The following is a 72,089-nucleotide window of genomic DNA, read 5'->3' as shown; positions in this document are numbered from 1 at the left end:
AATATAAATTGTGAAAATGATATGCTACAGTAGGCATTTTGTGGAAACAATTACGAATCTTGTCTTTGACAGTACCAAAGTGAAATGGTTTGCTCTTTATCTTACTAACCTCTCTCACAAAGTTCCGTCAAGTTTTGTGTGATTGAAGTTTTTAAGTTTTGGGTAAGATATCGATATGAGGAGAATAATGAGTGACAAGAACCTAATCTTTGGGATTCCCAAGGCACCCCCAAGGAAATATTCAAGGAAGATCCAAGCAACTAAGCTTGGGGATGCCCCGGAAGGCATCCCCTCTTTCGTCTCCAACATTATCGGTAACCTCACTTGGAGCTATGTTTTGATTCGTCACATGATATGAGTTTTGCTTGGAGCATCAATTTATTTTGTTAGGATTTTCTTTCTGTTATTTAGAATAATGTTTTCATATTTTATTTCAATAAAAGTGGCATTGATATCCTTTACTATGCTTATTTTACAAGTCTACATGTTGCTGTTTGAAAACAGAAAGTTTACCGCTGTTGCAAAAATTCCCTATAAAAGTCAGAATGTGATAAAATGTTGAAACTTTTTGCATAATAAGCTCTGATAAATTTTCTACATTGTGGGAAATTTTCATAACTTTTAGAGTTAGGGAAGTATTGATACTCTTGCATTCTTTACAGACTGTACTGTTTTGGCAGATTGCTGTTATGTTTGCATTGTTTGCATATGTTTGCTTGTTTAATGATCCTATTTGAGGATAGGAGTATTAAATATGCAGAGGCATTTAGTATGCAATGTTGAATAATAATTTTAGTGATTTTCTACAGTAGAGAATGATAAGGCTTTTGCATTGGTTTATACTAACTTATCTCACGAGTTCTTGTTGAGTTTCGTGTGGATGAAGCTTTTGAGATTTAGAAAAACCGTGATATGAGAGGAATTAAGGATACACAAAAGCTCAAGCTTGGGGATGCCCAAGGCACCCCAAGATAATATGTCAAGAAGTCTCAAGCATCTAAGCTTGGGTATGCCCCGGTAGGCATCCCACCTTTCTTCTTCAACAATTAACGGTTAGTATCGGTTGAGCCTAAGTTTTTGCTTCTTCACATGATGTGTGCTATTCTTAGAATGTCATTTTATTTTGTTTTTGCTTGTTGTTTTAATAAAATTCTTAGATCTGAAAGTTTTGAATAAGAGAGAGTCCTCAAATAGCTACCTATTTACTTAACTACTCGCTTGATCTTCACTTATATCTTTTTGGAGTAGCTTGTCATTTGCTCTAGTGCTTCACTTATATCTTTTTGAGCATGGTGTGCTTTAGCATTTTTAAATAAATTTCTCTTGCTTCACTTAAATTAATTTGAGAGAAAGAATATTATGCTCATGATCTTCACTTATATTTGTTTGAGCTTATCAAAAGCAACACATGAAAATTAGTCCCAAAGTGATAGATATACAAGAAGGATATAATAAAAACTTTCATGAAGATCATTGGACAATATAAACTTGATTCCTCGTAATAGTTTTGAGATATGATGATGTGATATGTGAGTCATGTTGATGAGTAATTATGCTTTAGTAAGAATATTTGTGTTAAGGTTTGTGATTCCCTATGCAAGCACGAAAGTCAATAGTTATGCAATGCAATTACATCCTACTTGTGGTGCATTATTCGGTGTTAATTATGCTCAATGCTCGCTTATGAGATTATTCGTTTCTTGGTTGGTCGCTTCTCAATCTTTTGCTAGCCTTCATTTTGCACTAAGTATGATCACTACTTGTGCATCCAAAATCCTTTAAACTAGTTTTGCCACATGAGTCCACTATACCTACCTATATGCAGTATTCTTTTGCCGTTCTAAGAAAATTTGTATGTCCCATCTCCAATTTTCAAAATAAATTTCTCTTTTGTGTGCTCGTACCGCTCGCGAGGCGGTGAGGGGTGGCCAATATTTTCCATGCTAGATGTATTATTCTCACAATGAGTGTTTATTCACTTGTCATTGCACGAGAGTAAGGCAAAGGTATTAGGGATGCCCAATCCCGAAATGAAAAATGAGTTTACTTTATGTTGTCAAATAATAAATTCCTTGGAAAGTGTTGGTAGGAAGGGCACCCGTGGATACGGTTAGCCATGGAAACTGAAAGTATGGTGGAAAAAGGAATAAACTTCATTTTCTGTTTGGGAACCGCCTATGATATATCTAGCATGGAAAGTGTTGGGAGCTTTAAGTCGTTTTCGTTGGTGGGAAAAGTATGCCTCTCAAAATGTTTTTTATCTCTCAATTTTCGCTTTGAGCTCTGGCACCTCTACAAATCCCTACTTCCCTCTGCGAAGGGCCTTTCTTTTACTTTATGCAAATTTTATTTTTAATTTGACTCTCCATCTTCTCTTATAAAGCACCAACTAGGAGGCACTATGATCGTACTTGAGCATTGGGTGTAGCTAATATGCGAGTGTGTTTCTTGAATGGATCATTGATTGAGCATGATGGGCTAGGGATAACTTGCTTTAGTGTTGATATTTTGAAAGACATGGTTGCTTGTTGATATTCTTGAGTATTGAAGTCTTCATTTCAAATATAGACTATTGCTTTGAACCATCTAAAAGTCCAAATGTCCACGTTGCTAAAGAAAAGAATATATGATGAATATGATAGGTAGCATTCCACATCAAAAAATATGTTTTAAATTGCTACTTTATCACGATGAGTTTTATGAGAAAGAGTTGTTGTTATGATGCTAGGAAAAGTGATTGAAATTATCATTGATCAAACTTATGCACTTTGCTAGCGTTCACACTTCATAAATTATTTATTTTATCATTTACCTACCCGAGGACGAGTAGGAATTAAGCTTGGGGATGCTGATACGTCTCCAATGTATCTATAATTTATGAAGTATTCATGCCATGTTTACAACAATTTTATATGGTTTTGGTATGATTTGCATGGAACTAACCCGGACTGACGCTGTTTTTAGCAGAATTACCATGGTGTTGTTTTTTGTGTAGAAATGAAAGTTCTCCAAATGAGCTGAAACTTTTTGACGACTTTTTGGAACAAAAGAGACCCCCAAAGATTCGTGGAAGGACCAGAAGGTGAAGGAGTAGGACGCAAGACACTGGGGCGCACCTGGGCCCTTGTTCGTGCCCCGGTGGGTTGTGCTCACCTCGAGGCCCATCTTAGCGTGAAACCAACATCAAAAAATCCTATAAATAGAGAAACCATCAGAGGTTAACCTAGATCAGAAGTTCCGCCGTCGCAAGGCTCTGTAGCCACCAAAAAGCAATCTAGACCCTTTCCAGCACCTTGCCGGAGGGGGGAATCATCACCGGTGGCCATCTTCATCATCCCGGCAGCTACCACGATGAGGAGGGAGTAATCCACCCACGAGGCTGAGGGTTTCTACCAGTAGCTATGTGTTTAATCTCTCTCTCTCTCTCGTGTTCTTGAGATGTCACGATTTTGATGTATCGCGGGCTTTGTTAATATAGTCGGATCGTATAGTGTTTTCCCCTCTCTATCTTGTTGTGATGAATTGAGTTTTTCCCTTTGAGATTTCGTTGTTATCGGATTGAATACTTTTATGGATCTGAGAACACTTGATATATGTCTTGCAATTGAATACTCATGTTGACAATGGGGTATTGTATTGATTCAGTTGATATATGTTTTGTCACTCAACTCGCGGATTCCCGAGGTGACATTGGGGTAATCTATGCATAGGGGTTGATGCACGTTCTTGTCTTTGTTTCTCCAATAGAAATCTTGGGGCACTCTTTGAAGTTCTTTGTGTTGGATTGAATATTATGAATCTGAATTTGCTTTGGTGTTATTTTAGTACGAACTCTTGGTTAGATCGATCGGAAAGAATAGCTTCGTGTTATTTTAGTACGAACTCTAGGATAGATTGATCGGAAAGAATAGCTTTGAGGTGGTTTCGTACCCTACAAAAAATTCCGTCTTATGTTCTCCGCTGGATAGGAACTTTGGAGTGATTCTTCGTTGCACGTTGAGGGATGGTCATATGATCCAATTATATTAGCATTGTTGAGAGATTGCACTAGTGAAAGTACGAGCCCTAGGCCTCATTTTCACGCATTGCAATACCGTTTTTGTGACCGTTTACTATTTGCTACCTTGCTGTTTTTATTTATTCAGATTATAAAAAATATTTTTCTACCATCCATATTACACTTTTATCACTATCTCTTCGCCGAACTAGTGCACCTATACAATTTGCCATTGTATTAGGTGTGTTGGGGACACAAGAGATTTATTGTATTTGGTTGCAGGGTTGTTTGAGAGAGACCATCTTCATCCTACACCTCCCACGGATTAATAAACCTTAGGTCATCCACTTGAGGGAAAATTGCTACTGTCCTACAAAACTCTGCGCTTGGAGGCCCAACACGTGTCTACAAGAATAAAGTTGCATAGTAGACATCAACAAGACGTGTGAGTGGAGGACGAAAGGACACATACACATACGGTTAATACAAAAAAAATGTTTGTGATTTAATTACCTACTATACCCCCGTCCTGGTTTATAAGTAGGATTTAACTAATAAAATACGAATGCATGTCGCCAAAGATTATATCGTTGGATTCGTATTTTAACATAGTTTCCAGTTATACAATTTTTGTAACATGCATTAACACTTTTTTGGTTAAATTTAAGGTTATATACCAACAAGCGTTTGCCCGCAACACATACGGCTTATTCCATCACGAATAGCTCGGATGGATCAACTGTATGCCACATATCGCACACGCAACTCTAATCTGATTCGTGCTTGATGTCTCCGACATCGCTCGCACAGTTCATCTTATTTGACACGTATCACTGTGCCGGCCTCTGCTCGCGTCCCTCGGCAAGCTCTGCTCGCCGTTAGGCGCCGCGGCGCGCTATGCTCGCGCCCGTTGGCGCGCTCTGCTCGCGTCCGCCGGTGCGCTCAGCTTGTGGACAGCTTTTCCTTGCGTGTTCAATTGCTATATGCATATATATATATGGTTGCTCACCGTTGAGGTGACCGCGAAACGCTCTGCTCACGTCCCTCCATGCACGCTCTGCCAGCGATTGGGCGTGCGCACGATAACGTCGGGGCCCCCATATGCATGCGGTTGCACCGCGCGCGTTGCCACGCGATGCACTTACGTGCGGCACGATGGAGTTACGCGCTGCAAATTAGAACTTCCATCAGGGCCTGCCGATATTCCTGGCCGTCCGGCTTCCCCTTTAATTCCCGCGGCCATTATAACCTTAGTCTCTTCAACCTTTCGATCGCGCCCCACAACTCAACAAGCACACCCACGATGACACATAGAGAGGTGATGTACACCATCGACCCGGCCGTGGTGGACGACTACATCAACAGTGTTGAGCAGTTGCTTGCTCGAGACAAGTACAAGGTGGTCGGCATCGACCTCCAGTACACCGCCGGTCGTCCCAGCATAGAACATAAGGTTGCCGTCACCCAGTTGTGCGTGCGCCTCATGTCCTCATCTACCACTACTGCATGGCCACAGAGCCTTGCGACCGTTTCAACAGGTTTTTCAACAGCACCGACTACAAGTTCGCCACGGTGGAAACCGATGATGTCAAAGCGCTCAGTGTTACGGGCTTGGCCTCCAAGAACCTTGTCGAAATCCATGACCACTACAGGGTCTGGGGCAGCACGAAGAAGGACTCCCTGGTCGAACTCGCCTCGGCCATCATCGACCCCTACTATGAAAAGATGAAGCAGGATGCCCAGAGAACAAGTCCCGTATCCTGGCGCAGGGCCTGGATGCTGCAACTGGATGAACCTCACCTCAGGTTCGCGGCCAAGAGCGTGTACACATGCTACGAGATGCACAGGTGGATAGTTGACATGAGGAAGTGCCTCGTTACCCAAATTGACGAGCCTGGATCGAGCCACAAGCAGAGCAAGCGTCACAAGAAGTAGATGATGATCAGATAATCGTTTATGCTAGTTAATCATGCATGTAATATATAGTTTACTTTATTGGTGTGTGGAAATGTCATGTGTGTAGTAGCCACCTATGTAATTATGCATGTAATAGTTTACTTTGGTGTGTGCAAATGCCATGGTTGTAGTAGCCACCTCTGTAAGTGGATGTTTAATTTGGTTATGCAACCATGTCCTTATAAGTGTGTGTGTATATATATATGTTGTTGTTTTGTATGCAATCCCATCGCACAACACACGCGTCTTATTAGCAGCAACCGTCTGTATTATTATCGGTCTTCACACACATTTCTGATTACAGACCTGTTTGCCGCGTATCACACACATCTTGTTATATTGAATCGTTTCTGTTCTCTTGTCTCAACACAAACAGTTCATCCGAGTGAACCGCATGCCGTATATCGCACACACCTTGATCTGGCTGACCGTTTCTTCTGTGTTGCCTAATCACAAATAGTTCATCCGAGTGAACGGTATGCTGTATATCACACACACCTCCATCTGGCTGCCTGTTTCTTTTGTTCCTCCTCATCGCAAACAGTTAATTGAACTGAACCGTATGCCCTGCATCGCACACGCAACTAAAATCTGAACTGTGTTTGATGCATCCTCCTTCACAAACATTTTGCACCTTTTTTGACGGGTTTTTTACACCACCGTTTGCAATTATTGCATCACACACAGTTTCGTCGAAGGGTCTCTGATCGTAGTGTCGCATTAGCAGCATCCTGCAGTAGTGATATTTTGACAAATCGTAGTGTTACAAGGTTGACAAATGGCAATGTGACTAGATCAACAAATGTCAATCTTTCCAGTTTGACAAATGTCAACATACCCAATATGACAGATGCAAATCTTACCAAATTGTTTGTAAGTGGTTGCACACGGGTCATCCAAAAGAACCGTTTGCGTTGAAGAGATGCACAAATCCTGCTCTCACTTTGCATACGGGTGTTCTATCTAAAAGTTTGCGACCAAGAGCCATTAAAACCTATAGCCATTAAAACCAAGACACGTGGTAACACGTGAATGGTTAACAGAACGCACACGGTTTGAATTATACAAATGTTTGAGATATTAAAGTGGCAGCTATTTTTTCAAAATGCCTTTTTTGGCTGTTATTCGAGTGCGTCTTCTCTCAAAATGGACACGAAAAATACCACAACATGTTGGGTGCCATTCCATGATAGCATGCCAAGTTTCATGAATTTCAGACGAGTTTTGGATTTACTAGAATTTAAAAACAAAGTATCTCAACGTTTTGCCAGCAATCAACGGTGCCCTGGTGTTTGAAATTCATTCCCATTTCTTGCATGGGACCTAAGCATGCACCCAAGGACAAATATTTGATTTTTGAACCAATTTATATGCAGTGGAGCATGTGCATGTAGTTCAAATTTGAATTATGCACATAAATGCATTGAAAACTCAATTAATGCATAAAATTGTCCAAACGAACCCCGAAAAATCCCAAAAATTGACACAACACTCCTGTTGTTCTATGTTGACACGGGAATTTTTTTGAAAGCAATAAGAGGCAATGGATATCGTTTCGTCCCCAAAGGTGGGACGTTCCCTACCGAAACCATCATGCTTGTTGTGAGAAGCTCTGGTTTGTGAGAAGCATATACCCAAACCTGCCCCAAATGGGACAAAAATTGTACCACGGCATGTTGATGCCGCTCCATGATAGCATGCCAAGTTTCATGAATTTCAGACGAGTTTTGGATTTACTAGAATTTAAAAACCAGGTATCTCAATGTTTGCGGCCGAGTGACGGTGGCAGGGTGTTTGGCATTCATTCCCATTTCTTGCATGGGACCTAAGCATGCAACCAAGGACACAGATTTGAATTTTCAACCAATTTATATGCATTAGAGCATGTGCATGTAGTTCAAATTTGAATTATGCACATAAATGCATTGAAAACTCAATTAATGCATAAAAATGTCCAAACGAACCCCAAAAAATCCCAAAAATTGACACAACACTCCTGTTGTTCTATGTTGACACGAGAATTTTTTTGAAAGCAATAAGAGGCAATGGATAGCGTTTCGTCCCCAAAGGTGGGACGTTCCCTACCGAAACCATCATGCTTGTTGTGAGAAGCTTTGGTTTGTGAGAAGCATATCCCCAAACCTGCCCCAAATGGGACAAAAAATTTACCACAGCATGTTGATGCCGCTCCATGATAGGATGCCAAGTTTCATGAATTTCAGATGAGTTTTGGATTACTAGAATTTAAAAACTAGGTATCTCAATGTTTGCGGCCGAGTGACGGCGGCAGGGTGTTTGACATTCATTCCCATTTCTTGCATGGGACCTAAGCATGCAACCAAGGACACAGATTTGAATTTTCAACCAATTTATATGCATTAGAGCATGTGCCTGTAGTTCACATTTGAATTATGGACATGAATGCATAGAAAACTCAGTTAATGTATAAAAATATCCAAGCGAACCCTGAAAAATACCAAAAATTGACATAACACTCCTATTGTTCTATGTTGACACTAGGAAAAAATTGAAATCAGAAGAGGCAATGGATATCGTTTCATCCAGAAAGGTGAAACGTTCCCTACCAAAACCATCAGGCTTGTTGTGAGAAGCATATCCCCAAACCCGCCCCAAATGGGACAAAAAAATTTACCATGGCATGTTGATGCCGCTCCATGACAACATGCCAAGTTTCATGAATTTTAGACGAGCTCTGGATTTACTAGAATTTAAAAACCAGGTATCTCAATGTTTGCGGCCGAGTGACGGTGGCAGGGTGTTTGACATTCATTCCCATTTCTTGCACGGGACCTAAGCATGCAACCAAGGACGCATATTTGAATTTTCAACTAATTTATATGCATTAGAGCATGTGCATGTTGTTCAATTTGAATTATGCACATGAATGCATAGAAAACTCAGTTAATGTATAAAAATATCCAAGCGAACCCCAAAAAATCCCAAAAAGTGACACAACACTCCTGTTGTTCTATGTTGACACTAGGAAAAATTTGAAATCGAGAAGAGGCAACGTATATCGTTTTGTCCAGAAAGGTGAAACGTTCCCTACTGAAACGATCACACTTGTTGTGAGAAGCTCCGGTTTATGAGAAGCTTATACCCAAACCTGCCCCAAATGGGACAAAATTTTTACCACGGCATGTTGATGCCGCTCCATGATAGCATGCCAAGTTTCATGAATTTCGGACAACTTTTCGATTTACTAGAATTACAAAAGCAAGTACGTCGACGTTTGCCCGAGAGCCACGGTGCCATGGTGTTCAAAATTCATCCCCATTTCTTGCATGGGACATAAGCATAAACCCATGGACACATATATGATTTTACAACCCATGTTGGTGCACCGGAGCAAGTGCATGTAGTTTAATTTTGAATTGTGCACCTGAAATGGCTAGAAAACCAATTTAATGTATAAAATGTCCAAGAACGAACCCTGAATAATTCCAATTCTTTTACGACACACATATAGTTGCATGTTCACTGCAGATAAAAGGTCTAGCAATTCAAACACCGTCCATTGCCGCTGTGACCCCATTATGTAATTCAAATCAAGAAGAAAAATCAAGTAGATCCCACATAGTTTATTATAACCAACCATGTGAGATGCAACACAAAATATCTTGGAGCACCGTTGGAGTACAGTACGCATACGGCTGACACGAGAAGGTGCGACGGCTACAGTCCACAGCCCGCTCTGAATAAGGAACCGTGTCTGATGACACGTTGCGCGCCAGTTTTTTAGCTGAAGCGATTCCAAATTTTCGGCTTCCGCGGAAATATCTACCTCCCCGCCCCCTCCCCCTTACCAAAAGCCACATTTCCCCTGTTTCTGCCTTCCTTTCCAAGTTGAAACCTTCACTCCTTTCTTGCAATGCCGCCTCCTCGCCAGCAACCCTCCTTCACGCTGCTCGACCTCGTCTATCCAGGCAGGTAATCCACACCTGACCCCCATCCTCCTCCTCCTTCCACATCCCACATGCCCCGACCGCCGGAGCGAGCGCGACACCTTCCACCCAAATCACCGACCGCTCGACCAAATAAGCGCCGCCCTAAGCCATGGTGCACGTAGTATAGCTAGGATCTCAAGGAGCATTTGGTAGCGGAGAAGCAAATCGCGGCCGCACGCGCGGATGTGGTCGCGATGGCTGCCATTCGTGCCGACCCCCAGATCTTGGAGGAGCACCTCGCCGTTGAGGCCACCGTCGATGCCTCGCGCGCCAACACTGCGACGCGGTTGGCTGCTTTAAATGACAGTTCGTGGTGTTTTCTCGAGGCCACCGTTGGTGCCTTTGACGAAGACTATGAGGTGTTTTCTCAGCGTGAACGTGCTTACCTCATCCCGAGAGCCAGCAGGCTGGTGCCCGGAGCGACTGAGGCAACTCACCACTACGACGAGGCCACCCACGTTGCGGAGGCCTCGCCCTGTTCCATGTCCAAGGAGCCAATCATCATTGATATCTCCGACAATGAGGAGTAGCTTGTCTTATTAGCTCACTATAAGGACCCATGTTCAGTTTGCTAGCTACTTCCTTTCCTTAACAAATTCTAGTGAATTGCGCTATCTACTTTTACCATGCAATCTTCTGCTATAGTGTATATGTTCTATATGTCGTGCAATGTGGTGTTAAGTTAACTGTTGTTGGGGAACGTAGTAATTTAAAAAAAATCCTACGCACACACATGATCATGGTGATGCATAGCAACGAGAGGGGAGAGTGTTGTCCACGTACCCTCGTAGACCAAAAGCGGAAGCGTTAGCACAACGCGGTTGATGTAGTCGTATGTCTTCCCGATCCGACAGATCAAGTACCGAACGTACGGCACCTCCGAGTTCAGCACACGTTCAGCTCGATGACGTCCCTTGAACTTTGATCCAGCCGAGCTTTGAGGGAGAGTTCCGTCAGCATGACGGCGTGGTGACGATGATGATGTTCTACCGATGCAGGGCTTCGCCTAAGCACCGCTACGATATTATCGAGGTGGACTATGGTGGAGGGGGGGCACCGCACACGGCTAAGAGATCCAAGGGATCAATTGTTGTTTCTAGAGGTGCCCCCTGCCCCCGTATATAAAGGAGCAAGGGGGAGAGGCGGCCGACCAGGAGGAGGTGCGCCAGGGAGGAGTCCTACTCCCACCGGGAGTAGGACTCCCTCCTTTCCTAGTTGGAGTAGGAGAAGGGGGAAGGAGGAGGAAGAGAGGAAGGAAAGGGGGGGGCGCCCCCCTCCTTGTCCAATTCAGACTAGAGGGGGAGGGGGCGCGCGGCCTGCCCTGGCTGCCCCTCCTCTTCTCCACTAAGGCCCATCTTGGCCCATTAAACCCCCGGGGGGGTTCCGGTAAGCCCCGGTACTCCGGTAAAATCCCGATTTCACCCGGAACACTTCCGATATCCAAATATAGGCTTCCAATATATCAATCTTTATGTCTCGACCATTTCGAGACTCCTCGTCATGTCTGTGATCATATACGGGACTCCGAACTATCTTCGGTACATCAAAACACATAAACTCATAATATAACCGTCATCGAACTTTAAGCGTGCGGACCCTACGGGTTCGAGAACTATGTAGACATGACCGAGACACGTCTCCGGTCAATAACCAATAGCGGAACCTGGATGCTCATATTGGCTCCTACATATTCTACGAAGATCTTTATCGGTCAAACCGCATAACAACATACGTTGTTCCCTTTGTCATCGGTATGTTACTTGCCCGAGATTCGATCGTCGGTATCTTACTACCTAGTTCAATCTCATTACCGGCAAGTCTCTTTACTCGTTCCGTAATACATCATCCCGCAACTAACTCATTAGTTGCAATGCTTGCAAGGCTTATTGTGATGTGCATTACCGAGTGAGCCCAGAGATACCTCTCTGACAATCGGAGTGACAAATCCTAATCTCGAAATACGCCAACCCAACAAGTACCTTCGGAGACACCTGTAGAGCACCTTTATAATCACCCAGTTACGTTGTGACGTTTGGTAGCACACAAAGTGTTCCTCCGGTAAACAAGAGTTGCATAATCTCATAGTCAGAGGAACATGTATAAGTCATGAAGAAAGCAATAGCAGAATACTAAACGATCGAGTGCTAAGCTAACGGAATGGGTCAAGTCAATCACATCATTCTCCTAATGATGTGATCCCGTTAATCAAATGACAACTCATGTCAATGGCTAGGAAACATAACCATCTTTGATCAAGGAGCTAGTCAAGTAGAGGCATACTAGTGACACTCTGTTTGTCTATGTATTCACACAAGTATTATGTTTTCGGTTAATACAATTCTAGCATGAATAATAAACATTTATCATGATATAAGGAAATAAATAATAACTTTATTATTGCCTCTAGGGCATATTTCCTTCAGTCTCCCACTTGCACTAGACTCAGTAATCTAGATTACACAGTAATGATTCTAACACCCATGGAGCCTTGGTGCTGATCATGTTTTGCTCGTGGAAGAGGCTTAGTCAACGGGTCTGCAACATTCAGATCCGTATGTATCTTGAAAATTTCTATGTCTCCCACCTGGACTTGATCCCGGATGGAGTTGAAGCGTCTCTTGATGTGCTTGGTTCTCTTGTGAAATCTGGATTCCTTTGCCAAGGCAATTGCACCAGTATTGTCACAAAAGATTTTCATTGGACCCGATGCACTAGGTATGACACCTAGATCGGATATGAACTCCTTCATCCAGACTCCTTCATTTGCTGCTTCCGAAGCAGCTATGTACTCCGCTTCGCACGTAGATCCCGCCACAACGCTTCGTTTAGAACTGCACCAACTTACAGCTCCACCATTCAATGTAAATACGTATCCGGTTTGCGATTTAGAATCATCCGGATCAGTGTCAAAGCTTGCATCGACGTAACCATTTACGACTAGCTCTTTGTCACCTCCATAAACGAGAAACATATCCTTAGTCCTTTTCAGGTATTTCAGGATGTTCTTGACCGCTGTCCAGTGATCCACTCCTGGATTACTTTGGTACCTCCCTGCTAAACTTATAGCAAGGCACACATCAGGTCTGGTACACAGCATTGCATACATGATAGAGCCTATGGCGGAAGCATAGGGAACATCTTTCATCTTCTCTCTATCTTCTGCAGTGGTCGAGCATTGAGTCTTACTCAACTTCACACCTTGTAACACAGGCAAAAAACCTTTCTTTGCTTGATCCATTTTGAACTTCTTCAAAACTTTGTCAAGGTATGTGCTTTGTGAAAGTCCAATTAAGCGTCTTGATCTATCTCTATAGATTTTGATGCCCAATATATAAGCAGCTTCACCGAGGTCCTTCATTGAAAAACTCTTATTCAAGTATCCCTTTATGCTATCCAGAAATTCTATATCATTTCCAATCAGCAATATGTCATCCACATATAATATCAGAAATGCTACAGAGCTCCCACTCACTTTCTTGTAAATACAAGCTTCTCCAAAAGTCTGTATAAAACCATATGCTTTGATCACACTATCAAAGCGTTTATTCCAACTCCGAGAGGCTTGCACCAGTCCATAAATGGATCGCTGGAGCTTGCACACTTTGTTAGCTCCCTTTGGATCGACAAAACCTTCCGGCTGCATCATATACAACTCTTCTTCCAGAAATCCATTCAGGAATGCAGTTTTGACATCCATTTGCCAAATTTCATAATCGTAAAATGCGGCAATTGCTAACATTATTCGGACAGACTTAAGCATCGCTACGGGTGAGAAAGTCTCATCGTAGTCAAGCCCTTGAACTTGTCAAAAACCTTTTGCAACAAGTCGAGCTTTATAGACAGTAACATTACCGTCAGCGTCAGTCTTCTTCTTGAAGATCCATTTATTCTCAATGGCTTGCCGATCATCGGGCAAGTCAACCAAAGTCCACAGATTGTTCTTATACATGGATCCCATCTCAGATTTCATGGCCTCAAGCCATTTTGCGGAATCTGGGCTCACCATCGCTTCTTCATAGTTCGTAGGTTCGTCATGGTCTAGTAACATAACCTCCAGAACAGGATTACCGTACCACTCTGGTGCGGATCTTACTCTCTTTGACCTACGAGGTTCAGTAACAACTTGATCTGAAGTTTCATGGTCATCATCATTAACTTCCTCACTAATTGGTGTAGGTGTCACAGGAACCGGTTTATGTGATGAACTACTTTCCAATAAGGGAACAGGTACAGTTACCTCATCAAGTTCTACTTTCCTCCCACTCACTTCTTTCGAGAGAAACTCCTTCTCTAGAAAGGATCCAAATTTAGCAACAAAAGTCTTGCCTTCAGATCTGTGATAGAAGGTGTACCCAACAGTTTCCTTTGGGTATCCTATGAAGACACATTTCTCCGATTTGGGTTCGAGCTTATCAGGTTGAAGCTTTTTCACATAAGCATCGCAGCCCCAAACTTTAAGAAACGACAACTTTGGTTTCTTGCCAAACCACAGTTCATAAGGCGTCGTCTCAACGGATTTCGATGGTGCCCTATTTAACGTGAATGCAGTCGTCTCTAAAGCATAACCCCAAAACGATAGCGGTAAATCAGTAAGAGACATCATAGATTGCACCATATCTAGTAAAGTACGATTACGACGTTCGGACACACCATTACGCTGTGGTGTTCCGGGTGGCGTGAGTTGTGAAACTATTCCGCATTGTTTCAAATGAAGACCAAACTCGTAACTCAAATATTCTCCTCCATGATCAGATCGTAGAAACTTTATTTTCTTGTTACGATGATTTTCAACTTCACTCTGAAATTCTTTGAACTTTTCAAATGTTTCAGACTTATGTTTCATTAAGTAGATATACCCATATCTGCTTAAATCATTTGTGAAGGTGAGAAAATAATGATACCCGCCGCAAGCCTCAACATTCATCGGACCACATACATCTGTATGTATGATTTCCAACAAATCTGTTGCTCGTTCCATAGTTCCGGAGAACGACGTTTTAGTCATCTTGCCCATGAGGTACGGTTCGCAAGTACCAAGTGATTCATAATCAAGTGGTTCCAAAAGTCCATCAGTATGGAGTTTCTTCATGCGCTTTACACCAATATGACCTAAACGGCAGTGTCACAAATAAGTTGCACTATCATTATCAACTCTGCATCATTTGGCTTCAATATTATGAATATGTGTATCACTACTATCGAGATTCAATAAAAATAGACCACTCTTCAAGGGTGCATGACCATAAAAGATATTACTCATATAAATAGAACAACCATTATTCTCTGATTTAAATGAATAACCGCCTCGCATCAAACAAGATCCAGATATAATGTTCATGCTCAACGCCGGCACCAAATAACAATTATTTAGGTCTAAAACTAATCCCGAAGGTAGATGTAGAGGTAGCGTGCTAACCGCGATCACATCGATTTTGGAACCATTTCCCACGCGCATCATCACCTCGTCCTTAGCCAATCTTCGCTTAATACGTAGTCCCTGTTTCGAGTTGCAAATATTAGCAACAGAACCAATATCAAATACCCAGGTGCTACTGCGAGCATTAGTAAGGTACACATCAATAACATGTATATCACATATACCTTTGTTCACCTTGCCATCCTTCTTATCCGCCAAATACTTGGGGCAGTTCCGCTTCCAGTGACCAGCCTGTTTGCAGTAGAAGCACTCAGTCTCAGGCTTAGGTCCAGACTTGGGTTTCTTCTCCTGAGCAGCAACTTGTTTGTTGTTCTTCTTGAAGTTCCCCTTCTTCTTCCCTTTGCCCTTTTTCTTGAAACTGGTGGTCATGTTGACCATCAACACTTGATGCTCCTTCTTGATTTCTACCTCCGCAGCCTTTAGCATTGCGAAGAGCTCGGGAATCGTCTTATCCATCCCTTGCATGTTATAGTTCATCACGAAGCTCTTGTAGCTTGGCGGCAGTGATTGAAGAATTCTGTCAATGACGCTATCATCCGGAAGATTAACTCCCAGTTGAATCAAGTGATTGTTATACCCCGACATTCTGAGTATATGCTCACTGACAGAACTATTCTCCTCCATCTTACAGCTGTAGAACTTATTGGAGACTTCATATCTCTCAATCCGGGCATTTGCTTGAAATATTAACTTCAACTCCTGGAACATCTCATATGCTCCACGACGTTCAAAACGTTGTTCAAGTCCCGGTTCTAAGCCGTAAAGCATGGCACACAGAACTATTGAGTAGTCATCAGCTTAGCTCTGCCAGATGTTCATAACATCTGGTGTTGCTCCTGCAGCAGGTCTGGCACGTAGCGGTGCTTCCAGGACGTAATTCTTCTGTGCAGCAATGAGGATAATCCTCAAGTTATGGACCCAGTCCATGTAATTGCTACCATCATCTTTCAACTTTGCTTTCTCAAGGAACACATTAAAATTCAACGGAACAACAGCATGGGCCATTTATCTACAATCAACATAGACAAGCAAAATTCTATCAGGTACTAAGTTCATGATAAATTTAAGTTCAATTAATCATATTACTTAAGAACTCCCACTTAGACAGACATCCCTCTAATCCTCTAAGTGATCACGTGATCCAAATCAACTAAACCATGTCCGATCATCACGTGAGATGGAGTAGTTTCAATGGTGAACATCACTATGTTGATCATATCTACTATATGATTCACGCTCGACCTTTCGGTCTCAGTGTTCCGACGCCATATCTGCACATGCTAGGCTCGTCAAGTTTAACCTGAGTATTCCGCGTGTGCAACTATTTTGCACCCGTTGTATTTGAACGTAGAGCCTATCACACCCGATCATCACGTGGTGTCTCAGCACGAAGAACTTTCGCAACGGTGCATACTCAGGGAGAACACTTATACCTTGATAATTTAGTGAGAGATCATCTTATAATGCTACCGTCAATCAAAGCAAGATAAGATGCATAAAAAGATAAACATCACATGCAATCAATATAAGTGATATGATATGGCCATCATCATCTTGTGCTTGTGATCTCCATCTCCGAAGCACCGTCAAGATCACCATCGTCACCGGCGTGACACCTTGATCTCCATCGTAGCATCGTTGTCGTCTCGCCAACTTATGCTTCTACGACTATCGCTACCGCTTAGTGATAAAGTAAAGCATTATAGGGCGTTTGCATTGCATACAATAAAGCGACAACCATATGGCTCCTGCCAGTTGCCGATAACTCGGTTACAAAACATGATCATCTCATACAATAAAATATAGCATCATGCCTTGACCATATCACATCACAACATGCCCTGCAAAAACAAGTTAGACGTCCTCTACTTTGTTGTTGCAAGTTTTACGTGGCTGCTACGGGCTGAGCAAGAACCGTTCTTACCTACGCATCAAAACCACAACGATAGTTTGTCAAGTTAGTGCTGTTTTGACCTTCTCAAGGACCGGGCGTAGCCATACTTGGTTCAACTAAAGTTGGAGAAACTGACACCCGCCAGCCACCTGTGTGCAAAGCACGTCGGTAGAACCAGCCTCGCGTAAGCGTACACGTAATGTCGGTCCGGGCCGCTTCATCCAACAATACCGCCGAACCAAAGTATGACATGCTGGTAAGTAGTATAACTTGTATCGCCCACAACTCACTTGTGTTCTACTCGTGCATATAACATCTATGCAAAAAACCTGGCTCTGACAGCACTGTTGGGGAACGTAGTAATTTCAAAAAAATTCCTACGCACACACAGGATCATGGTGATGCATAGCAACGAGAGGGGAGAGTGTTGTCCATGTTCCCTCGTAGACCGAAAGCGGAAGCGTTAGCACAACGCGGTTGATGTAGTCGTACGTCTTCACGATCTGACCGATCAAGTACCGAATGTACGGCACCTCCGAGTTCAGCACACGTTCAGCTCGATGACGTCCCTTGAACTCCGATCCAGCCGAGCTTTGAGGGAGAGTTCCGTCAGCACGACGGCGTGGTGACGATGATGATGTTCTACCGACGCAGGGCTTCGCCTAAGCACCGCTATGATATTATCGAGGTGGACTATGGTGGAGGGGGCACCGCACACGGCTAAGAGATCCAAGGGATCAATTGTTGTTTCTAGAGGTGCCCCCTGCCCCCGTATATAAAGGAGTAAGGGGGGATAGGCGGCCGGCCAGGAGGAGGCGCGCCAGGGAGGAGTCCAGCTCCAACGGGAGTAGGACTCCCTCCTTTCCTAGTTGGAGTAGGAGAAGGGGGAAGGAGGAGGGAGAGAGGAAGCAAAGGGGGGCGCCGCCCCCCTCCTTGTCCAATTCGGACTAGAGGGGGAGGGGGCGAGCGGCCTGCCCTGGCCGCCCCTCCTTTTCTCCACTAAGGCCCATCTTGGCCCATTAAACCCCTCGGGGGGGGGGGGGTTCCGGTAACCCCCGGTACTTCGGTAAAATCCCGATTTCACCCGGAACACTTCCGATATCCAAATATAGGCTTCCAATATATCAATATTTATGTCTCGGCCATTTCGAGACTCCTCTTCATGTCCGTGATCACATCCGGGACTCTGAACTATCTTCGGTACATCAAAACACATAAACTCATAATATAACCGTCATCGAACTTTAAGCGTGCGGACCCTACGGGTTCGAGAACTATGTAGATATGACCGAGACACGTCTCCGGTCAATAACCAATAGCGGAACCTGGATGCTCATATTGGCTCCTACATATTCTACGAAGATCTTTATCGGTCAAACCGCATAACAACATACGTTGTTCCCTTTGTCATTGGCAAGTCTCTACTCGTTCCGTAATACATCATCCCGCAACTAACTCATTAGTTGCAATGCTTGCAAGGCTTATTGTGATGTGCATTACCGAGTGGGCCCAGAGATACCTCTCTGACAATCGGAGTGACAAATCCTAATCTCGAAATACGCCAACCCAACAAGTACCTTCGGAGACACCTGTAGAGCACCTTTATAATCACCCAGTTACGTTGTGACGTTTGGTAGCACACAAAGTGTTCCTCCGGTAAACAGGAGTTGCATAATCTCATAGTCAGAGGAACATGTATAAGTCATGAAGAAAGCAATAGCAGAATACTAAACGATCGAGTGCTAAGCTAACGGAATGGGTCAAGTCAATTACATCATTCTCCTAATGATGTGATCCCGTTAATCAAATGACAACTCATGTCAATGGCTAGGAAACATAACCATCTTTGATCAAGGAGCTAGTCAAGTAGAGGCATACTAGTGACACTCTGTTTGTCTATGTATTCACACAAGTATTATGTTTCCGGTTAATACAATTCTAGCATGAATAATAAGCATTTATCATGATATAAGGAAATAAATAATAACTTTATTATTGCCTCTAGGGCATATTTCCTTCAACTATTTGGTTCAATTCCGCAAATGTGATGTTCAATTCTTCAAGGTGCAATTTTCCAAGTTGTCAAGCATGCTTGGTTTGGTTAACTGTCTGATCTTCTATTAGGAGTATGTTATATTGTGCAATGTAGTGCTCAATTAACGTTTGGTTTATTTGTTGTGGTGTTTAGTTAACTGTTTGGTTCAATTATGCAGTGTGATGTTCAATTGTTGTGGGTGCATTCTGTTATTGTATACCATGTGAGAAATAAATCGAATTTGGCTATACTAAATACATGAGAAACAAATATAATTGCTATATTTCCAAGTTGTTAAGCATGCTTGGTTTGGTTAACCGTCTGATCTTCTATTAGGAGTATGTTATATTGCGCAATGTGGTGCTCAGTTAACGTTTGGTTCATTTGTTGTGGTGTTTAGTTAACTGCTTGGTTCAATTATGCAATGCGATGTTCAATTGTTGTGGCTGCATTCTGTTATTGTATACCATGTGAGAAATAAATCGAATTTGGCTGTACTAAATACATGAGAAACAAATACAATTGCTATATTTCCAAGTTGTTAAGCATGCTTGGTTTGGTTCACCGTCTGATCTTCTATTAGGAGTATGTTATATTGTGCAATGTGGTGCTCAGTTAACGTTTGGTTCATTTGTTGTGGTGCTTAGTTAACTGCTTGGTTCAATTTTGCAATGCGATGCTCAATTGTTGTGGTTGCATTCTATTATTGTATACCATGTGAGGAATAAATTGAATTTGGCTGCACTTAATACATGAGAAACATATACAAGTGCTATATTTCCTAGTTCTTAATCACGCCTGGTTTGGATAAATGGGTTTTCCATGTAGCTTGAATTAATCTGATGAATCTGCAATGTGCTTATTTTTCATCAACATATTTTACTGATAGCATGCGAACCCTTACTTAACCTGATGACTAACTACCTTATATGTGTTGTAGGGAAACAATGGGAAGCACTGAGGTTTACAAGATGGTACTAACTATTATACCTTGCTTTTTTTTATTCCTTTGCCCCATTTCCAATAAGATATTTATGCACATCCTTGTTTTCAGGCCTTTCTAAAGCAGTTCACTGATGATTACCTCTCAAACCACCTCTATGGTCAGGAGGCGAGAAAAGTTTTCATACAACACCCACGGTTCAATATTGAAGTGTTCCTGAAGAGGACGAAGGATGGACGACCAATCATCCACAGGCACTGGCCTAAAGTTGCAAAGACCTTCAACATGAATGAAAGCTCAGTATTCGCCTTCCGCTTCAGCAGTTTTCCAAATGAGATTCATCTGTCTATGTACCGTCTATGATGCTAATTTCGAAAGGTTTTAGATGTTGCATGTGAAACTTTTAACTGGTGCAGTTGTGTAATGGGGTAGCTGAGTGCTGAAGCTATATCATATTGTACTCGGATGTATTTCAATTATGAAATCCTGCTTCCTTAATATGGAAATGAAATATATTATGTGCTTAATATGAATGTCAATTAGATTAATAAATGGATTGTTAATAATAGGTCAATTAACCTGCTAATTGGCCAATTAGCCTGCTAATTGGGTTTTCTTATTGCAAACGATTATTGAGAAAAAACCATGGGCGATGACCTCAGGCAACACACACAATTTCTAGGAATAGACCGTGTTGGATCAATGAACAATCACACATAACATTTTCTTGAAAACTATTTGCGTTACGCCATCGTGCGCAAACGGTTTCCTTGGAGTGACTGTGTGGGATGTATATATGAACGGAAACGTTTAGCAGGGACTGACTGTGTGGGATGTACTTACGACCGGAAATGAATAATTGTACTCCCTCCGTCCCGAAAAACATGTCGCAGTGACATTTTTGCGGAAACCCCCTCTGCGAATTCCCGACACAACCCGCAGTCCCTGGTCGTCTCCCTCGCAGCCTCACTCGTCTCCCTGCGCCAGAGAGCCCTCCCTCTCGCGCCCCCCCCCCCCCCCCCCCCCCCCCCCCCCCCCGCGCTGGAGCTCCCCTACTCGGCTCCCCTGCGCGTCGCCGGAGCTGCCTCGCCCCACACCAAACCCGCGTTGCTTCCCTCTCCTTGTTCCCTTGCTCGTTCCCCATGGTGAACCATGGGAAGGAGAAGGCTCGATTTTTGTTATCGATTTGCTCTCCGACGGCGGCGGCCTTCCCCGAGCTTGGCGAGCTAGAGCTGTCCCTTCCCGTCGTCGATCTGCTCTCCGCGATGCTGCCTGCCTCCCCGGACCATCCCCTCTCGCTCAGCCGCGACTCCCTCCCTGGAGCAGCCGCTCCCGCCCAACCCAAAGCCGCCGGCCGGAGCTACGCCGCAGCACGCTCCCTCCCCCCTCTTCTTGGGGACCGGATTGTGGCCGAGGAGGAGCTTGCCCTTGTCGCCCAGCAGCTCCCGCTCCAACGGGCTCGTCCACAAGTCCGGCAGCACCAGCCACTCTTCCATCTTCCGGTCCGCCCTCCTCCCTCCCCTCCCCTCCCATGGCATGCTCTATTCTGTTATCTTCCTTCTTTCTTTGTCCTGATGATTTTTACTCATGGAGTTGTACACATAGGCGGCCCAAATCCAACATTTTAGTAAGATTTGTACTGTCTCAAAATTCACCCAGAACTCTGACTCTGAAATTAGTACTGTCTCAAAGTTCAATAAGATTAGCTCATTGTTGCGCAGTACTGAATCATGGATTATATTGTGGCTCTGCAAGTCTAGCCCATCGACGACGACGGCTCCTCCTCATGCTCATCGAACTCGTGCACAAGTGCTCTTGAAGTCTGCATTGGGTAAAGTCTGAATTTTTCATTTTTACTACCGTCAAAATTCAGTTGTCAAAGAAAGTTCCATCAACATGTCAATGGCCATGCTAGACAGAGTTCTTATTCATGTCCAGGCAGAGTTCTTATTTATGACAAAACTGGATGTCTAGACAGAGTTCTTATTCATGTCTACTCCATCAGTAATTGTGTTAGAATCAAAACTGATTTATTACCTTCCTATATGAACTTTACTGAAAAAATCAGTCACCATTCTGAATTTTGACAGTACTCTACAAACTGCTTCTGGGCAGGAAGCAGATACAGTTTTTCTTGGTGGGCGTGGTTTTGGAACAGCCATGTCTTCTCTAATTTTGACAGTGCTTGAGTTTAGAGTATGGTTATACTTTTGCTTAGGGTAAGTTAACACGTCTCTTTCTACAATTTTTAAATGCTTCTTGTCAGGAAGGGAATTATGTTTGTAAGGATAGTGTATTTTGCAAAGGCTTTTGTACTTGCTGTTTTTATGTCTAACTACCAACTGTTTATTCTTAAATAAGAATAGCAGGGTAATTGCTTTTCTTACTGGTGCTCCTGATTATGAAGATGGTCAACTAGACACTAAGCGATATGGTGAGCAATATGCTAGCAAAGGGGAAGATGTTGACCTCATGTTGCTCCCTGAACAGATACCTTCCTATAGAGATCTGGTAAGCTTGTGCTTCTTTTGCAGTAATTTTTTTTCTATCCATTAGTGAAATTTTGAAACAGGCCACTGTGGTGCTGTTGCTGTTCAAGCAGGAGTATGTGTACACATATTTATAGGCGAATGTTATGCTGAGATTGACTTACAGTTAACTGCTATCCTTAGATTGACTGAACTTCAGTACATTACTTCTGTTCTGACTTGAAGATGTCCTCGAATGCTAAATTGCTCTGCAGACTTTGAACCCCTTTCATTTTCTTTCATGTAAAGTTTTTTTGTTTTTTTAAATGGCAGTGGATGTTGAGTAATCTATGCTAGCAATGTGATGTTAGAGAAAGGCGTATTTCTAGACCTGCTTGTAGATTACTCCACACAAGGGACTCTTGATTTTTTACTAAAGCTAGATTGCAATTGCAGTAGAAGACCATATTATCTACTGATGATATGGGATTAGCAAAGGCCTTGCTTGCCTCATTAGTTGCTGTAGTTGTGAAGCAAAAATTTCCGTCCACTAACCCAAATTAATTCAAATAACTAAAAATAATCCAAATCAATTCCAATAATTCAAATAAATCCAAATAACCCAAATTAATTCAAATAACCCAGATAATTCAATTAATCCAAATAACCCAGATAATTCCAATAAATTCCAACAAGGAGTTGATATACAAGGATTAGACAAGGCATACACAAGGACATGCCATAAGGGCATCTTTGTCCCCTCTTGACACAAGATTACACAAGACATACACAAGGAGCACCTGACTACATGACATAAGGGCCTCTTTGTCCCCTCTTGACTACATTCTTTTCCTTTCTCTGGCCACTTCTTCCCTTCCCTTCCCTTTACTTTTCTTTCTTTTCCCTTCTCTAGCTAATTCTTTCCTTTCATTTTCTTTTCCTATTGCAATTTCCATTTCTTCTATAATGGCCCTAGTATCAACAACTACCCGACTGTCACAATATACACTGGTTATTTCCATTCCAGCATTCTGAACGCGATCCTTGTGCAAGTGGGGCAACTTATATTGATTTCCTCCTTTGTCTTTCATAACTTCAAACATAACTGCTTCTAATGTGATAAAGCTTCTGTGCAACTTGTCGGGATCATAGTTCTCGAATTCCTCATCCACACCCTGTACCAGTTCCTGGATGTTTGTAGGTGACCTGCAGTTGGTTAGAGACTGGAGAGAGTTATGGAAGTAGAGGTCCAAACAATTTAACTCAGGGCTATTTGGGGGCTGTTGTAGCAATCGGATGTCAAGATCAGTTTGTTCCACAGCTTCTCGAAAAGCTACATCATTGGGAAGGACATGAGGCTTTGCGTTATCCTGTTGGATGAATATTGTTGCTCCCTCATCATCGTCAGGCCACTTATCCTGAATTGCCGGGATAACCTTATTGATTAGATAATCTCTGCACACAGGCCTGGTTACTTTCACTAATGTCAACACTTTTGTTCCCTTTGTTCTGTTCTGACTTGTCCGCTTCGCCTCAGTCTCTTCGACGAATGCCCAAATGCCGATCTTCCATCGAATGTTAGCTCCCCCTCATTGTTATATCGAGGCCTGGCAACAGCTGTTAGGAACATTACCTTCCCAATGCTGTGAGTGTTTGACATGGTGCGCTTCGGTTTAGGTTCTCCTGGAAGTACATAGTAACTATTCTTCACTCTCGTCATGTCAAACCACTTTTCATCAATGTGAACCATATTCGTCATTGGTTTCAACATAGCCCGAGAAGTTGAGATCGAATTGTCATCGACTATTGACATACAAAATTTTAATCTCGCAAGCTTGTTCTCTAGCTTGATATGAGGCTTCACGGTGCTTGTGATGCGGTTGAGCTCATTCAAATGGAACCTCTTATGTAGGGTTGATCGGGCCACACCTAGAGACCGTGCCAGATATCGAATTGTTCTTCTTTTATTCAGTGGGATTGTTGAGGTCCTCTCTAGATCCAGCTCCTTTCTCTTTCGGCCAGATCTTCCTGGCTTCTTGCTTGAGACATCTACTTCTTTGCCATCGGCAATTTGCTTTTTAGCGTATTCCCAGATTCTTTCAACAGATCGTACACTTATGTCCAACAGGTTTGAGACTAGCAGCTTGTCGTCTGGTTGAACAGACCCATCTCTGAGCTCGATTACCAGCAAGGCGAAGTAAACACCATGCCTCTCCTTATCTGACAATTCTCTTCTCTTCTCTTGAAGTATCCAATTCATAACTTCATCCTCTTCCTCTTGAGCTTCATCCTCTTTCCCTTCATCTTCTTGAGGCATCCAATTCATATCTTCATCGTGTTCCTCTTGACATCAAGTTCAAATCCATAGCTACATTCTTTGCCACTTGAGGTTCCTCCTCTTGAGGCATCAAATTCAAATTAATACCTTCATCGTCTTCCTCTTGAGGCATCATGTTCAAATCCATACTCCTGCTATCAATGACAAAAGATGAGTACATCATGGTACCATAACAAGGATATACACACAAAAAATGAGTAGAATGACAGGAGCCTTGCAAGCATTACAAAAATGTGAACTACTGACTAAGAAATGTTATGACTAAGAAATGAAGCTGCTCCTTTGTAACACCATTTCATTTCTTATGAAACTTCCAACTCCTGTCACTTCAGAAAGAATTCCAATCCATCATGACCAATTTTGAAGTTTATGTCATTAGTTTATCAACTTCATTTTTATGACTAATTTTGCTTAACTTTATGTAATGTTGTTAAGTGATCTGCTGCTGTTTGTGGTACAACTCCTGTTAATTTCAGAACATTGTGACCTTACTGCCATTGTGAACAGGGCAAGACCCATCTCAAGGGCCTCTCCAAGGTACACTAGTGTCAATAATAGGCTTACTCTGCTCTAACAAATGAGCCTCTTTTCAAATTACATAGAGGATTGCAGAAAAGTTATACTCCTCTATCAATTCAGTTTTAGTTAAAGTGAAGTTCCTTGTTCTTTAGGTTTATTCTTATCAGAAACAAATTCAACTAACCAAATTAGTGGTTTTCTATCATTTTGGTATTGCCTAGGTGACTGGGTATATATATGCATTCTATGCAGTAGGCATTGTATGCTCTTCTCAACTTATTACAGTTGGATGATGGCTTGGAGTTCTCCTTCACTGATAAGAGGCATTTTGCAAAAATACGATTGCTTGACAACGTAATATTCTTGTGATTCCTTGAAAACAAAATTTGTTCTCCCAATATGTGTTTTGTACTATGTCTCTGTTTATTTCCACTATATATACCTAGTCATAAGTTGTCTCTGTTTTTATATTGCTTGACAACGTGATGGCTTGGAGTAATTTGTTTTTGTTATTCTGTCTTTGTTTAATAGCCAAAAGCTATCCCTCCAATTTCTGAACTTGGACCAGATGCCCTACGCGAACCAATGCAGCTTGATGATTTTGTACAATCTTTTGGTAGAAAGATGCGCCAATAAAATCCCTTTTGCTTGATCAGGTGTAATCTTAAGCTCCATACTCTGCTCAAACTGCTTGTCTGAAGCATAAGGGGTTATCCATATTATATTCAGATATCATATAAATTCAGAATTCAGTTATGAGCTTATAGCAAAGTCTTGTTAAACAACTGAAGAAATTTCTTGACTTCATTTCCAAATATTTCTAAACCTCAAGCATCGGTTAACATTTTTTACTAGTTAATTTATAGATTGTGGTTTAAGATGATCATGTAGTTGCCTCAGTAGCACACAGGCACACACATCCATCCCTTTCATTCTTATTTTCAAGGTAATGTTTAGCACAAAAACCTTTTTATTTATGCCAATTCTTACACCCCCTTTTATTTATCTATGTGCTTGTGAATCCATGCTAAATTGGAATGGACTACATTTGTAGCGACCAGACCTCAAATGGTCTGTGCTGCTGTGCCCCAGTGTCATCCCTGGATCAGTAATGCTGACACGCACAGTACAAATGGAGGATTAGAGTAGCAATCACACACTTATTACATCGAATATCTCCAAAGAGATTAAGTATGATAAATATGGCTTAAGGCCATCTAAAAACGATAACAGCGGAAGACTTGAAAGATAAGTGAGTCCATCAACTCCAGCGGCATCACTGAGCATAAGACCACGACCTAAGGCACCTTACTCGTCGTCTGAAAAGTCTGCAACATGAAACGTTGCAGCCTGAAAACGGGTCAGCACATAGAATATGCTGGCAAGGTAACACATAGAGAATAATGAACAATAATAAATGCTATACTACATGCATATATGGCTGGTGGAAAGCTCTATGGTTACAGTTTTGCGAAAAGCCAATTTTTCCCTACTTCAAAGGAATAAATTTTATTTAACTATCATGGTGGTTGTGAAACATTGAGATGGTTGACAGCATCTCAATCCCAATTAAGAATCATCAATAACCCAGCAAAATTAATTAAAAGTAACATGGTGATGAGATTCAAATGATAATCCAGGTACTAGATACTCAAGTTGTCCATAACCGGGGACACGGCTAACCATGATTAGTTTGTACACTCTGCAGAGGTTTGTGCACTTTTCCCCACAAGACTCGATCGCCTCCGCTTGATTCTCGCACTGCATGATGTTTGAGAAACGGATGACCGAGACACAGTCTTTCCGAAACAATCACTCTTTACTCCGGGTGGACCGGTACACCTACTTTCCCCTACATCTGCTAGCCCACCTCTTCAAGAGATCATGTAATCTACTCAACTATGCTAGAGCCCATAATAGCTTGTGGCTGCACCACGGAAGTTTCTAGCATGAATAATCTTATGATCCCTTTGAGCCTGGGTGGCGGTCCTTATACAAACAGACAATACTGGATTCTCCAGGTGCCTCAATCCACCCAGATGTGAGTTTTAGTTGCCACCTTAGGTAAACCATTATTAACAATCTCACATATGTCATGAATATCTCTCAAACCCAATCCACGTCTACGAGCATAGCATGGCAATATAATAGCAACGTAGAAGTAACTCCCAAGGGTTTGATAAGAAAACAGGTAATAGGTACTACCTCAACTACCTCCCAAAACCCACAATTTAATTAGATCCTAATCATGCAATTGTTTGAGGAATAGATCTAATGCAATAAAACTGGGTATGGAAAGGTATGATCAAAGTGTTACTTGCCTTGCTGATGATCCGCGAAACCTAACGATTCGAAGTAACAAGCGGCACACTCCGGGTACTCTATCGCAAACAAACAAGCAAACAATAAGTACTCATCTAATGCACAGGTAAAACTCGAATGAAAGATCCAACCAGAAAGTTCAACTTAAGAACTCCGGTTTGCAATAAGAATCAACTCGAACGAAGCAACGAAAGTCAAACGGCGAAAGAAACAAGCTTCGTTTACTAATCTGGATCTAGGTCAAATTTTACAGTAGCAAAAACTTGTTTGAGTAGGTTAAACGGAAAGAGAATTTCGAGACGAAACTCTAGGCGCTTGAATCGCCTGATTCCGATAAACGAGCGAAAAGTTAAACAGAAACGAAGATTTGGTCAGAAATCGAATCTGAGATAATCGCGGAAAAATCCGACGAAAAGGAAAAACGGACGAACGGTTAAAGAACGGACGTTCGTTAACAGAGAAAAACCGACGAACGCGTTCGCTAAAACGGACGTGTCGGTGAACGTTCACAAAATAACAAAACCGAAAAAAACCGATCTAGGGTTTTTTTTAAACAAAACCGGCAAACCGAACGGCGGCGAGGTATACCTCGTCGGGGGCGGAACTCCGGCGGGGCTTGGCCGGCTCCGGCGAGGGCGGCGGGGGCGGCGGGGGTGCTCGGGGAAGGCGAGCGGCGGCGGCGGCGGCGACTCGAGCTTCGGCTCTGGCGGCTCGGGGTGCGGGGCAGGCGGCGGCGGGGTGAGAGAAGAGGGGGGGCGGCGGCGGTATAAATAGAGGGGGGGAGGTGGCTTGGGGAAGGGGGTAGGTGGCGGGGTCCCGTGCTCGCCACGGACTCCGGGCGGCGGGGGCGCTCGTGCGCGAGGAGGAGGACGCGGGGTGGGCCGGCGCTCGGCTGGGCCTCGGCCCAGTCGGGCGGCGCGTAGTTTTTTTTAAATACGTTCCGCGGAAAAATTCTTAGAAAAATAAATAAAAGTCCAAAAAAGATAAAATAAATTTTCCCCGTCTAGTTAGAAAATCTAGAATAGGGTGAACATTTTTTTGACACAAAAATAATTTTTTTGAAAACATGCGATATTTTTAATGCAATTAAAATTGCAAATAAAATCCAAATAAATTCCAATAAATGATTTTAACACTTTTCCTCCAATATTTCAATTGTTTTGGAGAAGTCATATTTTCTCCTCTCGTTTCTTTTAAAATGAAATATTTTTCCGGAGAGAAAATAATCAAAACCAAAATCCTCGTTTTATTATTTGATGGAAATCAAATATGAAAATTTGAAATCCCCAACTCTCTCCGAGGGTCCTTGAGTTGCTTAGGATTATCGAGGATTTGTCAAAATGCAATAAAATATGATATGCAATGATGATCTATGTATAACATACCAAATTGAAAATTTGGGATGTTACAAACCTATCCCCCTTAAGATGAATCTCGCCCTCGAGATTCGGGTTGGCTAGAAAACAGGTGGGAGTGGTCCTTCCGTAGATCTTCCTCTTGCTCCCAGGTGGCTTCATCTTCCGTGTGGTGACTCCACCGGACTTTGCAAAACTTGATAACCTTGCTGCGGGTAACTCGGCTGGCATACTCAAGAATCTTAACTGGTTTCTCCTCATAGGTCAAATCACTTTCCAGCTGAATCGCTTCCAGTGGCACAGTATCTCTCAGTGGTATCTCAGCCATCTTTGCGTGGCACTTCTTCAACTGGGAAACGTGAAATACATCATGAACTCCAGACAATCCTTCGGGCAATTCCAGCTTGTAGGCAACCTCTCCCATACGTTCCAAAACTCTGTATGGTCCGATAAAACGGGGCGCTAACTTTCCCTTAACTCCAAAGCGCTTCACTCCTCGAAGTGGTGATACTCGAAGATACACTCGGTCTCCGACTTCGTGAACTGTCTCCTTTCGTTTAGAATCAGCATAACTCTTCTGCCTGGACTGGGCTACCTTGAGCCTATCGCGAATCAACCTTACTTTCTGTTCAGACTCCTTAATCAAATCTGGTCCAAACAACTGACGGTCTCCAACTTCGTCCCATAACAACGGTGTTCTACACCTTCTTCCGTACAAGGCTTCGAAAGGGGCCATCTTCAAACTGGTCTGATAACTGTTGTTATAAGAAAACTCCGCATATGGCAAGTTGTCGTCCCAACTAGATCCATAATCTAGTGCACAAGCTCTTAACATGTCCTCCAAAATCTGGTTGACTCTCTCGGTCTGTCCATCTGTCTGTGGGTGAAACGCTGTACTAAATTCTAGCCTGGTTCCCAATGTTTCATGTAACTGCTTCCAAAACTTCGAGGTAAATTGGGTTCCTCTGTCTGATACAATGGTCCTCGGAACTCCATGCAAACATACGATCCTGGTCATGTATATCTTTGCCAACTTAGCACTGGTGTAAGTGGTCTTCACTGGAATGAAATGAGCCACTTTCGTCAAACGGTCGACTACAACCCATATTGAGTCATAGCCTGAACGAGTCCTGGGTAATCCTGTGATAAAATCCATGCCTATTTTATCCCACTTCCATTCGGGTATCGACAATGGTTGTAGCAATCCTGCTGGCTTCTGATGCTCTGCCTTCACTCTCTGACATACATCACAAACTGCTACATATTCTGCAATATCCTTCTTCATTCCGGTCCACCAGAAAGTATTTTTCAGATCCAAATACATCTTGGTATTTCCTGGGTGAATCGAGTACGGTGAATCGTGGGCTTCTTGCAAAATCAACTTCCTGATCTCCGGATCATTTGGCACATATACGCGGTCCTCAAACCATAAGGTATCGTGCTCATCCTCACGAAATCCCTTGGCTTTTCCTTTGCTCATCTTCTCCTTTATCTCTTCAATCTCCTTGTCTGTCTTCTGAGCTTCTCTGATCCTTTCCATCAAGGTAGACTGAATCTCCAGTGTCGCTAAATAGCCTCTTGGGACTATCTCCAAACATAGCTCGCGAAGGTCCTCGGCTAACTCCTGAGGTAACTCTCCTGTCATGAGGGTGTTGACATGACTCTTGCGGCTCAACGCGTCTGCTACTACGTTAGCCTTTCCTGGGTGATAATGCAATCTCATATCATAATCCTTTATGAGCTCCAACCATCTCCTCTGTCGGAGATTTAACTCCTTCTGCGTGAAAATATACTTCAAACTCTTGTGATCCGTGTACACCTCACAATGGTTTCCGATGAGAAAGTGTCTCCATGTCTTCAATGCATGCACCAAGGCTGCTAACTCCAAATCATGCGTAGCATAATTCTTCTCATGGGGTTTAAGTTGTCGTGAAGCATATGACACAACTCTTCCTTCCTGCATAAGCACTGCTCCAAGTCCTCGACGTGAAGCGTCGCAATAAACTTCATAATCCTTGCGTTGATCTGGCAGAATCAACACTGGTGATGTAACCAATCGTTTCTTTAACTCTTGGAAACTAGCTTCACATTCCTCAGTCCAATTGAATTTAGTGTCCTTCTTCAATAGCTCAGTCATGGGCTTAGCAATCTTTGAGAAATTCTCGATGAATCTCCGGTAGTATCCTGCAAGTCCAAGAAAACTCCGGATTTCTCCAACTGTCGTGGGTGATTCCCAACCTGTCACTGTATCAACCTTGGCAGGGTCTACTGCTATTCCTTCTCCAGAAATAACATGTCCAAGGAATCCAACTTCCTTCAGCCAAAATTCGCATTTGCTGAACTTGGCGTATAACTGATGTTCTCTGAGCTTCTCAAGTACCAATCGTAAATGCTCCTCATGCTCTTCCTCATTCTTGGAAAAGACTAAAATATCATCAATGAACACCACGACGAACTTATCCAAAAACTCCATAAACACTTTGTTCATCAGGTTCATGAAATAGGCAGGTGCGTTAGTCAGACCAAATGACATAACGGTATACTCATACAATCCATATCTGGTGGTAAAAGCCATCTTAGGTATATCCTGCTCTCGAATTTTTAACTGATGGTATCCTGATCATAGATCGATCTTGGAAAATACTTTAGCTCCTTGTAGGCGGTCAAACAAATCATTGATCATCGGCAGTGGGTACTTGTTTTTGATGGTCACTTCATTTAATCCACGGTAATCAACAACCATCCTCAGCGATCCATCTTTCTTCTCCACTAGAAGTACTGGTGATCCCCAAGGTGACGAACTTGGGCGAATATAGCCTTTATCCAGTAACTCCTTGATCTGCTTCTTAATTTCCTCCAAATCCTTTACGGGCATCCTGTACGGTCTCTTAGATATTGGCCCTGTGCCTGGCAAAAGTTCAATCAAGAACTCAATGTCTCTATCTGGCGGCATGCCTGGCAACTCTTCTGGAAATACATCCGGATAATCCTTCACCACTGGTACTTCCTCCTGTACAACTCCTGATAAGGAATTCACTTGAGTCCTCTTCGGCATATGTCGGGATACGTACTTGATCCTTTTTCCTTCCGGGGTGGTAAGCAAAATCGTCTTGCTGGCACTTGAAACAAGTAACATGACTTAGGTCCCTCTTGGCTGGGGTATATGGGTTGGTGCGGTTCTGTCCGTTGGTTCCTCCATTCCCATTACCATTCTTGGTGCCATTATGGTTGTGCGAACTACCTCCTCCATGGGTATGCTGAAACTGTCCTCCCGACTTCGGGGTAAATCGTGGCTTCTGCTGAGCTCCTGAGTTGTACTTCCCTTGTCCATACTTCCTCTTACGATTTTCAATCTGCTGTTGCTTCCCTTCAATCATGAGAGCTCTATCTACCAGCTTCTGGTAGTTGTTGAAGGTTGCTACCATCAACTGCATACTCAGTTCATCATTCAGTCCTTCCAAAAGTTTCTCCTGCTTGGCAGCATCTGTAGCAACGTCATCTGGTGCATAACGTGCTAACTTACTGAAATCCTCCACATACTGGCCTACGGTGCATCCTCCTTGGCATAGGTTGCGAAACTCGCGCTTCTTCATAGCCATAGCTCCTGCTGAAACATGTGTTGTACGGAAAGCTTGCTGAAACTGGTCCCATGTGACAGTGTCAATAGGGTGCGTGGCTGTATAATTCTCCCACCATGATGCTGCGGGTCCATCAAGCTGATGTGCGGCAAAACGCACTCTTTCCGCATCTGTGCATCCTGCAGTGGTCAACTCCCTTCCAACTTTGCGAAGCCAATCATCTGCAACAATCGGCTCGGTGCTACTGGAAAACACCGGCGGGTTTAGCCTTAGGAAACGGGCTAAGTGATCAACAGGTGGTGGTGGCGGTGGGTTGTTGTTGTTGCCTTGGTTCTGCACTAACACTTGCATCAGGGCATTCTGTTGCTGAATCAACTGGGTGATCTCTGGTGGGAAAACAAATCCGGTGTCGCGTCTCGGAGGCATCTGATAGGTTAGAAAAGATGAGAGTTAAGAATAGAATGAGGTCTAGAGGGAAAACACTACCCATATGCTCATGAGACAAATGCAATCAATATCACTCAATCAATTCAAACAAGGCATAGCAATCGATCTAACTAGCGTTACAAAGTGCTTGAACTATACTATTAAATGGGGGAAAACTACTACTGATATGGTGGTCTACTAGAAATTCTGATCAGTTGAAGACTCCATGATGTCTGCTCCAGCTTCATCAACAAAGTCATCTTCACTTGGTTCTGAGTCAGTGTCGTCGATGATGATGTAGTTATCCGGGCAAGTGCATTCGTCATCCTTTGCTTTTGGCACTGGATTTCCCCTGAATACTCCAATCTTCTTCTCCAGGTCGTCATTCTTCCCTACTAGTGCGATGATTTCCTCCATATAATCCTCGCGTGTAGCTTTAAGTTCTTCCTCCAGCTCCTTGATCTTCGTCAATGCCTTCTTCAGTTCTTCCTTGTCCGTGCACATCTGGTTCTCCTGGCGACGAATGTGTTGGTTTTGCTCCTGGATGAAAGCTGCGATAGATCCATCCTTCTTGGTTCTGATCATCTCCCATTGCGCGTCTCGGCGTCCACAAATTTGATAAATTTTATCCTTAAGCTCCTGGTGGTAGACTTCTCCAATTCGTCCCATGGCGATGTGTGCGGCCATGCTCTTCCCTAAACTCCAGGTTGGTGCTTCAAAAACCAATCTTATGGGTTCAGTAACTGGCACAAACGTCCTTCCTGGAATGTGAACTTGAATCTTCCAGCTCTCCTCTTCGGGTAATGTGGCGTTGTAGGTTCCGGTGATGCTTGGTATTCCTATGTTCAAATACTTTGTGACTTCCTTCAAGTGTCGATCAAAAGGCGTGTCTTCATCTGGTTGCATGAACTTGCTCCTTGCATCCGCCATTCCTAAAAGAGTAGAAAAAGGAGAGGGGTCAGAAATGAGAAGAGAGAAGCTTTCTAGGGCTTAAGCTTAGTGGTCGTATCCTACAGTCAGCGTGTGCTCTGATACCACCTTTGTAGCGACCAGACCTCAAATGGTCTGTGCTGCTGTGCACCAGTGTCATCCTTGGATCAGTAATGCTGACACGCACAGTACAAATGGAGGATTTATAACAGAGTAGCAATCACACACTTATTACATCGAATATCTCCAAAGAGATTAAGTATGATAAATATGGCTTAAGGCCATCTAAAAACGATAACAGCGGAAGACTTGGAAGATAAGTGAGTCCATCAACTCCAGCGGCATCACTGAGCATAAGACCACGACCTAAGGCACCTTACTCGTCGTCTGAAAAGTCTGCAACATGAAACGTTGCAGCCCGAAAACGGGTCAGCACATAGAATATGCTGGCAAGGTAACACATAGAGAATAATGAACAATAATAAATGCTATACTACATGCATATATGGCTGGTGGAAAGCTCTATGGTTACAGTTTTGCGAAAAGCCAATTTTTCCCTACTTCAAAGGAATAAATTTTATTTAACTATCATGGTGGTTGTGAAACATTGAGATGGTTGACAGCATCTCAATCCCAATTAAGAATCATCAATAACCCAGCAAAATTAATTAAAAGTAACATGGTGATGAGATTCAAATGATAATCCAGGTACTAGATACTCAAGTTGTCCATAACCGGGGACACGGCTAACCATGATTAGTTTGTACACTCTGCAGAGGTTTGTGCACTTTTCCCCACAAGACTCGATCGCCTCCGCTTGATTCTCGCACTGCATGATGTTTGAGAAACGGATGACCGAGACACAGTCTTTCCGAAACAATCACTCTTTACTCCGGGTGGACCGGTACACCTACTTTCCCCTACATCTGCTAGCCCACCTCTTCAAGAGATCATGTAACCTACTCAACTATGCTAGAGCCCATAATAGCTTGTGGCTGCACCACGGAAGTTTCTAGCATGAATAATCTTATGATCCCTTTGAGCCTGGGTGGCGGTCCTTATACAAACAGACAACACTGGATTCTCCAGGTGCCTCAATCCACCCAGATGTGAGTTTTAGTTGCCACCTTAGGTAAACCATTATTAACAATCTCACATATGTCATGAATATCTCTCAAACCCAATCCACGTCTACGAGCATAGCATGGCAATATAATAGCAACGTAGAAGTAACTCCCAAGGGTTTGATAAGAAAACAGGTAATAGGTACTACCTCAACTACCTCCCAAAACCCACAATTTAATTAGATTCTAATCATGCAATTGTTTGAGGAATAGATCTAATGCAATAAAACTGGGTATGGAAAGGTATGATCAAAGTGTTACTTGCCTTGCTGATGATCCGCGAAACCTAACGATTCGAAGTAACAAGCGGCACACTCCGGGTACTCTATCGCAAACAAACAAGCAAACAATAAGTACTCATCTAATGCACAGGTAAAACTCGAATGAAAGATCCAACCAGAAAGTTCAACTTAAGAACTCCGGTTTGCAATAAGAATCAACTCGAACGAAGCAACGAAAGTCAAACGGCGAAAGAAACAAGCTTCGTTTACTAATCTGGATCTAGGTCAAATTTTACAGTAGCAAAAACTTGTTTGAGTAGGTTAAATGGAAAGAGAATTTTGAGACGAAACTCTAGGCGCTTGAATCGCCTGATTCCGATAAACGAGCGAAAAGTTAAACATAAACGAAGATTTGGTCAGAAATCAAATCTGAGATAATCGCGGAAAAATCCGACGAAAAGGAAAAACAGACGACGGTTAAAGAACGGACGTTCGTTAACAGAGAAAAACCGACGAACGCGTTCGCTAAAACGAACGTGTCGGTGATCGTTCACAAAATAACAAAACCGAAAAAAAAACCGATCTAGGGTTTTTTTTAAAACAAAACCGGCAAACCGAACGGTGGCGAGGTATACCTCGTCGGGGGCGGAACTCCGGCGGGGCTTGGCCGGCTCCGGCGAGGGCGGCGGGGGCGGCGGGGGTGCGGGGGTGCTCGGGGAAGGCGAGGGGCGGCGAACGGCGAGCGGCGGTGGCGGCGGCGACTCGAGCTTCGGCTCCGGCGGCTCGGGGTGCGGGGCAGGCGGCGGCGGGGTGAGAGAAGAGGGGGGGCGGCGGTATAAATAGAGGGAGGGAGGTGGCTTGGGGAAGGGGGCAGGCGGCGGGGTCCCGTGCTCGCCACGGACTCCGGGCGGCGGCGGCGGCGCTCGTGCGCGAGGAGGACGACGCGGGGTGGGCCGGCGCTCGGCTGGGCCTCAGCCCAGTCGGGCGGCGCGCAGTTTTTTTTAAATACTTTCCGCGGAAAAATTCGTAGAAAAATAAATAAAAGTCCAAAAAAGATAAAATAAATTTTCCCCGTCTTGTTAGAAAATCTAGAATAGGGTGAACATTTTTTTGACACAAAAATATTTTTTTTGAAAACATGCGATATTTTTAATGCAATTAAAATTGCAAATAAAATCCAAATAAATTCCAATAAATGATTTTAACACTTTTCCTCCAATATTTCAATTGTTTTGGAGAAGTCATATTTTCTCCTCTCGTTTATTTTAAAATGAAATATTTTTCCGGAGAGAAAATAATTAAAACCAAAATCCTCGTTTTATTATTTGATGGAAATCAAATATGAAAATTCGAGAAAATCCCCAACTCTCTCCGAGGGTCCTTGAGTTGCTTAGGATTATCGAGGATTTGTCAAAATGCAATAAAATATGATATGCAATGATGATCTATGTATAACATACCAAATTGAAAATTTGGGATGTTACAACATTTTTTTAACACAGGTCAGTTACTTAATTATCAGGTCTGTACTCATGTGCATGGTATGTTACAACATTTTTTTAACACAGGTCAGTTACTTAATTATCAGGTCTGTACTCATGTGCCATGCACTGAATCCTAACTGGAGTCACTAAACCTGATTGGAGTAAACAAGTGCATCCACTAAACCTGATTGGAGTAAAGAAGTGCATCCACTAAACCTGATTGGAGTAAACCATTTTTTTACTGAATCCTAACTGGAGTCACTATACCTGATTGGAGTAAACAGGTGCATCCACTAAACCTGATTGGAGTAAACAAGTGCATCCACTAAACCTGATTGGAGTAAACCATTTTTTCACTGAATACTAACCAGAGTCACTAATCCTGATTGGAGTAAACAAGTGCATCCACTGAATTATGCATCTACTCCACTGACTGGCAGAATTATCAGCAGATTATCAACATTAAAATCTGATGTGGTAATAGTTCTAGAGATAGTGTTTGTTCATATCATAATTGCTATGCATCTACTGATTTTTTTCAGTTAACATTGTTCAGAGCACAAGGAGCACAAGCAGCAGATTATCAACCCCGCGTGTGCAAAAGGAGCAGAGAAGCAACTATGCTTTCAAATGTTTCTACAAATTGTAGACATCTCAAGACTTGCTTAAATTAATTCAAATGTTCTACAGATATTCACTGGTAACTGTAGACATCATAAGCAGAAGTACTTTTCTCCAATTGAAGTTTTACATCATCATCACACAGTTTTACTGTACCTTCTTCAGGGTGCAGAGTAGCAGCAACAACAGCACAGGCAGGGTCAAGGAGCAGCAGCACGGGCAGCTCAATGGAGCAGCAGCAGCACGGACAGGGTCAGTGGAGCAGCAGCAGTACGGGCATGGTCAGTGGAGCAGCAGCAGCATGGGCAGAGACCACTGGCGACAGGGGAGAAGCAGCCGCACGGGTGCGTGGGCAGGGGAGAAGGAGCAGCACAGGTGCGCGGGCGTGGGAGATCGACGAGGTCGCGCTAGAGATCGAGGATCAAGTGCGCGAGCTCCTAGTCCACCGGATCATGGAGTCAGGCTCCGGCGACCCCGGTAGGGGATCACAGCGGCGCACACGCCGGAGCTCGAGGAGGATGCGCGGGAGCACGAGGAGGACGTGCGCAGGCTTGAGGAGGATGGGGGGAGCTCGAGGAGGGACGCGCGCGGCAGGAGATTCCGGCGAAGCCCACAGGCAGCGGGAGGGGACCGCGGCAGCGCAGGTCTGGGCTGCGGCGGCGGAGGAGGTAATTGGCGACGACGGCGAGAGCAGGTACTTGGCGAAGGTGAGAGCAGGTACTTGGCTACGGCGGAGGAGCTCAGGTGGGCTCGCTGGCCCCTAGCGAATCACACAGCTGGGCGGCGCCGGCCCCTGGCGATGCGCAGGCGACGGGCGGAGGAAGAAGACGGGGTGGAGGGAATTGTTTGAAATGCTTTTGAAACCACAAGGGTTTTTTTGCAAAATTACTAGTGACTACGCCCGCGACATGTTTTTCGGGACGGAGGGGATATTTTTTTAGCACTACTGTACGCATAACCGTATTTGGTCGCTCGCCGGTCGCACACGACCTCATTTTGCCGAGCGTGTGTGCCAGGAGGGCATATCCCCGACGGTTTCTGGGTCGTGTGGGAAGGACCCCCCCTATCGCAGTCACTCACTAGGTGACGGTTCCAAACGCCATCGCGGAAAGGGGTTAAAAACCGTTTGTATACCACCTCACTGTACCAGTGCATGGACCGATACAGGCCCGCATTGGATGGCTTCCTCGGTGCGGGCGGTTCGCGGGTCCACCTTGGAGATGCCCTTAGATGCGACCCGCTCAGAGGAGCTCTTGGCCGAGTACCAACTGGCAACCAGTAGCGTCGCGATGGAGCTGGACAACTGGGCGGCCGCACACTCCCATCAGCGTTCCCCCACCCCCACCCAGGACAACCTCCTGCGTATCTGCAGGCGGTGCCACAGCTGGTTCGGTGATTGGTAACGGGGGAGGCCGACAAATAGGTAGGAGAGAAAAATAAAATAAAAAGCTCCACGTGGAGGAAAGGAGGAGGTCGCTCGTCATATGCAACTTCCCGAGGTAGACTGCCAGCAATGGAATTTTTTATTTTGATTGTAGTTGCATTAGTATGTCCACCTGTCAGAATAGAAAGAGGGAGGGTGGACTCACCATCAACTCAAATCTTTATAAGTAGGAAAGATAATGAGTTACCCCAATGTCACTACGAGTGTCTCCAAAGATTATACTAAATATGCATCATGTAACCTCATTAACTCCCAAAGCTCAGGAATATAATATATGATCAAGATTCGATCCACAATGGTACTCATCATGAGAGGCACATCATACAATTCAACTAATAGTCAATGCCAAAGATCATAATCTTGCTGGCAACTCATAAAATTAATAGAGTGAGGTACATGACACATAGCTATCCTTGAAGGTGGACTACTCCGGAGAGGTCAAAGTTGAAGAATCCCCCCTCCGAAAGAGTAACAAGTATTCCTAAGCTTAATTCATGCTTGTGCTCGAGCATGGAGATGATGACAACGATAATTTTTGTATGTGAATGCAACCTATCATGAACTTGGTTAACTGATGCAAACACTTTCGGCGAGTTTAAATCAATAATAGAGATGTTTGGCAAAGGTTCATATTAACCATCTTCAACTATCACAATGCATACAAAAGAAGTTGCCACATATTCTTTGATAATAAAATCCATCAAGTCAAAATCTAATGTCAAAGGTTTAGAAAGAATGCCAATATTTATTGGGAACACTGTGATAATCATTCATGCATAATATGTATCATGACAATTACTCTAGGCTAAGCCTCAATATAAGGCCGAATACAATCACTTGTTGCATTTTTGCTCCATTCACGATTTTCACATATTCAGAATTTGTGCGTAAGTATGAGTCTATGCCCTATAATGGACAAGATAACATAATGTTGGGGTTCAAAAAAAGTGAAAAACAAGAAAGCATTGCATCAATGCAACTGACCATAAGGACAAGAGGAAGACCTTATGATTTATATTGTGCAAGGCATAGGGATTTCCATGCAAGTAGGATGCACGTAGAGCTATATATGAATGAAAGTTCTCCAATGCACTAATGAGGGTGCATCCAACTTGCTTTCTCATGAAGACTTAGAGCTCATTTGAGGAGGCTCATCCGGAATATACAAGCCATGTTTTATAATGTTAGGTTCTCACTAGTGTATAAGATAATGAAACTCATGAAATCTCAACAATAATATGCATGAAGTTGTGCTACTTTCAAGCACTTATTTGCTTTCGATGCCGATGCTACTTTGAAGCACTTCATAAATTTTCTAGTTTGAACACTTAGCGCTATTTTAAAGCACTTAACCTGTGTACCCTAAAAAGGGGGAAATAGTGTTGCTCCTTCTCTCTTACATCTTTTTGGTGCATCTGTGGCACATCGTTTCTCTCTTTTTCTAGTTGGCACCTCCGTGGTGCATCTTTTTATCAAGGTAGAAGCAACACCTTACAATAATGACGATCACAGTTTTCTCAACTTCATTTAAATGAGAACATAGCTCTTGCCATGAACATGAAAAGAAACTCTATATAATGGCTCAGGCAGTGTATCTGGAAGTCCAATGATCTAGCATAACATTTATTTTCTTGGAGCTCGGGAAATACCAAAATTCAGGAAGTTAAAATCTTACAGGAAGAGAGCCAGACCCTGACTGAGGGGGCTCATGTGGGGCCCATGCAGCCAGGCCCTTGGTCGCGGCCCAAGGGCTCATGGGGCCTATAGGTCACGCCTCCAGTGCTCTCCGACACCCTTGGACCTATTTTACCCTAAAACTCCCAAATTATTTTACGTGGTTTCCCCATTGTTTTCAAGGTAAAAACAGAGCAGAGCACTTTTGGCTCTCGAAGGGTTGATATTCCACAATGCACACCCACCGGGTGGGGAAATTCCAAGGCATTGACATCACCAATACTGTTCATCATGAGGTCATCATCATCTCCAACACCATCTCTATCATCGTCGATCTCTAACCCTACTTTTCAAAGTAAACTATTACATCATATTCTTACAGGCAGACAATGGCATCTCTAAAAACACCATAACACATCGGGTTACTCAGTCCCCAGACGTTCCTGCAAGGAAATTGTGACGTAGCATGGTCGAATGTTGAAGATGAGGAGTACTAGCTAGCGAGTTTGGAACAATGTTGAAGTCGTCCTCCCCTTGCTGCCACGTGAGGAGCAAGTCCTCTGCGATGACCCGGTGCCTCGACTTCATTATCAAGGCCCGTTTCACACAAGAGTACAATGACGTGCATAGTGTGGTCTCTTTCAGCTTCGCCATTGGTGCACCGGTTCGACGCAGGATCTCGACTATCCGATGCCCTTCGATGGTGCCAACAATGTTCCTCCGCGAGCCTTTGCTTTAGTGATTTTTTCCTCCCATGCCCTTGAGGCGGTCTTTGTGTGTGTGTGTGTGGGGGGGGGGGGGGGTGATGAGGGACTCATCCCCTTGTCTAGTATTTTTGGCTTTAGGTGTCAGCTGCCGGCACCAGGGGGTGTGCATTTTGGCTCTTCGGCCATCCTCCCCTTTCTTTTTTTGTCTCTCTTCTAGCGTTTGACAACCGTCCTAGGTGCCTACCTCTGTAATTTTTTCCTTTTGTGTCTCATGGACAATGGCTAGCAGGGCGGGCACGACCACGTAGCTCTGCCGGCGGTACGACCATGGTTCGGAGTGCAGCTGCACATTTTTTTAGAAAAGGAGGACTACCCCCGGCCTCTGCATCTGGGCGATCACTACTGGGGAAAACCTTATACACAGAATCTTACCAGTAGCAAGGGAAAAAAACAAGCGCTACTACTACTTACCAGTAGCGCGTGGCACTCAAACGCGCTGCAACTAAGTTCGTAGCAGTAGCGCGTCTCAGGGAAGAAGCGCTACAACTACAATTCCCCTACTGTTCTCGGCAGGCTACCAATAGTAGTAGCGGGCTTGGAAAAAGCACGCTACTGCTAAGGTGGTTGTAGTAGCGTGTTTCCCGGGGAAAGCGCTACTGCTAATGAAAGGAAAATAGAATGAAAAACATATGGAAAAGTAAAGGAAAATGAAAGAAATAGAAAAAGGGGAGGGAAAAAAGAAAATGTGAAGCAAAACAAATGAAAAAGGAAAATAAAGGAGAAAGCGTAGCAGCAGCGTGCTTTCCGGAAAGGCGCTATAGCTAACTTAGCAGTAGAGCAATTCGTAAGCCCGCGCTATAGCTAAGTTAGCTATAGCTAAAGTAGCAGTAGCGCATTTTCTGGAACGCGCTACTGATATTTCTGACTTAACCGCGCGGTTCTTTCTTCCCCACGGCCACTTCCCCCAAATCAAACTCCTCCGTTGTCGCCGTCGTCGTTGCCCAGCATCGCTGTCGTCCGCCGCGCGCTCTCCCGTCGCTCTCCGCACGCCCTCGACGCCGCCCCCAACTCTGACCTCGACGCCGCCCCCGACCCCGACCTCGACACCGCCCCCGACCCCGACCTCGACGCCGCCCTCCGCCACGCGCCCAAGCCCCAACCCCGATCTCGACGCCGCCTGCCCCTCCCTCGCCGCCGGCACCCGAGGTGAGCACGCCTCCTCCTCCCCCTCCCTGATACGTCTCCAACGTATCTATAATTTTTGATTGTTCCATGCTGTTTTATTATCAATCTTGGATGTTTTATAATCATTTTATAGTCATTTTATATCATTTTTTGGTACTAACCTATTGACATAGTGCCAAGTGTCAGTTGCTGTTTTTTACATCACAGGAAATCAATATCAAACGGAGTCCAAATGCCACGAAACTCCATGATGATTTTTATGGGCCAGAAGGAAGGCAATGGGCCCTGGTTGCACCTAGGGGGTGCCCCGAGGGGGGCACAACCTACCAGGGCGCGCCAGGAGGCCTAGGCGCACCCTGGTGGGTTGTGCCCACCTCGGGTGCCCCCCGGACCGCCTCTTTGCTCTATAAATACCAAAATATTCCAGAAACCCTAGGGGAGTCGACGAAATATTCATCCAGCCGCCGTAGAGTCCAGAACCACCAGATCCAATCTAGACACCATCTCGGATGGGGTTCACCACCTCCATTGGTGCCTCTCCGATGATGCGCGAGTAGTTCTTTGTAGACCTTCGGGTCCGTAGTTAGTAGCTAGATGGTTCTCTCTCTCTCTTTCTCTCTCTCTCTCTCTCTCTCTCTCTCTCTCTCGCTGATTCTCAATACAATGGTCTCTTGGAGATCCATATGATGTAACTCTTTTGCGGTGTGTTTGATGGGATCTGATGAACTTTGAGTTTATGATCAGTCATATCTTTTTATATCCATGAAAGTTATTTTAGTTTCTTTGATCGCTTATATGCATGATCTCTTATAGCCTCGTATTTCTTCTCCGATATTTGGGTTTTGTTTGGCCAACTTGATCTATTTATCTTGCAATGGGAAGAGGTGCCCGGTAGTGGGTTCGATCTTACGGTGCTTGATCCCAGTGACAGAAGGGGAACCGACACGTATGTATTGTTGCTACTAAGTATAAAAAGACGAGATCTATATCTACCGCCATATAGAAACGGATCTTGTCTACATCATGTCATAGTTCTTATTGCATTACTCCGTTTTTCCATGAACTTAATACACTAGATGCATGCTGGATAGCGGTCGATGTGTGGAGTAATATAGTAGATGCAGGCAGGAGTCGGTCTACAAATCTTGGACGTGATGCCTATGTAATGATCATTGCCTGGATATCGTCATAATTATTTGAAGTTCTATCAATTGCCCAATAGTAATTTGTTTACCCACTGTTTGCTATTTTTCTCGAAGAAGCCACTAGTGAAACCTACGGCCCCCGGGTCTTCTTCTTCATATATTTGCCTTGCGATCTACTTTTCCTTTGCATTTTTATTCAGATCTATCAAAACCCAAAAACACAAAAATATCTTGCTGCACTTTATTTTATTTGCGATCTATTATTTCAATCTATTACAATTTTCTCTCGTCTCCGTGCCAATTTCTGGCGCTGTTACCCGAAAGGGATTGACAACCCCTTTAACCCGTCTGGTTGCGAGTGGCTGTTATTTGTGTGCAGGGGCTTTTTCATTTTGTTGCTTGGTTTTCCTACTGGTTCGATACCTTGGTTTCATTACTAAGGGAAATACCTACCTTTGCTGTGCTACATCATCCTCTCCTCTTGGGGGATACTCCGACGTAGTCTTAGCAAACATCATCAAGGGAATTTCTGGCGCCGTTGCCGGGGAGAATCTTCAACATAAACCAGGTTCCTAATCACAAATCTCATCTCCTCGCAATTTACATTATTTTCCATTTGCCTCTCGTTTTCTTCTCCCCCACTTCGCAAAAATTTGCCATTTTATTCGTCCTCATTTTCGTTTGCCTTTTTCTCGTCAGATCTCATGTTTGCTTGTGTTGCCATGTGCCTTCTATTTGGTTGCATCTTTGCTTGCTAAAGATCTATTGTTATGGATCCTCATCCACTTGCTAATCTTTTCAAAAGATCCAATTATGATGAACCCATTGCTAGTGAATTGAGTTCACTAGATTATCTTTATGGAGTTTGGCTTGAGAATCGTGAATCTGAAAATTGTGATGAAGAAATTTATGAAGTGATTCATGATAGCTCCTTGAATGAAAAGCATGATTGCAATAATTTTACTATAAGTTCTATTAATGTTAATTGTGCTAATAATATGCAAACCCCAAGCTTGGGGATGCTTGTTTTGTCATGTCCGCTGCTTATTGCAATGATCATGATTGGGGTGATAATGTTTCTTATGATCTTGAAAATTTATTTAAGCCTCATGATGAATATGTTTGTGATAATATTGAAAGTGGGTTTGGAAGAGTGTCAACTTTAGCTAAAAATAACCCCACATATTTGGAGAATGTTCAATCTTATGAAATTTTTGATGAAAGTGGGTTTGGAGAGGTCATGACTTTATTTGATGATAATCCCACTATTTTGGAAGAGTGTCAACTTTCCATGCATGTGGATCATAAAGAGAAAATTTATATGATAGTCAAATTATTGAATTTGATTATGATCCTACATATAATTATTATGAGAGAGGACAACATGTTGTAGAAATTTTCATCTTATTAAATTTCTTCTCATTGTGTTGAGATTGTCAATGTTTTATTCCTCTCCTTTGCATATGCTAGATGTTTCTTGTCTTGATAAATTGTTTTCCTGTAAAATTCCTATGCATAGGAAGTATGTTAGACTTAAATGTGTTTGTCACATGTTTCATGATGCTCTCTTTGTGTTTCAATTATTATTTGTTGTGTGAGCATCGTTGAAATATTATGCCTAGCTAGGGGCATGAAACTATAGCGCTTGTTGGGAGGCAACCCAATGAATAAAATTTATTTTTGCTTTTTGCTTTATGTTCTTGAGTTTTAGAACAATTATTCTGCTGTTAGATTGTGTTTTTTGTGTTTTAGTTAGTGTTTGTGCCACGTAGAACCAATAGGACTTCTTGGGTGATAGTTGTTTGATCTTGCTGAAAAAGACAGAAACTTTGTGCTCACGAAAATAATTGTTTAAATTCACCAGAACGTGATAAAATGCTCATTCTTTTTGCAGTATATCAATATACAAATTATCCAGGTTGTCCTAGTTTTTCAGAATTTTTGAAGTTCCAGAAGTATTCGAACAAATCAGATTGCTACAGACTGTTCTGTTTTGACAGATTCTGTTTTCTTTGTGCTGTGTGCTTATTTTGATGGCTCTATGGTTTTTTTTGATGAGTTTTTGCCATAGAAAAGTTGGAATACAGTAGATATAATACAAAACAAAATATGAATTGGTTTGATACAGCACTTATAGTAGTGATTTATTTTTTTCTTACACTAACAGATCTCACGAAGGTTTTGTTGAGTTTTGTGTGATTGAAGTTTTCAAGTTTTGGGTTATCTTACGATGGATGAAGGAAGGATGTAAGAGCCTAAGATTGGGGATGCCCCGGTATCCCAAGCTATTATCCAAATATGAGCAACCAACTAAGCTTGGGGATGCCCCCGAGTGGCATCCCCACTTTCTTCCAACAACTATCGGTATTTTACTCGAGACTATATTTTTATTCGTCACATGATATGTGTTTTGCTTGGAGCGTCTTGTATGATATGTGTCTTTGCTTGTTTTATTTTGTGTTTTAAGTCATCAATCCTTTCTGGACACACCTATTTGAGAGAGCTAAAGTTATATCATGACTTGTTAGAATTGCTCTCTATGCTTCACTTAAATCTTTTATGAGCTAGGACTTGCTCTAGTGCTTCACTTTTATCTTTTTGAGCATGGTGTGCTTGTTATTTTTGTAGAAATGCTCTCTTGCTTCACTTAGATTTGTTTGAGAGTTAGTAAAATTTTGAAGAAATTCTCTCTTGCTTTACTTAAATTATTTTGAGAGAAAGAAAATTTGCCATGCTCATGATCTTCACGTATATTTGTTTGAGCTTATGAAAAGCAACACATGAAAATTAGTGCCAAAGTGATAGATATCCAAGAAGGATAAAGAAAAATAAAAATGTCATGAAGATCATTGGACAAAATAAACTTGATTCTTAGTAATAGTTTTGAGATATGATGATGTGATATGTGAGTTATGTTGATGAGTAATTGTGCTCTAGTAAGAATATTGGTGTTAAGGTTCGTGATTCCCTATGCATGCACGAAAGTCAATAATCATGCAATGAAAATTATATCCTACTTGTGGTGCATTATTCGGTGTTAATTATGATTAATGCTTGCTTATGAGATTATTCGTTTCTTGGTTGGTCGCTTCTCAATCTTTTTGCTAGCCTTTGTTTTGCACCAAGTATGACCTCTACTTGTGCATCCAAAATCCTTTAAACCAGTTTTGCCACATGAGTCCACTATATCTACCTATATGCGGCATTCTTTTGCCATTCCAAGCAAATTTGCATGTGCCATCTCTAATTTTCAAAATAAACTTCTCTTTTGTGTGTTTGTTTCGCTTGCGGAATGGTAACGGGTGGTTAATATTTTCCATGCTGGATGTTTTATTCTCAAGATGAGTGTTTATTCACTTGTCATTGCACCAGAATAAGGCAAAGGTTTTAGGGATGCCCAGTCCCGAAATGCAAAAAATATTTACTTTATGTTGTCAAAAAATAAGTTCCTTGGAAAGTGTTGGTATGGAGGGCACCCGTGGATACGGTTAGCCATGGAAAGTGAAAGAAAAGGTGGAAAAAGGAATAAATTTTATTTTCTGTTTGGGAACCGCCTATGGCATATCTAGCATGGAAAGTGTTCGGAACTCTGAGTCGTTTTCGTTGGTGGGATGGATACACCTCCCAAAATGTTTCTATCTCTATTTTTTTCGCTTTGAGCTCTCGCACCTCTACAAATCCCTACTTCCCTCTGCGAAGTGCCTTTCTTTTACTTTATGCAATTTTTATTTTTCAATTTGATCCTCCATCTTATCTTACAAAAGCACCAACTAGGAGGCAATATGAGCGTGCTCAAGTATTGGGTGTAGTTAATATTCGAGTGTGTTTCATGAATGGATCAATGTTTGAGCATGATGGGCTAGGGATAACTTATTTTAGCATTGATATTACGAAAAACATGGTTGCTTGTTGATATGCTTGAGTATCTAAATTATTATGTCAAAACTAGACTATTGCTTTGAATCACATAAAAGTCCAAATGTCCATGCTATAAAGCAAAGAATATGATTTGACTTGATGAACAACACTCCACATCAAAAATTCTGTTTTTATCACTTACCTACTCGAGGACGAGTAGGAGTTAAGCTTGGGGATGCTGATACGTCTCCAACGTATCTATAATTTTTGATTGTTCCATGCTGTTTTATTATCAATCTTGGATGTTTTATAATCATTTTATAGTCATTTATATATTTTTTTGGTACTAACCTATTGACATAATGCCAAGTGCCAGTTGCTGTTTTTTCCATATTTTTTACATCGCAGAAAATCAATATCAGACTTAGTCCAAATGCCACGAAACTCCATGATGATTTTTTATGGGCCAGAAGGAAGGCAATGGGCTTGGTTGCACCTCAGGGGTGCCCCGAGGGGGGCACAGCCCACCAGGGCACGCCAGGAGGCCCAGGCGCGCCCTGGTGGGTTGTGCCCACCTCGGGTGCCCCCCGGACCGCCTCTTTGCTCTATAAATACCCAAATATGCCAGAAACCCTAGGGGAGTCGACGAAATATTCATCCAGCCGCCGTAGAGTCCAGAACCACCAGATCCAATCTAGACACCATCTCGGATGGGGTTCACCACCTCCATTGGTGCCTCTCCGATGATGCGCGAGTAGTTCTATGTAGACCTTCGGGTCCGTAGTTCGTAGCTAGATGGCTCTCTCTCTCTCGCTGATTCTCAATACAATGGTCTCTTGGAGATCCATGATGTAACTCTTTTGCGGTGTGTTTGATGGGATCTGATGAACTTTGAGTTTATGATCAGTCATATCTTTTTATATCCATGAAAGTTATTTGAGTTTCTTTGATCTCTTATATGCATGATCTCTTATAGCCTCGTATTTCTTCTCCGATATTTGGGTTTTGTTTGGCCAACTTGATCTATTTATCTTGCAATGGGAAGAGGTGCCCGGTAGTGGGTTCGATCTTACGGTGCTTGATCCCAGTGACAGAAGGGGAACCAACACGTATGTATCGTTGCTACTAAGGATAAAAAGACGAGATCTATATCTACCGCCATATAGTTAAACGGATCTTGTCTACATCATGTCATAGTTCTTATTGCATTACTCCGTTTTTCCATGAACTTAATACACTAGATGCATGCTGGATAGCGGTCGATGTGTGGAGTAATAGTAGTAGATGCAGGCAGGAGTCAGTCTACTAATATTGGACGTGATGCCTATGTAATGATCATTGCCTGGATATCGTCATAATTATTTGAAGTTCTATCAATTGCCCAATAGTAATTTGTTTACCCACTGTTTGCTATTTTTCTCGAAGAAGCCACTAGTGAAACCTACGGCCCCCGGGTCTTCTTCTTCATATATTTGCCTTGCGATCTACTTTTCCTTTGCATTTTTATTCAGATCTATCAAAACCCAAAAACACAAAAATATCTTGCTGCACTTTATTTTATTTGCGATCTATTATTTCAATCTATTACAATTTTCTCCCGTCTCCGTGCCAATTTCTGGCGCCGTTACCCGAAAGGGATTGACAACCCCTTTAACACGTCGGGTTGCGAGTGGCTGTTATTTGTGTGCAGGGGCTTTTACGTTTTGTTGCTTGGTTCTCCTACTGGTTCGATACCTTGGTTTCATTACTGAGGGAAATACCTACCGTTGTTGTGCTACATTATCCTCTCCTCTTGGGGGAAACACCGACGTAGTCTTAGCAAACATCATCACTCCCCTACCTCTGCCTAGCTAAAGTTCCTAGGGTTCATCAAATTTTAGATTGCATCAAATTAGTTAGGGTTCATCAGATTAGATGCTAATTAGGGCAGTAGTTCCTAGGTAGGTTCATCTAATTAGTTGGTAAGAACTAGGGCAGTAGTGTTTAATAGAATTAGTAAGAAAATTAATAGAACTAGTTTATTTTTAGTAAGAACTAGTTGAATTAATAGAACAAGTGTATTTTTAGTAAGAAAATTAATATAACTAGTTGAACTAGTTTATTTTTAGTAAGAACTAATTTATTTTTATTTATAGTAAGTTTATTTTTAGTAAGAACTAGTTGAATTAATAGAACTAGTTGAACATGTCACATTTTTTGTTATTTTTTAGTTAAAGCAATTATTCCCGCATCGATGTCGACGATGCCTATCCCGCATCCTCGTCATCGACTCGGCGGAGGACACCTGCTTGATCAGATGTGCCATGTCTGGGACTGGGCTCCGCCGGGCTGGTGCTGGGAGGCGCAGCTTGGTGAGGAGTCAGCCCGTCGTTGACCGGAACCTTCTTTGGTGGCGGTCGCGTGGGCCAGTGACGGTGCAGAGGCTTGAGACCCCGCGGAGGTCGTACGTCACCGTGTCAGTGAGGAGGACGCGCACGTCCGTCGCTACATGGTTGCGTTGGAGCGCATGTTCTCCAATACCTGGCAGGTTCTCGAGTGATCTCACTGGAGCTATGATCCTATGATGGTTCCTTCTCTTTGGTTGTCCATCGCCCGCGCCGATACCTGTCGTTCGCTAGGGTTTTAGTTGTATTAGTGATGTTATATGTATGATACTATTCGGGATGTATTAGTGATAATATTCGACGATGTACGGACGCAAGAGATGAATTACTTTTGCTTATTGAATGCATGCTAATTTGAATACTTATTTATTTTACGATTTACTTTGGCTTATTGAATGCTCAAATTGGAGAAGTACTCCTATTTTGAATGCTCAAATTGGACCTCACTATGCAAGGCGTATGCATTTGATTAGTTGATAGCTTATAGGGTTTTTGTTTTTGCAGAAATCTAGGAGCCCCTCCATCATCCCCGCCGTCGTCCCCGTCACCGACCCCCTCCGACCTCAAGGTGAGACCAGCCAAATCTCCATGTCAATATGAGTCCTATAAGATATTTTGAAATGTTTTGCTCATATTTTCAACCATTGAAATGCAATGACCATCAAGTTTGAATGCTCATATGATGTAGATAAAAACATGTATATCTTGTGTTGCTCAAATAGGATATGTGCTTGCCCAAGTGACCGGTCATGTTTGCAGGTTACACCTCCGAGTGGCCTATGTTTTGCCGGAGTGTTCTTTAATTTCCGTTCCGGCAAATTTCAGGCGCTCGATATGTCCTTTTTTAGCAAAGGTCATGCTGGATTTTTCCGTGAATTTTGGCATATGACTTGTGCTAGAATATATAGGAAATATCGAGTGGCCTGGATTTTCTAGAAAGATAATTAAACAATATTTTGGGTCGACTTTAAGTCTGTCGAGGCTCCACCATATATGAGAGGACGAAGAATCCCCATTGTTGTCATGGGGGTCATTTCTCCTTCTTCTCCTTGTGCTAGACCTTTGTTATGCACTAGGGGAAGGAGGAGTAACGACCATCACCGACGGTCGCAAATGTCAGAGAGGAATCAGTGAGGGAGAGTCTCCACCATATATGAGAGGACGAAGAATCCCGACTGCTATCGTGGGGGTCGCTTCTCCTTCGTTCCCGTGTGCTAGACATTTTGGTGTAATGCACTCGGGGACGAAAGGAGGAGCGATCATCACCAACGGTCGAATGTATACACCATGTGAGCTGAGAGTTTTCAAGAAAAGACCCGGCAGACCGATAGTCAACCCGTGATGAATAATAATGATCTAATTTAGTTTTTGTAGTACATATATTTAATTGTACAAGTTTAATCTTTGAACTATGAACGTAGGAAATGTCATACTCGGACGACGAAAGTCTCCCGGGGGAGTGCGACTGGTGCAACGACGACCGAGGTCAGTGCGACAGGCCTCACCTGGACGAAGATCGGCGCTTCAGCATTAAGCTCCAGGAGACCTTCGATGTTGAAACGGTACGCAACGACGACAAGTGTTTTTTTCGTAATTAAGCACGACTTCAACTATTTTAACGTGTAATTTCATCTTTTACAATTCGACTAGCTTATCCCATGCCATGCAAGACGCTATGTCTTGGAGAGGATGGGTTTTGAAGACCATGAAAGTTTCGAAACAAAGAAAATTCACCTAACACTACAAAAAAATACACTTCCGTGATGATACGTGTTTGTCACAGTAGGTCACGTTTTTTGTCATGCATGTACATCCATGACAATTTTATGACAGAATCAAGATAGTCATACCTGTGCTGTCGTAGAAGTGTTCCATGACATTACCAAAATTATCATCACGGAAGTGTCCACTTCCATGACGATAAATCGCGCGTCACAGAAGTGCTTTCGTCAAGGGTGACCGACACGTGGCATCCACCGTAACGGAACGCCGTTAAGCTATCGGGTCCAGTTTTGGATCCGATAACCCGCTAACAGCCCCGACCAATGGGGATTTTCCACGTGTAAAATCATCATTGGCTGGAGGAAACACGTGTCGGCTCACCGTTGGGACAGATGTCATCCACTCATTGGACCGAAGGCGCCTATGATACGTCGACACGTGGCACGGCCAAATAGAGGCCCATTCCTGTGAAAAGGCCGGCCCATTTGACTTGGTCAAAAGGTGGCGGGCCGGCCCACAGAAAGCATGTTAACGGCCTGTTCGCATATAGCCCATTTACAGCCCGCTAACCCAGGGCCTGTTACGACCTATCCGAATTAGGCCTAGTAGCGTCATCTGGGCCGTCCAATATGATTCGAGCCCATTTTAAGTTCCGGCCCATGTATGGCCCATGACGTCTTTCGGCCCATATGAGGCCCTTTGTAACTCTTGGCCGATTAACGGCCCGTGGTGAAACTGGCCCGTAATGAACAGTGTATCACTTTATACCCATTAACGGCCCATTAATCCATTGGGCCATTTGCAGCCCATGTTATCTTTCGTCCTTCTCAGGGCCCATTTATTCTTGGGCTCATTTCCAGCATTCGGTTACTTACGGCCCGTTACTGCCATTTTCTGCTTGTGGGCCAAATTCAGCCCGTGGTTACAGTCGGCCTGTTTGTGGCCCGTTAATACGTTGGGCCATTTTCATAGCGTCATGAAATACTGCCTATTAACGACGGCCCGTTATGGTCGGCCCATGAACGGACGGCTCCAACTCTAGCCCGTTTACAGCTATAATGCGGTCTGTTTTATGCCCATGTTTGGCCAATCGATCATATGGCCCGTCTAAGGCCCATTGATAATACGGCCCGTAGAAGGCCCATTGTTTCTACGGCCCGTAGGAAGCCCAGTGTCACTACAGTAAATATAGCCCATGGCCTGTTAAAGGCGGGAAACTACTATAGGTTTAGACCTGCTAATGGCCCAAGATGATTATAGGCCCACGTTTTGGCCCATATGAGTAACGGGCCGGCCTGAAGACCGACAACACTGAGATCCACTGAACCTTCCAGCCTAAATTACAGAATACCGACCAAAGAATAAACCTAGACTATACAACAAAGAAATTACGGCATATTACATCCACTGGGAATCAAAGTTCGCTACCGGTGATAATAAAGCGCAACATGACCGCGGATTACATACACTGGGCATCAAAGGTCGCCACCAGTGCATATAAACGCGCCGACAAAAGAATATACAAAACTGAGAGCACTTCAGAAGGCACTAGACCTGGCAAGCTCGGGCCCCGCAAGCAGCCGAACAAGCTGATGAGACCTCAGTTGTGTCAACGATAGATGCTTCATCCCTAGCTGTATGGCACCATAGTGCGCAAGGCAGTCCCCTGACATCTTCATTACATCTTTGACTTCAAGTCGGAGCTGAGCTGAAGCAAGCCTTTCCGCCTTAAGTTGAGACTGAGAAGTCGAACTGATTGAGGCAGCGATTGCACAGAGGTTGTCTCACACCTGCTAGTGAGTAGCTTCAACTCACTGTCTTCATCAAGACAGGACCTTGGGGTCATCTTGCTGTCCTCAAGATGGTTTGGCTCACTATCTTTCCTAAAGTTTTGCCTGGCATAAGAGATACGACTCTGAAAGAGAAACAAGGAGACACGTAACAGGTTTCACAATTATATAAGCAAATAAATGGATCTGTTCTGCATAAGGAACATGTTTTTACAACTACAATTTAAAACTAGTAGTTGTTGCAACATCCAATCAGATGTGAACAGCAATGGAGGAAATGATGCCTATCCAAATCTATACTAGAACAAAGTTGAGGCTTGAGAAGGATGAACTTACATTACATGTTAACACGGGCTGGACAAAGCCCTTCTCCATGTTGATGGAAAGATAATTCAATAAATTCCCCAAAGAAAATTCTTTATAAGCGTTGCCATTATTCTACATTTTGCAAAGAGTAAATATAGATCAAATAATATTGGAAGAAATAGAGGATAATGAAGCTCAGGTGCAGACTGATGATACATAATCAAATAGCAATTAATTAAGTACAGCGTTACAAGGCAAAAGGTACTGACAAGAGGAATGCAGACATCAACGTGTGCAGTGGCATTGGCTTTATTCAACATTTTGGTAAGAGTAAATGTAGATATGATAATTTGGAGAAAGTGGAGGGCAGGGCAGATAAGATGCAGAGTAATGCTAGACAATCAACTATCTCGCGATGCATGTATAGTAATACCACCACCGTCCATTATTAGTTGTCGCTCAAATGGATGTATCTAGCACTATTAAGTTCTAAATACATCCAATTGATCAACAATTAATTCGATACAGAGGGAGTACATGACAACAGGTACTTACATGAGCAATCCAAAACTTCATAACCATTGTGTTAATTCTACATTTATCTAAGAGTAAATATAGATCTTATAATTTCAAGCAAAGGGAGGATAAAGAAGCGAACATTTACAGTGATGCTCATAATCAAACAGCAATGAGTGTAAGTATGCTGACAAAGGGCAAGAGGTACTGACCAGAGCAATGCAGAGCCCAGTATTGTCGTGAGATCCTATGATCCTTTGAGCAAGGAGATTCATCTGAAATTAGTTTTCATACAAGAGAGAAGGTAAGGCACATGCAGAAATTTAGGAGTTCAAATTTTGAATTGATATCATAGACAGTACCTGACGCTGGGTTGTCAGCAGTTCTAATAGGGGTTTGGCCACCGGAGTAGGGGTAAAGTTTGTTACAGTTGGGCCTGTGTTTTCTGTGGCAGCTGATCTATCTGATTTAACAGGTATCACTACCTTCTCAAAATACCTAGTTTGTACTCCTTGAGGATCTGCAATCACCCTCTTCCTTTTGGACATCTATTACGAAAGAACAACATTTTACTGGAAAAACATAGTATGACGACACATGGAATAGGTACAGAAAATGGATAGGTATGGCATAACTCATATATGATGCTTAAACTAAGCAGATGGTGTAACAAAGTAGAAGTAATGCAAGAGGTCAGATGCAAAATATGTGCGACCAATACAACCTTGCCAAGTTAGAGCATGCACCTTGATGGGTGAATAAGATAGGCCATCCTCCACCATGCCAAGTTTGTTAGCCAGTGGATTGTTCCACAATATTCCTCTCATGCGCCCATTCTCATATTCATTTTGATAATGTTCAATACCTGACATGCATGAAAACATAAAAACAAGTGAGATTATCTTTGTAATGCAGAAGTGATTCTAATCCAATACTTCCTCCCTGTAAACCCCTTTGTGCTATCTTTGCAATTCTTCTAAGAGGTGCCATGCATGCTGTAATTTGGTGTGTGCATTAATATAATGTGGCCTACTACTCAAAATATGAGAGCTCCAGAAGTGATGATACTTCGCAGATGACAGCTTCAACATAATAGTAGAGAAGAACAAGTCGACCTGACCTGACAGATTCAAAATATACTAAGGGAGAATAACTCGACCTGACCAGTCGACCGCAAGAGAAGAGGATCATCTTAAAGAAGAGCAGAAGAGCAAGCAGGTTGAAGATATTACAAGTCTTTCTATACAATGTCGGTTGGCCACCCATGATGAACCAGAGCGCACAGAGAAATACTATTCCTTCTGGTCTCTCCATATGTGGCTCACATGCATTTCAAAACTAAAGTAGGAACATTTAGCTGACCAATTAAACATCTCTCGGTTTTACTAATATCAGCATAATATCAGATTTGAATTTGTACAACTAAGCTTGTTTAGCTCGATGGATGGAGCAGTGCTATTACGACACGAACCACGTAGGCTGATCGTGGTCATCATAAAATGGGGAAACCGTAAGCATGATGAGTATAGTGTTGACCGTGGCAGTGGGATGGCAGATCTGAAGCTGCAAACCGCGCAAAGGGTAGTTAGCAACCGATATTTGCTTTGAAATAACAACTAAGATTTGGTATGGACAAGAAAGTACAGTCAACAAGTGACAAAGAAATGCAATTCTGCTGTCTCTCTATATGTCGCGACATGCATTTGGAAACTCAAGTGGGACCTTTAGCTAACCAATTAAATGTGTCTGTTAACTAATATCAGTATCATATCACAATCATATTTGAACAACTAAGCTTTGGAATTTTGAATGTTGTGTTGTTTAGCTTGAAGGGTGGAGTAATGCTAGTATGACAGAAAGCACCTATGCAGATCATAGTAGAGTAGATAAAAGGGGAAAACTCTAAGCATCAAGAGTAAAATCAGGAAAGTGGAACTAGCTGGACCAGTGGGTGGCGCACATGCTTTTCGAAACGAATATAGGAACATTAGGTGACCAATTAAACGTTCCCTGTTTTTGTAATATTTTTTGAGCAAACTGTTTTAGTAATATGATCATCATATCAGATTCATATTTCAACAAGTAAGCTTTGGAATTATGAGTGGCATGTTGTTTCGCTTGATGGGTTGAGGTCTTGAGGAGCAGTGCTAGCACGACACGAAGCAGTGAAGCACCTACGATGACGGTAGTGAATATAAAGGGGGAAACCATAAGCTTTACGAGTATAGTGACCGTGACATGGCAGATCTGAAGGTGCAAACCGGACAAAGCTACTTCGCAACCAATGTTTGCATTCAACTATCCACTACGATTTGGTACGGAAAAGAAAAGTACAGTAAACAATTTAAGATCTATTTTCCGGGTGAGATCAATAACTTAAGCACATATGGAAGAGTACCACCTCTCTTGCGACGCTGTGTAGGCCCCTGCTGATACGTTGAGGGTGCTGCGGGTGCGATGGCTGTCGGCGGCGGGGAAGAAGACTTTAGATGGCAGACGGCCGGGTTGGGGGATAAATCCTGTTGACGTGGACGAGGCGGTCGTAGGAGCGGCAACGGCAAAGTGGACGACTTCGCCGATGAAGCGAGACGACGCGATGAAAGGATCCTGGTCCGGCGCCGTGGATGAGAGACGTCCATCTCATGCATGCATGACAGGGTAGGGGTAGTGGCTCCGGCAAGGTGGAGGATGGGGTGGTGGACGGAGGAGGCTGGCCACAATGGGGAGGTTGTCGTGGCGACGACGGTGTATGAATGGGGAAATGGAGGAGGAGGGGGGATCTCAAACTTTGGGACGCGCTTGTCTGAAATGTGGCAAAGTTATGAACTTATCCCCCGTTTAAAATTTCGGACATCACGTTGGTTGGGGATAGGACGGTAATCTCGCATCTCCCAAATATTTGCCGGTAACGATTTCGGGCGAGGAGAGGGTGTTTTGCCACCCACGGTTGGCGCCCACGGTGTATGAATGGGGCTGACAGGTAGGGCGGTTGTGTCAGGTCAGAGGGAAGTTGCACATTTGCCCCTATTTAAAATATTAGCCTACATCGGTTTCGGACGAGGAGAGTTTGTTTTGCCGCCCACCGTGGATGAATGGGGAAATGGAGGGAGAAACACATGTCTTTCGGACGAGCTTGAATCAAATGTGTTTTCCCGCCCACGTTTGGCGCCCACCGTGTTTGAATGGGCTCAGAGGCCGTCGTGTCACGTCTGATTGAAGTTACTAGTCTACCCCTATCGACAGCAGTGTAAATTCGGTCGATAAGGATGTCAAGTGCCAGGGGTAGACAGTAATTTCCATCTCGCAAACACTTGCTTCGGGCAGCCCACAAATGATAGTGGGGGTTTAGCCGCTTCGTTCAAAACTTGGGAGAATTAGCATTCATTTGCCCTAGGCCCTGGCAACTAAATCCAAATCCAATTTTTATCCGATTACGAATATCCATAGATAATTCTACATTTTGATATTTATTTCTTCAAAACCACAACAAAGATTTATTCCACCTTTATATATGATTTTGATTTAGAAATGCCGTGATCTTCTAATTCAGTAGGTTGGATATACTTTGAGTCAAACAGTTATTTCATCCAATACAATATGCTCACACGAAAAACAGTTCACCTTATATCAATCATACAAGTACTGAGGATTACCTCGCCTAAAAAATTCGGATCATTACAACACATGGACAACATAGGGGGTCTTACAACATAATCCATTCAGAGACATGACAGAACATGCAAGTACAATAATCTAATGACAATTTCAACTGCTATCTAAAGAAGAACTGGGATTACCCTGGGCTTCAGATAGCAGAAGCAGCAGGACCTCCTCCATCTTCAAATGCAACATTCTTACTTCCTCCAATTCTTGGGTTGCTTGCATAGTGCGTGCAGCTAATTGCATAATTCCAGCTTCAAGATCGAGATTACCTCATTCATGCCAGCCACACCATCTCTTTCTGCCTCTAGTAGAGCCTCAAGAACTATAATATATGTGCTCAGACTGCTCTCCGGCGGTGTTGCCTCTGAACTGCTACCATCTGGTAACATGGATGGCGCACTGCTTCCACAAATAGATTCTGGGGTTGTACATTGTGTCCTAGTGTGAACGGCATCCTGAAAGGTTTCCGCTGGACATAAGTAAGAGATAGTTATCGCATGATCCAGGCAGTAAGCTTACATGGTAAACGACATACGAATTATTGCCGAGCATGGCAAGCTATATTTAAATGGTTCGAAGCAGCATCAGCCGAAAAGAAATTAAAATGGTAAGATGAAACTAGGGATGTAAGTGGCAAATAAACGACATCCGCTAGTCCCATCTAGTTAGTTTTTGCTAGCTCCCTGGTTCAGTTTCCTCAAAAAACAAAAACTCTTTTGAACTATGATACCACTAGTGGACTTTAATAGGGATTAAATGGGACCTAGTTGACATCCCTAGTTGAAAGGGAGTGTACCATCGCTATATTTAAGTTGCCAAGGCATCTAAGCAGTTGAAATAATCTAAGAAAGCACTTAACAGTGTGGCCTCATATAAACTACGAAGACAGTCTTGTGATGAAGTTCAGAGGAAGAGTTAAGGACTCAAATGAATTAGGCATGCATTTCTTTACGATAGTACAACAGGCACTGCTGACATATTGGCCAACTCAGGTATAGGGTAACAAGTAACAAACAAGCATTCGAATCAAGCAATACAACAAAGCAGGCAACTGAACTATTTGTTATTCTGTAGGATTACAGGTTGAGGGCACAAGCCAAGAAAGCAGCCCACACGCATTACATTTCACATGTACTAAAACACACTGGCTTACCATATGTTGCTGTGAAGCCTCGCTGCTGTTGCAATGTTCTTTCAAGATATCGTCAACATCCCGTGGTTGCAAATCTACTTGTTGTAGTTTATTCTGCACCCTCTATTTAGGTAAAATTAATTTTAATCGCATGCACTGGTTCGAATTGATCATCAATGGTTCATCTAAACTAATGAAAGAAGGGTGTGTGCATACACGACAATATATCTGCTTCCCTCTATTTTTATGCTTGTTCGAGGTGCCAGACCCAAAAGAACAAATATTTTGCTTGATGGGGTTGGCAGCTCCATAATTAATAGAAGCATCAAATTAGTCATGCAACTTGGGAAGATCAAGAACACACAAAAAAGTAATGAACAGAGGCTCGTAGCAGTGATGTAATAGCAAGCATCAGAAAATGTGCTGTAAAATGAACAAAAACCAGCGGAACCACATGCTAGTTTGCTGATGTGTAATTAAGCATAGAGAACATGAAGCAGTCTGATGGAACCAACAGGTGGCATCAGAACAACACCATTATCATAAATATAGCATGCAAGAACTAAAATAGTAGGCAGTGATATCTAGGAAGTACAGTAATACTTAGGACAAAACTAAAGCATATTAACTATATGTGCACTGGTATGTAATTTAGCACATGTAACACGTTCACTGCCAGAAGTATGGCCCTACAGGTGCAAGCAGAATAACGCGTCTCATGAAAAAATGAATGATGCCCTCAAGAAATTCAAAGGTGCGGTGCTTATGCTAAGAAAGTGAACGTAGGCGCCGGCCGTTGTATAATAGTACCTGATTCTCGGCGGTGTATGGGTATCGTTGGCATACTTGATAGCTAACGATCGTTGATGGTGCTCGTGTTGCGGTTGAGTTTGGGCCGGCTGTCGCCGTCGCTGAAGTGGCTCCGTGCTACGGTTGCGGCGCCAGTCGACATACAAGAAAGCTCATCTGTGGTAAGTGAACAGTTGCACGATAAAGAGAAAAACCGAAGGAGTACTGATACGTCTCCAACGTATCTATAATTTTTGATTGCTCTATGCTATATTATCTTCTGTTTTGGACATTATTGGTCTTTATTATTCACTTTTATATTATTTTGGGGACTAACCTCTTAACCGGAGGCCCAGCCCAGAATTGCTATTTTTTGCCTATTTCAAAGTTTCGCAGAAAAAGAATATCAAACGGAGTCCAAATGGAATGAAACCTTCGGGAACGTGATTTTCAAAACGAACATGATCCAGGAGACTTGGACCCTACGTCAAGCAACCAACAGGGAAGCCACGAGGTAGGAGGCGCGCCTACCCCCCTAGGGCGCGCCCTCCACCCTCGTGGGCCCCCTGTTGCTCCACCGACGTACTTCTTCCTCCTATATATACCTACGTACCCCCAAACGATCAAAAAATGGAGCCAAAAACCTAATTCCACCACCGCAACCTTATGTACCCACGAGATCCCATCTTGGGGCCTGTTCTGGAGCACCGCCGGAGGGGGCATCGATCACGGAGGGCTTCTACATCAACACCATAGCCCCTCCGATGAAGTGTGAGTAGTTTACCTCAGACCTTCGGGTCCATAGTTATTAGCTAGATGGCTTCCTCCCTCTTTTTGGATCTCAATACAATGTTCTCCCCCACTCTCGTGGAGATCTATTCGATGTAATCTTCTTTTGCGGTGTGTTTGTTGAGACCGATGAATTGTGGGTTTATGATCAAGTTTATCTATGAACAATATTTGAATCTTCTGAATTCTTTTATGTATGATTGGTTATCTTTGCAAGTCTCTTCGAATTATCAGTTTGGTTTGGCCTACTAGATTGATCTTTCTTGCAATGGGACAAGTGCTTAGCTTTGGGTTCAATCTTGCGGTGTCCTTTCCCAGTGACAGTAGGGGCAGCAAGGCACGTATTGTATTGTTGCCATCGAGGATAACAAGATGGTTTTTTTCATATTGCATGAATTTATCCCTCTACATCATGTCATCTTGCTTAAGGCGTTACTCTGTTCTTATGAACTTAATACTCTAGATGCATGCTGTATAGCAGTCAGTGTGTGGAGTAATAGTAGTAGATGCAGGCAGGAGTCGGTCTACTTGTCTCGGACGTGATGCCTATATACATGATCATATCTAGATATTCTCATAACTATGCTCAATTCTGTCAATTGCTCAACAGTAATTTGTTCACCCACCGTAAAATACTTATGCTCATGAGAGAAGTCACTAGTGAAGCCTATGGCCCCCGGGTCTATCTTCATCATATTTATCTTCCAACACTTAGTTATTTCCTTTGCTTTTTATTTTAATTTGCATCTTCATCATAAAAATACCAAAAATATTATCCTATCATATCTATCAAATCTCACTCTCGTAAATGTCCGTGTAGGGATTGACAACCCCTTATCGCGTTGGTTACGAGGATTTATTTGTTTTGTGTAGGTGCGAGGGACTCGCGCGTAGCCTCCTACTGGATTGATACCTTGGTTCTCAAAAACTGAGGGAAATACTTACGCTACTTTGCTGCATCACCCTTTCCTCTTCAAGGGAAAACCAACGTAGTGCTCAAGAGGTAGCAAGAAGGATTTCTGGCGCCGTTGCCGGGGAGGTCTACGCAAAAGTCAACATACCAAGTACCCATCACAAACCCTTACCTCCCGCATTACATTATTTGCCATTTGCCTCTCGTTTTTCCTCTCCCCCACTTCACCCTTGCCATTTTATTTGCCCTCTCTTTTCTGTTCGCCTTCTTCCCGTATGCCTTTTTGTTTGTGTTTCCACGTGCCTTCTATTGGCTTGCATCTTTGCTTGCTAAAAATCTATTGATATGGATCCACTTAAAGTGTTCTACTTGGATCATCTTCGATCCTTATGCGCTCGTGCTGAAACCCCAACTAGCCTAGTTGATGGGAAATCTTTAGATGAGCATGCTCATTTTGTGCGGCACCGTTTGTCTGAAAGGGGGAAACTCTTATGGAATCAAATAAACAAATTGATGTGTTATGCTTGGAATCTTTGTGAAATTTGTGATATTACTTGTTGCTCTAAGAACCCTAAAAAACACCTCCCCTACCTATGTGAGTTTAATGAAAATGAAATCTTATCTTCTTATGCAAAGGGTGTTTATAGTTACTATGATATTGAAGAAATTGAAGAAATTGTTGCTTTTAAGGGTTCTTTTGAAGTTGCTTCTTTGCTTGAAAAGTATGATACTACTCTTTACGAATCTGAAAATCTTGACATACTTGAATATTGCTATGAAAATTATGCTCATAATGTCTATGTCAAAGAATTTATTAAAAGAATGACCGTTGCTTCTAAAGAAAATAATGATATGCACGAATCTATAGATAATTATGATTCCGATGATTTGATTGAAATATCCCTTGATGAACATAATGCTTGCTATTCTTGTGGCCATGATGCCAATATTTATGAAGATGAATTTGCTATAGTTCTGTATGTTAAACATGAGATCGTTGCTATTGCACCCATACTTGATAGTTCCTTCGATAAAAAGCATGATTGCAATGATTTTACTATAAATTATCTTGATGTCAATTGTGCTAATAATATGCAAAACCCTAAGCTTGGGGATGCTAGTTCTGCTATGTCTACTACTTGTTGCAATGATCATGATTGGGGTGATTCTTCTTTTGATCTTGAAAATTTATTTAAGCCCCATGATGAATATGAGATTGATAATAATGTTTGCAATAATATTGAAAGTGTGTTTGGAAGAGTGTCAACTTTAGATCCCACATATTTGGAGAATATTCAATCTTATGGTACTTTTGATAAAAGTGGGTTTGGAGAGGTCATGACTTTAGTTAATGTTAATCCCACTATTTTGGAAGAGTGTCAACTTTGCATACATGTGGATTGTGTTAAGCATATGTTTTGTGATAGCTATATTGTTGAATTTGCTTATGATCCTACATGTAACTATTATGAGAGAGGAAAATATGGTTGTAGAAATTTTCATGTTACTAGATTACCTCTCGTTATGTTGAGATTGCTATTGTTTCTTTCCACTTCCTTGCATATGCTAGTTTTTGCTTGCCTTGATAATTTGTTTGCCTATAAGATGCCTATGCATAGAAAGTATGTTAGACTTAGATGTGTTTGTCACGTGTTTTATGATGCTCTCTTTGTGCCTCAATTCTTGTCTTTCTATTGAAATCTTATGCCTAGCTAAAAGGCTTTAAAGAAAAGCGCTTGTTGGGAGACAATCCAATATATTTCCTTTCTGTCATTGAATAAATATTTGATCTAGCCTCTGGTTAGATGTGTTTTTATGTTTTAATTAGTGTTTGTGCCAAGTTAAACCTATAGGATCTTCTTGGATGATAGTTATTTGATCTTGCAGAAATTTCCAGAAACTTTCTGTTCACGAAATCAATTGTTAAAAATCACCAGAACGTGATAAAATATTGATTCCAATTGCTGCTGTTCAATAAACAAATTGTCTAGGTGTGCTATTTTGGCTGATTTTTTCGAGTTCCAGAAGTTTGCGTTAGTTACAGATTACTATAGACTGTTCTGTTTTTGACAGATTCTGTTTTTCGTGTGTTGTTTGCTTATTTTGATGATTCTATGGCTAGTAAAAGAGTTTATAAACCATACAGAAGTTGGAATACAGTAGGTTTAACACCAATATAAATAAATAATTACTCCCTCCGTCCCTAAATATAAGTCTTTTTAGAGATTGCACTACAAACTACATACGGATGTATATAGACATATTTTAGAGTGCAGATTCACTCATTTTTCTCCGTATGTAGTCCATAGTGAAATCTCTAAAAAGACTTATATTTAGGAACGGAGGGAGTAGTTCATTACTGTACCTTGAAGTGGTCTTTTGTTTTCTTTCGCTAACGGAGCTCACGAGATTTTCTGCTAAGTTTTGTGTTGTGAAGTTTTCAAGTTTTGGGTGAAAGATTTGATGGATTATGGAACAAGGAGTGGCAAGAGCCTAAGCTTGGGGATGCCCATGGCACCCCCAAGATAATCTAAGGACACCAAAAAGCCAAAGCTTGGGGATGCCCCGGAAGGCATCCCCTCTTTCGTCTACTTCCATCGGTAACCTTACTTGGAGCTATATTTTTATTCACTACATGATATGTGTTTTGCTTGGAGCGTCTTCATCATATTTATCTTCCAACACTTAGTTATTTCCTTTGATTTTTATTTTACTTTGCATCTTTATCATAAAAATACCAAATTTTTTATCCTATCATATCTATCTGATCTCACTCTTGTAAATGACCGTGTAGGGATTGACAACCCCTTATCGCGTTGGTTGCGAGGATTTATTTGTTTTGTGTAGGTGCGAGGGACTCGCGCGTAGCCTCCTACTGGATTGATACCTTGGTTCTCAAAAACTGAGGGAAATACTTACGCTACTTTGCTGCATCACCCTTTCCTCTTCAAGGGAAAACCAACGCAGTGCTCAAGAGGTAGCAAGTACAGATCGAAATAACCTGATGAGGCTGCGGCATCGGTAAAGCAGGGCCGATGGAGTGGAATATGGCGTCCGTGGAGCGGGTCCGATGCAGTGGACGAAGGCTTCGGCGGGCGCGTTGTACAGTGCTTTCGGTGAGGCGGATCTGTTGCGGCGGAAGAGGGCTTGTATGAAGGGCCAGCGAAGGGACGGACGAGGGAGTCAGTGAAGGGCCTACATTGTGGTGGACGAGGGCGCCGGTCAAGCAGATCCGGTGCGGTGGACCATGATGGCGGTCAAGGAGATCTGGAGTGGTGTACAAGCCAGTCGCTGAAGCGGCTCCGGTGAAGTGGTGAGTTGGCAGTTGGGGGTTCCAGGGTGCGGAAGGTAGATCCGTCGGGGTGTGACGTCCACCGCTGCGGCGGAGGACTAGATTCGGTGGCTTGCCGTGGTTGGGGGGTCGGGGAGGGGAAGTGGAGGGGCTCTGGGGAAGAATGTTGGGGGCAAAGAGGGGAAAACAATGGAGTTACCAAAGCAGCCCTTTTCCGTTCATGTGGTAGGGGTAAAATAGGAATATCGCAGGGCTAAACTTTCGGGCGCGAGATATTTCGATGTGAGCGGGAAGTTTGAAAGCTTTTGGCGCCTGAAATTATATTCTGCTCTTGTACGGCCGACTATGATATCATGGCCGAGAATTTGTTTGTTTTGCACACAAAAAAAGTGCAAGTTTTGAAAATCAATGTCTCCAACTCGAAAGTTAGATTGTCCATTCAATTCAAATATGGATCATTGAGCTACTACAAGCAAATACTATCATATGGTCCAATTCAAATGAAATTCCATATGTGTTTATCCTAAATATGATGACAAAAGCAAAAATGTGTATGTGTATGAATAAAGTGGATGATTATAAAGTTTGAACATGTCTATATGTGTATATCTCTAGGTTTGATATATGAATTTGAAATCACGAAATCCCGGCTTAAAAATGTACCTCCGTTTAAATGAATTACAAAAGCTAATGATGGAGTCGAATTCCAAAATTCCAATCTTAGGTTTGTAATTCTGGTACATCAAAGTATATCACGTATGTTCAAAAGTATCATTATCTCATAGTCCAAACTGTGAAACAAATTGATCAACCTTGAGTGCACACACTATTGACCATCTATATCTCAATTACGCTAAAGTCCCTCAAATATAGACACCTCACTCTTTATCTGAAGCCAACCCCCCTCGTGGCCCCCCACACACACAGAGAAGTCGTTCTCTCCCCCAAACACCAACACACGAGCACATTAACACCCCTCTCTCTTCTAAAGTCCGGACCCCAATATAGGTCTCTATCACTTTGTCTCTTGGGCATGCACACATCTCTTCCCCCACTCTCTAGCTAGGTCTCCCGGCATCTCTCTTTCCCAAGCACACGCACTATGTAGAGTGTATCTTTCCCATACACACAAAATGTCGCCCCCAAACGTCTATCTCCCTAGTTATGTGGTTCTCGCACACTCACCTCACCCACCACCCCCACTACAAAACAAGCACACTTTCTCTCCTTGTGCACCACTCTCCTCTTTCTATCTCTCCCACATGCGGACCCACCCCAGCTCCTCCCTGTATACATATATGTCGTGACTCTTTCCATAGCTCCCTAATGTATCATCGTTCTCGATCTTGCACATTGTTCTCTACACCATCTATTCTAGATCTCTCATGAAGTCCCTATCACACACACGATGACTCGCTTCCCTTGCGTCTCCGTACATAGGCCAATTTCAAACAACATCAACATTGTCTCCCTATCTATACGCCATTTATGGACACAAACGCCCCCTCTCTTCCTCTCTCTCTCTCTCTCTCTCTCTCCGTTGCTAGCTCTCTCTCTCTCTCTCGCTCGCTCTCACACCCCTCTCCCACACACAATCGATGTCTCTTCCAAATAGTCTGCCCCCCCCCCCCCCCCCGCCCGCACCCATGCTATCCCGCTACTACACATGTCACACCATTCCCCCTTCCCTTATACTAGGTTCACATCATTAGTGGTCTCTGTACTCCACATACACACACTCCCTCTCACACAAAAACGCGCGCACAACCATACACACACACACGCACAAACACCCATTAATCTGGATCCTCATCTCTCCCCATGTCCGCATGTGTATCTCGCACACTCACTCTCTAATTATGTACATGTGTCTCCATGTTACACAACACAAAGCCCCATGTACATGTCTCTTTCTATCCTCAACACACATAGACACAAAGAATCTGTTATCATTGCCTCAATCTCTAGACACATCACACACGCACTCTCTCTCTCTCTCTCTCTCTCTCTCTCGCAAACACGCTCAACAAGGGTTTCCCCGTGAATAACTTACCGTCTATTCATCAACAGTCGTGGCAGTATGGCGAACATGAGATGTGAAAAGGAATAAATCTACACGTGCTTAGACCACCTAGTATGACTACTAGGACTAGAGCAAGCCAAAAAGCGCGCCGCCGTCACCCCCTCCTTATCGGCGACGGGAAAACCTTTGTTTTACACAGTCGAGAAGTCATTGTGCTAAGGCCTCACATGCTGAGGCGTTGAATAGAATGTAGATGCTAGTTTACGGAAACAAGTATCGATAATACGTTTGTATCTCCATACTTATATTTCTTCTCTTATAAAAAACCGAGTTGGCGATGATGGTACGCGTGCCATCTTGCAATATAGACCGTCCGATCTATATCTGACTGATGGAAATTAAACTAAAAGATACCCGCACCCCGCTCCACATTTGCAGACAAGGCCTTCCCTCATTCATCCTTATCTCCAACAACCTCATTGTTGAGCAATTAAGAAAGGAAGCCTCTGGAACAAACTGGCCTGGTGGCCGCTGCTGGCGTCGTCAATCCCCATGCCTCCGCTCAGTGCGACCACCAATCACCACCACGCCCCACTCCTCTTCACCTTATCTCCTATTTCTCGAGATATCATTAGTTTTTACAAATGGGATTAATCCCGCATGGGTCAATCACAACGAGTGTTTTTATAAAAAAATGCATCTTAATGTTTCGTGCAATGCACGGATCTTGCTAGTACTCCTACAGAAGACTAAGTTGGTGATGATGGTGTGTCTGTCATCCGTCGTTTGTGACCATTAGATCTACATCTAACGACTGTGAGGTAAGTTGTTGCCTTTTCTCACAAACATCCCACTTCTCAACCAATTTGCAGAAAACCCCATAATTAGTATCTTAAAACCAACCACATCCCTCCCTGACCTCACCAAAACAGCCCAAGGAATATATTCTAATTGAAACATAATATATCTCTAGTGATATATGTATATCAAAATTAGAGTGTTTTGTATCAAGTTTGTGAATAAGTATTATTCTAATTATGATTCGTGGCAACGCACATGAACATTGCTAGTATTTCCAACCATGCAAATTTTCCCCTAGTATTCCATAGTTTCGAGTTTTCCATCAAGATATTAGTCACTCATGGTTGATATTTACTTTCAATATGTACACATATGCACTATGTAACTAGCCTTGCTTATTTGGTTCCAAAGCTTAACTTTCACTCCTACTTACAATAAGTAGAGTATTTAACAAAAAACTACCACTTTCAACCAGCCCTAGGAAGAATCTATTGTACAAAAAATAGCAAAAACATACCGAAAATTTCTTAATCCACGCCAAAAACTACTACCTACCGATTAGGTTAGTTTAAACCGATTTATGACAGGGTTGGCCCACACGTCCGTGCTAACGAGGCAGCTTAAACCAACACATTTTGTTTGACCGTTGACACGAGGGACCCACATCTGACCTTCTATCCTGTTATTCCCCCTCAAATCATTATTTTTCCTGAACATTACTTCAAACAGCACTGATGCGTGTTCGTCGGTGGCGCCGGTGATGAGCGAGTTGGCCGCCGCTCCACCGGACGGGCCGGACGCCGCGCTGGCCTCCGCACAGGTTGGCAGGCTGGCCCGAGCGTGACTCACGAGCGAGCAAGACGCCGCGCTGGCCTTCGCTCGAGCCAGATGGCTGGCCTTAGCGCGGCGTGCACGAGCAAGCCGCCGTGCCAATCTAGCTAGCAAATCTTGCAGACAAGCAGCTGGACGGAGCTATCTTGGATAGCTAGCGGCCGCGAGCGCCTGACGGAGCTGGCATCCGGGCTGCCGCAATATGGGCTCCGCACCACCGGCGGTTTTGACCTCGCCTTCTGCCGGCGGCGGTAGCTACGTCCCATGGCCGAGGATGACTAGGTGGACGGGCCGGAGGTAGGAGGTCACTCGGGGATTTTTGTGCAGACTGACATGTAGGTCCCACAAGTCATAACGCCCGGTCGAATAGAAGGCGTTGACTTAATGGGCGACATGGGCCCTATTTGGATACTATAAGTCAGAGTTAGATTCTAACCCTGAACTAACTCTAACCAAAGTGGTGTTTGGATGGCAGGGTTAGATTGACAACAAATGTATCCAAACAGGGCCATGGGTTGAAACGTGCCTATAATGACACTTTGTAGAGTAGTCATTTCTTGGTAGGGCTGGTTGGTAAGAGCATGTACAATGGTTGATAAGGTAGTCTTATCTTAAGTCTGCCACGTATGCAAGTGGTAGTAGTTTCTTGGCATTATTAGTGGTTTCTTGCATTATTAGGGGTTTCTTGTAAGGAACAATGTACTACTAGCGACAAAAGGCGATTCTAGGTTGCGTTGTACTCCAACGAGTATTACTAGTGGTCGCGGGAGTGTATACCTCGTTTTGTGGGTTCGATCCCGGCCAAACGCACGGCGGCCTTTTTTTAAATAGTAACTTTGCTGCGAGCCAATATTTTACACGGGTAGTTTGAGTTTTGAAGTCAAACGGACATGCGGCACCACAATCTGGGTGCACTGGATAGCCTAGCCACGTGAACGGGTTTTCCTTCCCAGCATCTCGTGGCTCGCGTGCTCGCCCTAGCCGCACCTCGCTTGTAGCTTCCTCATCAGCTAGTAGCATATTTAAACTAGCGCCTACCAATTAAGCCCGAGGAGCTGGAAAAGCCTGGCGGGACATTGGGAACTGTGCAATATGGCTCTGTACGTAAAGTGCTCTACTACTACTCTGTAGCTTGTGGCGTTGCATGCATGGACTTCACTCCATTATCGGCTCTACTATAAAAGAAATTCCTTTTGACGTGTTTTTTTGAAACGGAGGCAAAAGCTTTGCTTCATCTCATTCATAAAGAAGGAACTACTAACAAAGTTCGACGAGATCCATTATACGTCCACAAATGGAAGCGAAAAGGCTAGTCTCGTTGTATCAAATAACTCAAATGTTCTGCCCCCGCAGTAACCGTCGCTGGTAAACAGGCTGCTAGTGTGTGCGTGAGAGGAGCGGCTGAGTAGGCCAGCTACGTGAGTGGAGCGGCTGAATAGAGCACCGAGAGTACCCACTAGGCCACTACGTAGGTGTACTTTCCCTGCATTGATAGTACAACGATGGTTCTAGAGAACAGTAGTACCCTCCACTTCCAACTGTAGCTCCTTGGCCCTGAGATTCAAGAGTTCAAAACTGGTGCACTATACTAGAAGTACAGTACATAGCACTAGTAGTACCCTCGCACTACTAGTTGAGAAAGTAGTACTAGTACTGCTACAGTACGAGTACGTACTCCTCTGTCACATAATGTAAGACATTTTTTGACACTAGTTGGCGTGTACAAAAAATAGCAAAAACATACCCAAAATTTCTTAATCCACGCCAAAAACTACTAGCTAGTGCCAAAAATTTCTTACTAGTGCTATTATTTACAGTATAATGCAATCCCATAATGCTAGTACTAGTAGTAAATAATAGCCTAACCCCTTCGCTACAGTTGGAAGGAACGATCTATAGTTGGAAGGGACGAGGCCCTGCGGTTACTACGCTCTTATCTCCTCCTCGCCAGTTCCCCTCCCCCCCGAAGAGAAGGCAGTTCGTCGTTGCTCCGAAGGATTCTCCAGGCGGTTCTCCTCCTCATCAGGGCTGGGAGACCTTGGACGAAGATCCTCTGGGAGAAATCGCACGCCGCTCCGACGTCCTCACCGCCGCAAGACTCGGCGCTTCCTGCACCAACATTTTCAAGACGGTGCTTAAAATGGCTTGGGAAAAGGCCATGCTTGTTGGTCTTCCATGCGTCCTCGAGGAGAAGGTTCTTCTATGGGACAATCCTTCGAACAGTCCACCGCTCCCTGGCCATGGTTGCACGTTGACTCCGCTAGAGTTGCCGACGTTGAGAAGTAGTCGGATTTTGTCCGATGAGTAGGTCAGTAATGGAGTTTGATCATGTAGTACTTAGTTATTCCATTTCCATCCCGTAATTTCTCCGCTGCCCACCATCTTATATATAGGTCTGGGTCGGTGCCAACGAAGATTGGCTTGCATACCTCCGGCCGGATACCACCATCATTTTGCACAACATCCACAGCAGTGCGGCCGTTCCGGTAGACCCCTTCTCCACCATTGGGATCGGCCTTCCGGGCTGGCTGGGCTTGAATACGTATGATGATGCCTACATGAGATTGAAGAAGGTAGCAATTGCGGACCCGCCGACAAAGCGACGCGGCTACGACAATTACTATCTCATCGCGGTGTTCGACATAAGGATTGCCATCAATGCAAGAGGTAGTAACAGCAGAGGCTGGCGCATGTTGGCGGCGGCAGATTTGTACCCCTACACGTTCAAAGACGCTGTGCGCCATCTAGGCCGCATCTTTGCGGTGACAAGCCAGGGGACTTGTTTCATCTGGTTGCCATCCTATGGTACGGGAGATTACAAACGGAATGCACAGACCATCATTTGCATCCCTAACGGTACTCCATTATTTTGCAGGGACCAGTCATCCCGCGATCAAAATAAGATCGCCGATCCTGGATGTGCATTTGCATCCGCGGTTCGGTCTAACCTGGAACCTTGTAACTGACTTTGGCATATTGGGATCAACTATCATAGCATTCGTTACCCATGGAACCACTGATGTGCAACATGGTTGATACGTCTCCAACGTATCTATAATTTTTGATTGCTCCATGCTATATTATCTACTGTTTTGGACATTATTGGGCTTTATTATTCACTTTTATATTATTTTTGGGACTAACCTATTAACCGGAGGCCCAGCCCAAAATTGCTGTTTTTTGCCTATTTCAGAGTTTCGCAGAAAAAGAATATCAAACGGAGTCCAAACGGAATGAAACCTTCGGGAGCGTGATTTTTGGAACAAACATGATCCAGGAGACTTGGACCCTACGTAAGAGAAGCTTCCAGGAGGCCACGAGGTAGGGGTGCGCTTACCCCCCAGGGCGGGCCCTCCACCCTCGTGGGCCCCCTGTTGCTCCACCGACGCACTCCTTCCTCCTATATATACCTATGTGCCCCCAAACGATCAGAATAGGAGCCAAAAACCTAATTCCACCGCCGCAACCTTCTGTACCCACGAGATCCCATCTTGGGGCCTGTTCCGGAG

General features: G+C 43.3%; 1 protein-coding gene across 16 annotated transcripts; it reads left to right on the top strand.

Annotated features, from left to right (window-relative positions):
- The first annotated feature begins 21,161 nt into the window (after positions 1 to 21,161).
- On the top strand, positions 21,162 to 38,574 carry LOC109782437 (uncharacterized). Of its 16 annotated transcripts, none has more exons than XR_012202721.1 (8): positions 21,169 to 21,732; positions 21,952 to 22,061; positions 22,346 to 22,449; positions 22,597 to 22,741; positions 25,777 to 25,909; positions 26,087 to 26,211; positions 37,552 to 37,695; positions 37,762 to 38,574. XR_012202721.1 is itself a non-coding variant. In XM_045233053.2 (8 exons), exons 1-5 carry the CDS (start codon positions 21,373 to 21,375, stop codon positions 25,580 to 25,582), a joined length of 744 nt encoding a protein of 247 aa, XP_045088988.1. In that variant the 5' UTR covers positions 21,258 to 21,372; the 3' UTR covers positions 25,583 to 25,909; positions 26,087 to 26,211; positions 37,552 to 37,695; positions 37,782 to 38,574. The 16 variants fall into 16 exon arrangements, 5 of the variants coding, with proteins under 5 accessions (XP_045088988.1, XP_045088987.1, XP_040254937.1 ...); XR_006670132.2 differs by adding an exon at positions 21,836 to 21,857 and having other exon boundaries at positions 21,258 to 21,732; positions 22,597 to 25,909; positions 37,782 to 38,574; XM_045233053.2 differs by having other exon boundaries at positions 21,258 to 21,732; positions 21,991 to 22,061; positions 22,321 to 22,449; positions 25,544 to 25,909; positions 37,782 to 38,574.
- Positions 38,575 to 72,089: the final 33,515 nt, after the last annotated feature.

Source organism: Aegilops tauschii, chromosome 2, assembly GCF_002575655.3.
Source record: "Aegilops tauschii subsp. strangulata cultivar AL8/78 chromosome 2, Aet v6.0, whole genome shotgun sequence".
NCBI lineage: Eukaryota > Viridiplantae > Streptophyta > Magnoliopsida > Poales > Poaceae > Aegilops > Aegilops tauschii.
The sequence above is the reverse complement of the archived record's forward strand: the minus strand, read 5'-3'. Positions and strand labels throughout refer to the sequence as shown.

Excerpts from the sequence above, each read along its gene's own strand:
- LOC109782437 (XM_045233052.2), top strand. The coding sequence starts at position 21,373 with ATGGTGAACCATGGGAAGGAGAAGGCTCGATTTTTGTTATCGATTTGC. Across the intron at positions 22,450-22,596 it reads TGGTTATACTTTTGCTTAGG|CAGGGTAATTGCTTTTCTTA; the intron begins GTAAGTTAACAC and ends AAATAAGAATAG. Across the intron at positions 22,742-26,086 it reads TACCTTCCTATAGAGATCTG|CCAAAAGCTATCCCTCCAAT; the intron begins GTAAGCTTGTGC and ends TTTGTTTAATAG.